This window comes from Passer domesticus, unplaced genomic scaffold (assembly GCF_036417665.1).
Source record: "Passer domesticus isolate bPasDom1 unplaced genomic scaffold, bPasDom1.hap1 HAP1_SCAFFOLD_146, whole genome shotgun sequence".
NCBI lineage: Eukaryota > Metazoa > Chordata > Aves > Passeriformes > Passeridae > Passer > Passer domesticus.
The window spans coordinates 38,822-109,895 of NW_026989937.1; the positions used below are offsets into that span (position 1 = coordinate 38,822).

The 71,074-nt window shown below is 51.6% G+C and overlaps 1 long non-coding RNA gene across 1 annotated transcript; it reads right to left on the bottom strand.

Annotated features, from left to right (window-relative positions):
• Positions 1-22,839: 22,839 nt before the first annotated feature.
• LOC135291925 (uncharacterized) lies at positions 22,840-25,918 on the bottom strand. Its single transcript, XR_010354569.1, has 6 exons — positions 25,780-25,918; positions 24,956-25,132; positions 24,558-24,707; positions 24,221-24,339; positions 23,472-23,606; positions 22,840-23,186 (listed from the first exon to the last, which is right to left on the bottom strand). It is a non-coding gene; the product is annotated as an uncharacterized LOC135291925 (long non-coding RNA).
• Between the last annotated feature and the right edge of the window lie 45,156 nt (positions 25,919-71,074).

The window sequence follows — 71,074 nt, forward strand, 5'->3', positions numbered from 1 at the left end:
ATTCCATGGGGAAATGATTTGAATGGATGACCAATGCCATGCCAGCAGTGCAATTGTGAAATACAAAGCTGTGTTTCTGTCAGGTTCATAGAGGCAGCGTCTCTATTTGTGATTGTGATACGTGTGGAAACTGACCATGGGACAGTCATAAAGACGAATTCTAATAAATAACTGAGGAGGTAAAGCATGGAAGAAGGCCTTTGAACCAATCCTTTGTTCGCAATTACCCTTTGTAAGTCTTCAGTTGATTTAGGATCATTTGAATTAAAGCTCTAAGGATGTTGCTGTTTGACAGGAACGTTCTGCTTGTAGCTAAGCCTTAAAGAGTTTTGCAATAATAACCTCTTGAAGTATAATTTTAGAATATTGCTTGTAGTAAGGATCTTTGAAACGATAGGTTTAGAATATATAAAAAGGAAACATGCTTATCTTGATACATTAAAAAACAGTGAAAAGCAGGTTAAGAAAGGAAGATGAACATCTACTCAAGGATTGATAGTGTCGACCAAGGGAAGCTGGACATCACTGTTATGAGATTTGCAATTAAAAGGTGGACCCACGTCTGGAATCGGGACCTCACCCGCTGGGAGACTTCTTTTTCTTTCGGAAGCCGGACCCCACCATCTGGGGATACTCCTTTCTGGGATACATCCTGAGAAAAACTAAATCATAATAGTGTATAGAATTGTGATGTAAAAATTGGGAATAGAAACTGCTGAGAAAGCTTATGAGTACCTCTATCAATGCCTGTAAGCCTCAACTCTGGGTGTTGTCGTGGTTTGGCCCAGAAATGTGTTTCTGGAAAGGTCTAAGTCGGGCCAATCAGTGGCCAAATTCAAAATTGGCATGTGATGTGGCCATTGAGGATCTGGATACGCCTCTGAGAACACACGGGGGTTAAAAGCAGGAGATTCCCAGAGAACTTCCTCTTTGGGAATCCGGCATTGGTGAGTAGAGTCTGACCTCTCCCCTGCCCAGCTGCGCCTGGGTGGGGGAGGCCATGACAGGGAGGAGGCCGGGAGCCCCAAAAGGTGCAGAGGTGGAGGAGAACATGCAGGGGTTGATGAGACTTGAGATGTCTGGGCAGCCCCCCCAGAGAGAGTGACAGAGATTGTGCTGGCAGCTCAGCCGGCCAGAAGCGGGGGATGCGGCAGAGAGGTGCCTGGCATCTGTGGGAGTCCTGGACAGGCAGAAGTGAAGATTTTAACCCCTTTGTAGACTAATAGAAACCTTACAAATACTGAATCCTCTTGAATCAGGATGAGGTGAGAGAGAGATGAGAGATGAAATGGGCAAACGTGAGGAAAGCTGGAAGAGGAGAGAAGAATCCTGAGTGGAAGAGATGATGGAGTGGCCTTGGGCTGGACTCTTTCTTGTATAGCCATGGACAGACCCGTGTTTTTTCCCTGTGACCCAGAGACTGTATTTAGGGGGAGGCAACACCTGGGAGTCAAGAGTGAAGCAGCGGCGTGAACAGAGACGGCTGAAGGGGGTGTGAGATGCCCTCTGTCTCCACGGAGAGGAAGATCTCTTTTCACGAGGCCCCTCGGCCCCAGGGGGTGAAATATGGGGGGGACTGGTGTCCCAGAGTTGAGAGACTGCTGTTTCTGGAAGTGAGTGGAGCATCTTTAAACGGGGAGCCCTGAAGGCAGTCCTGGCCCGTGTCCAGTGGTGAGAGCACTGGACATGGGGGGAGAAGTCACGAGGGCCGATGTTCTCTGGGTGGGGCCATGGGTGACGCGGAAGCACAGGAGGTTTTAATTGTGCTTCCGGGGGAGGCCCATGAGGCAAGGGGGGACTCCTCTCTCCCTGATGGATTTGAGGGTTGATAATTTGAGGGGTGGTGAATCTGTGGAGAAAAGGGAGGGGGAGGAGGAAGGTATTTGGAAGGTTTTCATTCTTAGCTTGGTATGTGTTCCTTTCTAGATTTGTAATAAATAAAGTGTTGTGTTTTTCCCTCCATCCCCGAATGGGAGCCTGCTTTGTTCTGTTCCCGGGTCACATCTCACAGCAACCATTTAGGAAATATACCCTTCATGGGGGCCCTGGCATTGTGCCAGGGTCAAACCATGACAGCCACCAACTGCAGCTTTCCACACTGTGTGTGCAACACAACACTTGTAGCAAAGCAGGACAAATATTTGAAGAATTTGGCAGCTTGTTCTTTTCTTTTCCTTGTGGGCTGGGCAGTTGTGCCATTGGTAACATTTTTATTGTTACTGTTCTACCCTAAGAAAATATGACAGGCTACCAGGAACTCTTAGGGAATGCAAACCTGACTGAATGCAAAGAAAGAATCTCCAGAGCCTGCAGCCAGAAGTGGAGAGCTGTGTGATAATCATTCCAACACTCCCAAGGACATCTTGAAAGTGATCTAGAAGATGAAAATGGGCTGACAGAAGGAGTTTGTTTCTGTGTTCAGTTCAGATTCTTCTACATCTGAAATCAATTCTACAGTCTCCATCTAAATCAAGAGTACAATCAGTTCATGAAAAGCCCCAGAACAAATGGTACCTCTCAAGAGATGACTGAAAGAATCTGAAAAGGAAAAATGCAGGAGGAAATGCATTTCTCAGCACTGCAGTACTTGCCTGCCTGAAACCCTCCTCCATTTCTGCCCCATGCCTGGATCTGGCAGTGTCAGTTCTGTATTCGGTGGTGCCTCCAGCCCTGAATGCCCTCATCTACAGCCTGAGGAACCAGGAGCTCAAGGCTGCAGTGTGGAGACTGATGACTGGACATCTTAGGAAGCATTAAACTGCTGGCCAATTTCTGCAAATCACTTGTAACAAAATCAATCTTTGATAGTTCTGTTGGTTTGGTTCTTTGATTTCCCTGTCTTTTTTTTTTTTTTAATATTCTTCCTAAAGCTAGATCATTGTTTCTGCTATTTCTGACTTTTTTTCTCTCCACATTCAGTGGCCGCAGACTGTGACAATGAGGAGCTGTGCTCTCAGTGGCTTTAGACGAATTTAGAATCTCCCAGCAGAGTTTTCTGCAGAGATGCCCTTTTGTTGCCTTCTCTGGAGCTGCAGCAGCAATGTCGGTGTGCAGAGCTGGGGCAGATCAGTGCTGGCCCAGCAGCTGTGCCCAGCAGCAGCAGCAGCACTTGGTGTTGCCAGTGCTGCTGCCGTGGCCCTGCCCCGCTGCCCTGGTGGCCCTGGTGTTGCTGCAGGGCCTGAGTGCTCTCGGGGCCAGGCACAGTCCTGGGGGTGGCAGTGCCGGGGCTGCAGCAGGGACAGGCCGTGGGCACTGCTGGGGCAGCGCTGACGCCTCAGGCCAGGCCCTGGGGGCTCCAGGCTCCTTGCCCAGGCTCTCTCAAGAACACGGCCAGGCCAATGCTCAGCACAGAAAAGCCCCAGGGTGAGCAGCCCCAGGCTGGCCGTGGGCAGGCTGGGGGCAAACAGCATGGCTGGGGCTCTGCAAGGGCCCTGGGGGAGACGGGAAGGAGCAGCAGAGCAGGGGCTGATCCATCCCCAGTGCGCTGCACAGCCCAGGGCAGCGTCCCAGAGCGTCCTCATGGAGCTGCCAACAACATCCGCCCTCTGCAGCCCTGGCCTCTCCCCCAGCTCACAGAGGTGCCACATCCTTGCAGGCACAGACACGGCAGCACTGGCTCAGGAGCCCCTGTTTGCATTGCACAGAGCAGGCAGGAGCACCCCCATGCTGCTGCTGTGGGGACATGAACCTGAGGGGAGCACAAATGCCATCAGCCCCTGGGGCCAGCAAGGGCTGGGGGACACCAGGGAAACCACTCAGCTTTGTCGTGGCCTCTGCAGTCAGCCAGAAAATTTGTTCCCATCAGCTGGGAGATTCCTGTCCCACTGCAGACGCTGTTGCTCAGAGCCAGGGCTGCCTGGCAGCCACCCCCAAACTGCCCCAAGCATTTCCCTGGCTTCACCTCTGCTTTCTTTACCCATCCCTGATCCAGATTTCTTCCTATTCCCCATCTCTGTTCCCTCCCCTGCAAACAGCCCATCCCTTTTTGCCCTTTCCTCTCTGGCCCCACTCCCCATTGCAGTTCCTGACTTGGCACCATGGGAACGTCCCTTGGGGAGCAGGATCATCCTCCAAGTGCTGCAGGAATTGTCTGCAGGCTCCTGCAGTGCCTGGTGCTGCTCCCTTGCCAGAGGCACCCCAGGCCAGGGGGGCACATCTGGGCTGCTGTGTCTGCCTGTGGGGCTCCCTGTTCTGGGCAATGAGGAGGAGCTGCAGAGGCTCTGCAGGACTGACAGGATGGGCTTTGGGGCTGGCAGGAGAAGCTGAGGCACCTGGGCTGCTGGAGCTTCTGAAGAGGAGGCCCAGAGCTCATTGTGGAACTGCTCCAAGGGTGGTTTCAGAGAATCCCAGAATCAGCAAGGCTGGAAAAGACCTTGGAGATCATCAAGTCCAACCTGTGCCCTGACACCACCTTGTCTCCCCCGGGCCTCCTCTTCTCCAGGATAAACAACCCCAGCTCCCTCAGCCTCTCTTCACAGGATTTTTGCTCCAGACCCTTCACCATCCTTGTTGCCCTTCTCTGGACACACTCCAGCCCCTCCACGTTCTTGCTAAATTTGGGGTCCCAGAACTGGACACAGCACCCAAAGTGCTGCCCAACCAGCGCCCAGCACAGGGGAAGAATTGCTGTCCTGGTCCTGCTGGCCACACCATTCCTGGTCCATAGGAGTGCCAGGGGTTGGATGAGGGAAATGGTGGGGAGGGGGCAGGAGACACAGTCTGATTGACTCTCAGCCATGAAGGGTCTTGATTTTCATAGCTATTCAGTCTGCATTAGAAGGTGCTGGGCGTCAATATCAACTGGACATTGCTGATATAAATCTATAAACAGGAGAAAAAATTAAACAGAACAAACTGTTCTCTCTGCATTGTTTTCAAGACAGTATATACACTTTGAATACACTTCAGATATCTGTCTAATTAATTACAGAAAACTTGAAAACTTCTGTTATTCCAAATGGCTTTTCTTCTTTGGGCATGTTGAACAAATGTTTATGAGCTTTTCTCACTGAATTCCTGAAGTGAAGAGCTCAAGAAAGAAGAGGCCTCGGGAGTCGGAAAATTCATCATCAACCTCCAAGGGGCTGAGGATCCATCCCCATCAGAGCAGCAATGATCAGCAATGGGCACAGCTTTGTGGCTGCCCCAGCTTTGGGATGGGCCCTGGGCCTGGAGCAGGAGCAGCTCTTGAGGTTCCCAAGGCCGGGGCTCTTGTGCTGCCCTGGGCACATGGGATGGCAGCAGGGGCTGCAGAGCTCTCAGCACCTGAGCCAGAGGGGAACAGGGCAGCCAGGGAGCCTCCTTTGGCCTTGGCCCAGCACCTTCCCCCATGGCTGGGGCTGAGTCCTGTGTGAGCTGCAGCTGCTGCTGTGCCCTTGGCAGGGGCTGAGGCCGTGGGGCCAGTGGCCAGGGCAGCCTGGCCTGAGCAGAGCTGTGGGGCCAGAGCCGGCTGGGCTGGGCTGGGGAGAGGCCCTTGGTGCTGCCCAGAGCTCAGGGCAGCTGGCAGAGCTTGCAGGGAGCTGGGCTGGGCTCAGAGAGCCTGCCCCAGAAACCATCAGTGTCCATCTCAGCCTGGCTGAGTGTGCAGGGGCAGGACTCAGCCCAGGCCTTGTGGGGCAGGGCCAGTGCCTGTGCAAGGCATTGCAAACAGGCAAGTGCCCCAGAGAGGAGGCTGCTCTGTGCCCTTGGGGGCATGGACAGAGCAGGGAGGGGGCCCAGGACATTTGTCACCGCCAGCCTCTGTCCCCAGCCCTTGGCAGCCCTGGCTGCTGAGCCCAGCTTTGCCCTGGGCTGAGTTTGGCTGTGGCCCAGCTCCATCCTCCTGCGGGGCTCAGGGCCTGTTCCCGGCCATGGCCAGCCCTGGCCGGCCTCTCTGCTGGCCCAGAGGCCGGCAGAGCCCGGGGCAGGGCTGTCTGTGCAGGCCCACAGGTGCCAGGGGCTCTGCAGGAGCTGGCAGAGGCTGCCCAGCAGGGAGGCCATGGGGCACAGAGCCCCAAGGCTGCTGTGGGCACCACGGCACGGGGGCCGTTCCCAGCCGCAATGCTCCTGGCCTGGGCTGGGCCTGCACAGGGTCTGGGCCACCATGGCTGGGCCAGCACAGGGCCACCAAGGGGCCACGCAGCCGCTGCCGGGGCTGACAGCAAGGCCAGGCACACACAAGCAATTCCTGAGCATGGCCTGTGCTGGCCAGGGCTGACTGTGCCACAGGCAGAGCTCAGCTGCCCTTGGGGGCTGCAGGAACAGTCAGGAGCCCAAAGAGCCTCCATGGCTGTGCTGGAGACCAAGGCTGGAGCAGGGAAATGCAGGGCTGCTGTGGGATGGGGAGGGCATTGAATTCCAGCACACACCTCAGCTCTCTGATGATCCCGGCACCATGCTGGGCCCTGTTTCACACTGGAGCAGAGCAGATGTTGATGGGACAGGAGCCCTGTGGGGCTGGCAGGGACCTGCAGCTTGCAAGGTGCTCTGCTCTCCCTCAGGTGCTCTCAGAGAGATCCAATCCCAGCTGGGCACCTCAGGGCACAAGTGGCACTGCCTGTTCATGGGCACACAACTGATGTCTGCCTGGAAAGGGGCACAGGTTTTAATACCTATTACTTTCATAATATACTTGCAAATGTTTTTTATCTGGGTCATTGGAGTTTTGAAAAAATGGCAAAGTTTTCCTGGGAGGAACAGGAATTTCCTGGATCTCATGGATTCTTCTCCTGATGGCAGGACGAAAAATACTGATCTTCCCCTCTACTTTTGGCACTAACATTCACTCTAATATTACATGACCACCTTCCTTAAGGTGTTTTCAGCTCTGTTGTTTAAATGGCCATGTCTAATGACATCTCTTCATTTAGAGCAGCTGGAGCTTTGTCCTTCCTCTTGCTCCCAGTTTTCCTCCTGCAGATGTTCTCTGGTCATTCCAATGCATCTGCCTTGACTGGCTTCATGCTTTGAGGTTCTTTGGGATACTTGGGGAGTATCCCAATCTTCCAGAAGTTTAAATACCTCCTTTGTCAACATCTTAGTTTTAGTTTTATCTTTTCTATCACCTCTTCTTATGTCTTTGTCTAAAATCCTTCCTGTATGGCAATCCTTTGTTGGTGGTGAACATGTCAGATGTTTCTGGGATATCAAAAGGAGCTGAGGAAAGTGTTTTGCTGTTTCATAAATTTTACCACATTCACATTTTTTATGTTGGTCATGAAGAGAAACCTTTATGTGCCTCTGAGTCTCACCAATTCCTGGTTCCTCAAAGGGCACAAACCTGATGAGTTGTGGTTCCCTCTCCAGTGGCTGCACTTGGACCTCCCTCCATAGCCAGAGCAGAGCTCCCTTGTCCCAGAAAGTGCCTGGCAAATGAGGGATGAAGGACACAGGACAGGCTGTGGGGATCAGGGCCAGGGCAGAGCCAGGGAGAAGAATGACTTCTGCATTTGATGGAGCTGTGCCTTCCCTTGGCTTTGTTGGCTGACAATCAATGAACATCCCTCTGTGTCTCAGGCAGCTCCTTCTCCAAGGAAAGCAGGTGGGAGTTGGAGCCAAGGAGCTGAAAGCTGCAGGTCCAGCCTGGGCTGGAGGGAGCTCAGATTTGCACAGGGCTGCTCTGAGTGCCAGGGCTTGGATGGGGGAAATGGTGGGGTGGGGGTAGGGACAGAGTCTGATTGATTGTCAGCCATGAAGGGTCTTGATTTTCATATCTATTCAAACTGCATGAGGAGGTACTTGGATTCAGTGTCAATTGGAGATAGCACATATCAATGTATTAACAGGAAAAAAACCCTAAACAGGACCTACAAATTGTTTTCTGACTATCTTTTTAAATAGAATATATTCAGTTTGAACACACTCCTGAAATCCATTTAATTAACCACAAATTATTGGAACACTTAAATCAAATTATTCCCAGAGCCTTGGCTTGTTAAGGTGTTCTGAATGTGAATGAGCCCTGGGACACTGAATTCCTGCACTGAAGAGCTGAAGGCTGAACAAGCCTCTGGAGCAGTGAAATCCAGCAGCAGCCTCCAAGGTGCTGAGGATGTCAGCAGCCCCCACTGAGGCCATCCCTGCCCAGAGACCGTGGGGGAATGGGCAGACAAGGAGAGCGTCCCTGGGGCGGGGCCAGCAGAACTCAGAGGCACCAGCGGCTCCAGCTGGGCAATGGAGTGTGGAATGTGGCTGGGAAAGCCCTGCCTGGGCTGTGCCAAGCAGGATTGAAAAGGCCCTGACCCCCATCCACTAAAAAACTCTCTCAAGGAGACATTCAAAAGGAATTACAGTTGTTTGTGTACTCTGAGTTGGGTGCACGGGAACAATACCAACAAGAGATTCTGAGGAGCTCAAAACAACAAAACAGCCTTTACTGGCAACTTTAGAAAATCAGAGAAATTTAGTCAAAATGTTTAATGCATCATTCAATCACCAAAAAACACTTCTCAAAGCAATAACTTGCCCTGTTCGACTTCACAAACTCTAAACCTGTTCAATTTAAAGCTAGTCAGAGTTTGCAAGAGGACAAAAATAGAAGAAGTAGACACAGAAAGAGAGAAAGAAAAATAAGATTTATAGAAGCACAGACAGAGCTACCAACTCCTGGACTCTAGCAGTTCAGATGGAAATGCCAAGAGGAGGTAGGGTCAAGATGTGTGCTTGCCTTGTGGTCAGCCTTCAATACCCCTTGGTCTTGCTGGGCCCTTCCCCAGGTGGGACTTGGTGTCATTTGGTCACTCAGGAGCTGGGCTGGGGCTCCAGAGGTGGCTGTGGAGCATTGCCTGTGCTGTGCCAGGGACTGGCAGCCACTGCTGGGCTGGGAGAGAGGCTCTGGGGGGAATGGGGTTCCAGGGCAGGGCAGTGCTCCAGGGCAGGGCAGTGCTCCAGGGCAGGGCAAGGCTGGACCTGCCCATTCCTCCCCGACACATGAAATGTTTTGAGCCAACAATCTCCTGCAGTCTGTCACAGGATGCAATGTTGGAGGTGAAATCCCAGTTCTGGCCATGGGCACCTGGAAAGGAAGGACAGCTCTTTTCCATAGGAAGGAAAGCACAGAGCCCCAGTGTTTGGAAGGCAGGTGAGAGTCTCACTAGGCCAGCCAGACTTGTCAGCAATGGCAGATTTTGTCTGGGAGCAGTCTTTGGATGTAGGGAATTTTGGAGGTGGAAGCCCAATCTCAGCCATGGGTGCCTGGAGAAGCAGGGCAGTTCTTTCCACAAGAAGGAAAGCATGGAGCCTTCCCCAGAGATTTGGGGACTGATGAGAGGTGACCCTCATGAAACCGTTGTCAGCCAGTCTTGTCCTGGCAATATTCCTATGGGAATAATCCCTAGATATAAGGAAATCTGGAGATGAAACCCCAGTTCTGGCCATGGATGCCTGCAGGAGAAGGACAGATCTTTTCCATATGAAAGAAAGTATGGAGCACCAGTGTTTCAACAGCAGAAGAGAAGAGGCCTTCAACATGCCATGGTCAGTTGGACCAGTCAGGCAGTCCATGGGAGGCCAAACCAGCCAGACCTCTTCTGTGTTGCCGTGGTTTTAAGAGGCCCTGCAGTATCACCATGGTCCCCTTGGTTCCACAGGGCCCCACAGTGTCCTAATGGTGATTTGATTCCATGGGGTCCTGCAGTGTTACAATGGTGCTTTGGTTCAATGGGGTCACACAATGTCACAATGGCTCCTAGGTTGCAGAAGGCCCCGAATGTCACAATGGTCCCAACAATTCCATAAGGCCTTGCAGTGTCACAATGGTCTCTGTGGTTCCCCAGGCCCCACAATGACACGTGACTCCTCTATTCCATGAGACTGCAGTGTTACAATGGACCTTTGGACCACGGGGTTTTGCAGTGTCACAATGGTCTCCTTTGCCTTCACAGTGTCACAATGGACCACTGATGACACCAGGCCCCATAATGTCACAATGAACCTTTGGCTCCATGCAGCCCTGCAGTGTCACAAAGGCCTCTTGCTTTCACAAGGCCCCACAAGATCACAATGGTCCTCTTGGTTCTGTGGGGACCCCCAGGGTCACAATGGTCTCACTGGTTCCATGAGGCCTCTCAGAGTCACAATGCTTTGCTTATTCCATGGGGCCTCACAGTGTCACAATGGTCTCCATGATCCCCTGACTCCATTGTGTGTCACAATGGCCCCTTGGTTCCATGAGGCTGTGAAGTCTCTTAATGGTCTCTCCATTGTGCCATGAGGCCTTGCAATGTCACAATGGACCTTTGGCACTATAGGGTCTCACAGTGTCACTATGGTCCCTTGGTCTCACAGGGCCCCACAGTGTCACCATGGTCCCTTGGTTCCATGGGCCCTGTGCTGCTGCATTCCCCCCTCCCCTTCTCAGGCTGCCCTGCCAGCTCAGAAATGCTCCTTGGGCCTCGGCCTTGGCCAACAGCCCCTGGGCTCAGCTCCTCTGCAGCTCAGCACAAACACTGTCTGCTCCAGGCACTGCTGTGCCCAACCAGCTCCTGGTTGCTGTAGGAGCAGCCCTGGGAACTGGTTTTGTTCCCTCAGTGGCACAGCATCCCTGTTCTCACAGTGCCAAAGAAAGCTGTTGATGCCAAGTGCGGCCAGGATGAACCATTGCTGTGACTGCAGCCCCTCTCTTGGGGCCCTACAAACAGCGCTGCAAAAGGAGCCCCTTGGAGCTCTCCTGGGCCAGCGACTCCCTCTGAGTGGGGCCTCTCCCAGCCGGGAACTCTCCCGTTTGCTGCACTCGGGGATCCTGAACAACGAGGGAGCCTGGGCCGATCCCCCCACTCCTGCAGGCTCAACCCTTCACCCGCTGGGGAGATGCCAAAGCATCCACAGGGAGCATTACCTGCCCCCAGGGGAATTTGTCACAGGTGCCTTGCACTGACTCTTTGTGTCTGTGTGCACACAGGAGTGCCTGTGCTGGGGAAATGTGGCAGAAATGCTGCTCTCGGAGGGGTTGGAGTGCCTTGCATAGCTGAGTCAGTCAGGCCTGTAGGTGAGGTTAAGTCACAAGGTCTAAGCTAAGTTAATTGCTTCTAAGAGTTGCTCTTTTGCTAATTTGTTAGGTTTAATTTAAAGTTATTAGCTAAGATGACTATTGTTAAGTGTTATTCCACTGTTAAATTATTTAGTCATAGGTTATAAATGAGGTTAAGGACTGTTAATTGTTGTTCTTTTACTAAATTGTTAAGTTTACGGGAGAAGTTAAGGTTAAGGTATTAGTTAAGTCCTGTTGAGTTTGAGCTCTGTTCAACTTTTAGATCATATTCCCTTTATCCTTGTCCTCACTGTCCTTGTGTCACACACACACACATACACACAGGGACCGTTCTTGGTTCATTTCTGCTTTATTTGCCTGGATTTGGTTTGGTTTTGTTGTTGCTTTGTTCCCCCGGTGTGCCTGAAGTGTCCAGTCAGGAGCAGAGTGACTCTTGCCAAGGAACTTTGTGGTGCTGTCTCTTAATATTAAATCTGGTTGTTGCTGATCTTTTCCCAGGGATTTTTTCAGCGCTCTCAAGCCCTCGTTCGTAACAGGGTGAAGGAGCCCTGGCGCAGGCTCTGGCCCTGGGGGACACACAGACACTGCTGGGGGGTCCCTGTGCCCCTGTCCCACCCCCACAGCCCCAGCCCCCCGTCCCCGTGTCAGGCTCTGGGGTCGATCTCGTGGAACATCCTCTGGGGGAGGCTGCGGCGCCGGGGGCGGGGGGACCCGGGGGGACAGGGGACCCCGCTGTGCACGAGCAGGGTTGGACTGCTCTGGGGGAGCTGTGAGGGGGGCTGGGGCAGAGTGACCTCCCCAGTGACCTCACACTGCCCCTGTGTTGTCACACAACCCCCTGTGACATCACACAGTCCCATTGTGATGTCACACATTCCCTGTGATGTCACAAAGCCCCTGTGATGTCACACAGCCCATTGTGATGTCACAAAACCCCAGTGATGTCACACAGCCCATTTGTGGTGTCACAGCCCTCATTATGATGTCACAGATAATGTTGTGATATCACACAACCTATCCTGGATGTCACACAGCCATTCTATGATGTCACAACCCCTCTGTGATGTGACACAGATACCCTGTGATGGCAGAATCCATTCTATGATGTCCAGCTATGATGTCACAGAGCCTACTCTATGAAATCACTGGCAACTCATTGATGACACACACAACTGCTCTGTGATGTCACAAAACCCCTTCATGATATCACAGGGCCAGTGCTGGGATATCAGTCTGTGATATCATAAAGCTGCTCTGTGATGTCACAGAAGATTTGGTGATGTCACAAAGTCACCCTGTGATGTCACAGTCTGTTCTGTGATTGCACACCTGGCTCTATGATGTTGCTCCATCACCTGGTGATGTCACAACCCACTCTCTTATGTCACAGAGCCACCCTCCATGACGGCAGACTCTGCTCCATAGCCTCACACCCTACTCTATGATGTCACAGACAGTTCTGTGATGTCACAACACCCTCAGTGATGTCACAAAACCCTCTCTGTGATGTCATACTGCCACTCTGTAATGTCACAGCACACACTTTGACCTCACAGCCTGTTTTATGATGTCATACAGCCATGCCATGATGTCACAGCCTGCTCTGTGATGTCACAGAGAATCCCCTCTATGATGCTGTGGCTGCCCAGTGACCTCACACAACAAACTCTGTGGTGTCATAGCCCAATCTGTGACCTCACACATTGCACTCTGTGCTGTCACACAGCCCCTTGCTGACATCACAGCTGCTCTGTGCCTCCATGAGACAGCCACAGAGGTGCTGCTGTGACACAGCCCCCTCTGGGACATCCCCCAGCCCCTGCCAGTGCTGAGCCCTGTCAGCTCTGCCTGTGCCCTGCTGGTGTCCCTGAGCTGCCCTGGCAGTGCCCCAGCCCTGCTGGGCTGTGCCCAGGAGCTGCTCCTGGCCAGAGCTGTCTCTCTGCAGCGCTGCCCTTGCCAGGAGCTGCCTCTGGGCCAGGAGCCCGGCCCAGCTCAGCAGCACAGACACAGCACCAGGACTTTAATCACCCTCTGGGGCTTTGGTGCTCCTTGCATCACACCCAGTACCTCTGAGTGTGCTCAAAAAGCTTCTCAAGAACTCCAAGTTAAGCTGAAACATAGACATTTCTTGTAGTTTAAATGGCGTCCACTGAGGGATAAAACTCATGTGAAAGTGTCCCCAGGTTCCAGGGAGAGCAGAACACTGGAGGCAGTGATGACAGCTTCAGACAAGCAAGGGAAAGGTGTCTCTGGTGCTGAGCAAACCTGGATGTGTTTCAGGAATGCAAAGGGCCAAGGCCTGAGCCCCAGCCCCTGGCCAGGCAGATCCTGTCCCTCCCTCCTCGCTCAGGGCTCTTCCCGGGATGGGCTCTGGGATGTGGGGATGGGCAATGCCAAGGGCAGGACCATGGGGCGGCCCCTGCCAGGCTGCTGAGCAGGGACAAGGAGGCCATGAGGCCCCAGGCCTGCCAGGGTCACTTGTCCCCTCCTGGCTCAGGCCCAGGGCCAGCAGCCGTGGCCAAAGTGCTGCCCAAGGTGGCTCTGTCAGGGCCTGGCAGCTGCTGCCCATCCCTGTGCCCTGTGCAGCCCAGGCTGTCCTACGGTGTCCCTGCCCTGGCCTCTGTCCCTGCAGGCTGTCCTCATCCCCCGCTGCCCCACCTGGCTGGCCCCTTCCTTTGCTGACAGCTCTGCCTCCTGCCTGCCTCTGCCTGCCACACAAAGCCTTGGGCTGCTCCAGGCTCCTTCTGGGGGATGTGTTGCACCACAGCCCTGCCCTGGCAGGGAAATTCCTTTCTCATGGCATTCAGTCTGGGCCTCCCCAGCTGCCCTTGGTGCCATTATTGCCTTCTCATGCTTATATTCTCTATGAAGAAAAGCTCCAGCCTCTCTGAAACCACCCTTCACTCCCTCCCAGGCTATTCCTGTTCTGTCCTCAGTCTCCACACCACTGAGCCCAGAGCCATCAGCCTCTCCCTGCTGGTTATGTGAAGAGGCCTCCAAACCCCATCTTGGGAGATTTTTCAGTCTTCTCCAAGGTCTGTGAAAATGGAAAAATAGTAGTCAAAGTTATTTTCTCCCAAATCTTGCAGTGACAGGACAAGGGCCAACATCTTTCAACTGAATGAGGGTGGATTTACATTTGTTAAAAGAAGAAAATATTTTACAATTATGGGAGTGGCCCAAAACTGCAACTGTTTTTCCAGAGAATTGTCCAAGAGCAGGAGCTTTGTGCAGCCTGACATAACGAAACCCTTTCCCCTCCCCAAGCACAGAATTCCTGTTGTGTGGGTTCTCTGATGTGCTGGGTGCCCTCACAAAGCTTCTGGCCAGAATGTCTGCTGAGGGCAGCCAGGCTGCTGCAGGGGCAGTGACCTCACAGCCATCACCATGGCAGCCCTGTCCCCTGGGCCTGGCTCTGCCCTTTCCTCTGCCCCTGCCTTGTCTCTGCTGGCATGAAGAGTTTTCTCATTCATATCTTGTCCCCAGGGTGCTGGGGCCAATGGCTTCCCAGGCAGGCTCCTGGAGCAGAAGTGGCTTTTCAGAGCCCAGGCAGAAATGAGCCCTGAGGCAGCAGCTCTGCAGTGCTGGCCACCAGGCCGGGCTGCCAAGGGAGGCTTCTGGCCATGCCCTGCAAGCAGCTGCTGCTGCCAAGGTGCCTTTGGTGCCTCAGGCTCTGCCTGGCACAGCTCCCAGCACGGCACTCTGCCCTTGTGCCCGAGCCCTTCCCTGTGCTGGGGCTGGCCTGGGGCTTTTCCTGCAGCGGGACCTGCCCTGCTCCTGGCACAGGAAAGGCAGTTCCTGCTGGAGCAGGAGGCTCTGCCTGCAATGGGCTCCAACAAATCCAGCCAGGCCCTGTTGACTCCAAAACTGCTTCCTAAAGCAGAATATTCTAATAATTGTTATAGGTCCTGTACTGTGAAGTAAATAACCGTGGTTAAGTTCTTTCTTCTAATCATGATCAGAATCAATCAGAGCCATATGTATAAAAATATATCTGGTATTCCATCATTAATTGTATGGGACAAATTGTATTAAGGTTTAATTCCACCTGTGCAGTCTCTACACCTTTGACAAATTCTGGGGCTAGGATTGGATCCAGCTGATCCCAGTCTCCTCTCTTAAAAGGAATTCTGGAAGTCTGGGGACCCTGCAGGGATTTGAGGATCCATGGTGGCTGTTGGATGTCATTCCTCCATCTCATAACCCAGCAGGATTTTCTGTAATAAAGAAATAAAGCTTTTGCCTGAGGCTCCCACTGTGCCCATGACAGGAACCCCTGGGAGTGTCTGGGACATCCCGGCTCTTTGGCAGCCTGGGGACTCCTGCGATGTCATCGTGGAGCCCCCGTCAGTGCCTGTGACAGATCGGTGCCTTTGCAGCCCAAGATGCCCTGCAGGTAGTTTTATTGAATGCATAATTTAACTTTTGTGTTGCCTTAACACTCACAGTAAAATAAGACCATTCTTCCCATTGGTTTCTGTGTTCTTTAAATCACCCCTGTCAGCTGGCAGAACAGGTATCAGAACCTGATGAAAGCCAGGCTCTGCTGTGATCTAACTGGGCCCCGTGGAATGCAGAGGGCCCCTGTCAGTCCATGGAACCCATGGAAGCAAGGCTCAGGTGTGAAAAAGGCCGGCACCATGGAAGCCAAGAGCCCCTCATGGAACCAGGGCTGCAGTGTGTCACCAAGGGAGGGACCTCATGGCATCAGGAGAGCATTGTGAGGCTGTGCAACAACAGGGCACCAAGGTTCCATTGTGACTTGACAGAACCCCATGGACGTGAATGGCCCCAGATCGGGCCAAGAGACACTTCCCAGACAAAGCCCAAGGAGGGGATTTGCTTTATTCAGCCTGCTGGGTGTGCAGGGATATCTCCTCCTAACAGCGCACACAGGCAGGCAGCAGATTACAATATACAGTTACACTCTATGCATATTCATATTTCTCCTCAGAAAAGGTGTGGTTATATAAACGATTTCTCAGTACTCATTACAATCATTAGCATACACGAGGCACAGGTGCAGTGCACGCTGGTGGTGGCACTGAGGAAGGCTCTGCGTCTTCCTCGGGGGTCTCCTGATGAAGGCTGGACATCTTCATCGCCGTGCCCTTTTCACCTTTCTCCTCTAGGCATGCGCAGTCTCTTGTTGGCTGTTTCAGCAATTTCCTCACTGGTTTTAGCAAGCTCTGCCCTTCATTCCTGCCAGTTTTGTTCCCTATTTCTTGCAAAGTTTCATCCTTTGTCTTTAGCTTGTGGCTGAATTTTTGCAAGCGTCCATACTGGGTGCAATGTCTCTTATTCTTGCCCAAGTATGCCTGGACACAGTGCTTTTAACCCTTTCACAGCCACAGACTGGAGAGCCACTCCTGGACACTGGGAATTCCTGCAGGTGCCTCCACCTTTGCAGCCAGTGAGGCTCCAACCTCACTGTGAGAGGCCACAGCTTTTACACTGTTAGACAAACAAGCTGACATCAGTGCTAGCGTGGGAATAACAGGTTTAATTGTCCTGTTTGGCTTCTTCCAAAGCCTGGCCAGGGCTCAAGGAGGAACCAAGGGAGGTGACTTTGATCCCACAGCCCCAAACAAAGCCAGATGGGGCCTTGTCCAGTTTCCAAACACAGAAAGGTAAATCCATGTTTCACCAATGAACACATACAGAGATCATATTGCTAATAATGATTCATTAATGAGCAGATACAAATATAACATTTGGTTGGAAGGTTTATCTAAAGGTCAGCTTTGGCTCGGGGCCTGTTGTTGAGGCTTCAGTCAGGCAGGGTCTGACTAAAACAGCCCTAATTAGTTGTTATTCTCTATGTTCTTTATTACAGCCCACTTTTTCTTGAGACTGTGTCTCTTTTTAGACAAATCTCAGTACTCCATTTCCAGCACAAGGTGTCACAACAACTCTAACATGGAACCATAACACACCAAGTGCTCACACCGCAATGATCACAGTGACTGCCATGAATGCATTTCACAGCAGCCTCCAATTTGGGAGCCAATCCCACCAGGAAGAATTTTCTTCTTTCTGCCACTCTTCTCCTGATCTTTCTATCAAGGAGATTCCTGATTGCTGGACCTCAAACCCAGCACTGATAAACATCCCTGCAACATTCCTGTCCTACAATAGCCCAGGCTCCTCCCCGGCCAGCAAGCAGATAATCCAAGGCCATGTGGTTCTGCAGAGCCCCATTTGTGTTTGTTGGAGCTCACAGGAAGTACTATTGGATATTTTCACAGCATCATTTTTTACTTCTTCTAATAATCAATTTAGCTTGTTAATGTAAATTGGGGGCAGCCGTGCACAGCCAGGGGATTCCATTTTCCCAGTGGGCCATTGTTAAGGGCATGGAGCACATCTGGGAGATGGGGTCTCCATGGGGACAGGTTCCCATCTCCTCATTTTGTCAACTGCTCTTTTAACAAACCTTCACCCATTCAACCAATGCTGCAGCTTGTGGATGGTCTGGGATATGAAAAACCCAGCAGTCTTAATCACTGTATTTTTTACAGTAACAGACAAAGCATTCCGCATCACAGTATAAACAAATCCTATAAAAAAATGCCAATTTCATCCCTTCCTCCTTTATTCATTACACACAATTCACAAAGTTTACCACTGACATTTGGGTCTTGGCCAGTCCTTTTCTCTAGGGTATTTAGTGTTTACAGTGAGCAGCCAAAGCTGACAAATTATTGTCAGCCTTATTTCACATTATCAATTTTTAATTATACAGATATAAATATAGATTATTCTGTTATATATAATTATTATTATTATTATATCACTTGCACAAACAAACCTGAGCTCAAGATTGAAACCTTCTTCTGTCACTCTATGTGGGAGTGTTCCAACAACAGTTTTTCCTTCAGTTAGTGCTGTTTCCAATGTGTCATTAACAAAATTCACCCTTGTCTTCCAAAAATGCAAGTTTTTTTCCTTTTTCCATATGCAATTTTTGGATGCATTTTAAGACATCCAGGGGTTCAGCTTCTTTTAACCAGCTGCCCCACTGCTCACATCTGCTCTGACCTCAGCCCACTCCAGAGCCAGCCAACTCCAGTGAAGGGCTTCCCATCTGGGAATTTCTGATGGGACCGATTCCTCATATTTACATTTAAAAATGACATTTTCTTGTCATCTGGCCCGACTGTGCCAGTTTTGTTTTACCAGTGGGCAGGGTCAGCACCAAAGACACAGACTCCAACTGAAGGAATCAGTGTCATTTACTGCAGCTCAAAGCAGCAAAGGATCACAAAAGGAGCAGCTCAGCAATGCAGCCAATCAAAAGAACCAAAGATTGCAGCAGTGATTAAGAAAGATCCAGCACCTGTTACCCTCAGACTTCAGCATCCCCCAGATCCACACAGCAGCGGGGGAAGCTGTCCCAGCCAAGGGCTGCAGAGCCACTCCTGGACACTGGGAATTCCTGCAGCTGCCTCCAGCCACAGGTGAGGCTCCAAGCTCGCTGTGAGAGGGCCCAGCTCTGACAGTGCTGAATGAACAAACTGACAGCACTTCTAGTGTGGGAACATGTGGTTTCATCCTGCTCTTGGGTTCCTCCCAAAGCCTGGCCAGGGCTCAAGGAGGAACCAAGGGAGCTGACTTTGATCCTTCAGCCCCAAACAAGGCCAGATGTCAGATTTCATGGCCCTGTCTGGCTTGCAAATACAAAAAGATCAATACATGTGTCAGCTACATCTATCACAGTGCTAATGACCATGCATATTTCATTAATGAGCAGATACAAAGATAACCTTTGGTTGAAAGGTTCATCCAGAGGCCACCTTTGGCTCAGGGCCTGCTGTTCAGGCCTTGGCACTTCAGGGACATGGTTTAGTGCTGGGCTTGGCACTGCTGGGTGACCGGCTGAACTGGATGAGCTCAGAGGTCTTTTCCAACAGAGAGGATTCTGTGATTCCAGGATTCTATCTGCTGAATTCAGTTAGGTCCAGGTTAGCAGCACTCATTTGCTCAGAAAGTCTCCTCTTGCTCAACTCTTGTGGCCTGAGGCTTCAGCTCCTTCAGCTCCTGGTGCTAAGCTGCTCATGCTGAACGAGACGACTTGGAGAGAAAAACACAGTCCATCCAATTCCTTCTGGGACACGGGGAGGGGAGGGTGTGGAAACAGGAGCATTGTTTGGTGAGGCCTCCTCTCTGTCCTTCATGGCTTTCAGTGCTGTGAACCAGCAAGAGCTTTCTCCAAGAGTGCAGTGAAGCAGCTATTCCTGCTCCCAGCTCTGGCTCTCTCCAGTATCTGACCTTGCTTGGCTTTGTCCCTCTTGCTGTGCCCTCTCTTCCCCCAGGGCTCGGTGGCTGCTGCCCAGGACTGTGGGACTGGCACAGATCCAGTGGTCGAGACCCTCCTTGCTGTGGCCTTGGAGCTGCCTGAGCACAGCAGCCTCTTCCATCTGGAAGCTCCCCATGGACAGGGAGTTCCCAGCTCTGTTCCTTGCACAATCTCCAGGAGCCCAGGGCTGTCATCTCAAGTCCCTGCTGGCACTGGGGGCTCCCAGGTGCCTCAGGCTGCTGTGACACCGCTGCACACAGGAGGGAAGAGTGGCAGGGGCTGTGCTGAAATGTCACTATAGGACACAAGACAACACGACACAGAGACGCTGTTGGTCTCAAGGCAGGAAAAAGGGCAGGTTTATTTATTTACTCCAACATTTATAGATTTCCAAATATGACAGTGTATTGGAGGATGAAAGCGCCACCTCTCCGAGGACAAACAAACAGTCCATCAAGTTTCTCCTCCTCCATAAAAGAATGCAAAACAATAAGTTGTTTACAGAAAGTGTGTGAGAAAGTTTGGTACAAGAATGCAAACATCAGAACACTTAGAAAATCTTAAAAAGTTAAGGCGACATTGAAAGTCAGCTCCATGTGCTGCTGCTGCTGCTGCTGTGGGGTCATTTGTCCAGCCGTGTCCCAGAGTCAGGGATCAGATCCAGGCCCTGCTGCTGCTCCCTCGGGATCAGCCCCAGTTTGGGTGTTGCTGTCAGGGCCAGCAGGAGCGGTGGCTGGAGCAGCAGGTGCTGACAGTGCCCCAAGCCCTGGGGCTGGAGGGGTCCCTGGGCTGGGCTGGGAGGGAGCTGCCCCTTGTTCTCCCTCTGCCCCAAGCAAAGCTGGGCCAGGCACAAGTGGGGCAGCACAGCCACCAGGGAGCCTGCGAGTCTCTGCCAGCCCTGGCTGCTCAGAGTTTGGGCCTTGGAGCCTCAGGTGGCCAAAGGCAGCTGCTCCTGGTCCCTCTGTGTGCCCCTGTGTTCAGCAGTGCTGCTCCATCAGTCTGTGCCCAGCAGTGGGGAAAAGCCTCAGCCCTGCAGGGCCAGGAGCTGCCGGGCTCTGCCTGAGCAGCTCAGCCAGCGGGAAGGGAGCTGCTCCACACGGGAACCAGGAGCAAAGGGCTGCAGCACCTCATGCTGGGGCAGAGCCCGAATTCTGAGAGGGAATAACAGAGTTATTCACGTGCATTGCTGCATCGGCACTGTGGGTGCTGTGCCAGCAAACACAGAGTTCAAGATGTGCAACAGAATTCTGCAGTTCTTGACTGGATCAGGATGTCAGCAGTGCTGAACTCCAGCTCAGTCCAAATGAAACACTTCACACCTCTGCTCATATCTGCTAGATTTTTTTCTTCAGGGTATCCAGAGAAAAGTAAACAGAGGAGGAGCCTATGTTTTCATTGTTTATCAGAAATGTATCTCATTTTGCTGTACATTTCTTTTGTAGGACGAGTTCTCTGTTAAAAACACTGGACAAAAAAGAAAAGAAAAAATATGAAAGATAAAACCAAAAAACAAATGTGTAGTGAAAATCCTTGGTAACTTTGGATTAAGAGGCAACTGATCTTTTTAAGAAGAGAAATCAGTTACTCTGTAAATGTTCTGATGGCATGGATTCATCTTACTGACCTGGGCATCCCTTTTTTAAAACATTCAGGGTTTTGTTTGCAATACTATGTTCTTCTAAATTGTGATTGAATCAATAGGAAATTGAAAGATCTATTATGCATTTATGCATTACTGTGTCTGGAGTGTAAAAATATTGCAGTTGGAAATTTGGATTTAAAGTGTTGTAAATGGAAGTTATAAATCCCAGTGGATTGTCTGACAGCAGCTTTTCCTAGAGGATGTGCAGCGCTCTAAGGACTTCATCAGTGGGGTTGGGGGTACTTGGACCTTTGTCCTGTGCCACTCTGAGATGTCATGGAATGGAACTTTGCCTGCCACCAGCCCAGGTCACCCTCTGCCACCAAACCTCCTTGGACCTTGTGTCGCCCAGGCAGGCACAAAGTGTTTGTGCTGCTCCCACTTTTGCACAAACCCACAGAGAGCTGGGATTTTTCCAAGTCTCATGTCTGCATTGGGCCATATTCCTAAAGAAGCAGCAGCCCATCCCAATGAATATGGTGAGTTATATGGATGGTTGTGAGCTCCACTTCCTACCTGGAAATCCTGAAACTGCTTCTGAATGCTGCTCCTTCAGCTCTTGGACATCTTCTCACACAGAGCTGGGGAAAAAAATCCCCTGGTCTCTGGCTAAAGGGTGAGTTGTGCCAAAGTTGGAGCTCTGTGCGAAGTCTCTATCCATCCCTATCCTATTAATATACCAATATGTGGGGGTGTGCATGGATGTGTCTTGTACACAGAGGAAGGAGTGTGCAAGCAATGTGACTGACACTTTCACTGTCCATGTTCATCCCATACCCATGGGTACAGAGACGTTATGAAAACCCAGGCACACACAGACCCTTCTGTCCATGGATACAGAGACATCCAGGAGCCCCTGGCACACACAGACCCTTCTGTCCCTGGATACAGAGACATCCAAGAGCCCCTGGCACACACAGACCCTTCTGTCCATGGATACAGAGACATCCAGGAGCCCCTGGCACACACAGACCCTTCTGTCCCTGGATACAGAAACATCCAAGAGCCCCTGGCACACACAGACCCTTCTGTCCCTGGATACAGAAACATCCAAGAGCCCCTGGCACACACAGACCCTTCTGTCCATGGATACAGAGACATCCAAGAGCCCCTGGCACACACACAGACCCTTCTGTCCCTGGAGGATGGAGTGTGGTGGGTGGGGGCGGTTGGTGGGCAGCGAGTCCCGGACAGCAGGCCAGACCCAGCTCCAGTCCTGCCAGGGCTCAGTACCAGCTGCTCTGGAATAGGAAAGCCCTTCAGCCTTGTCCCTGCCCTGAGGGGCAGTGCTGGCCTGGCAGCACAGGTTGTTTTCCCCTCAGGCTGCAGGAGATGAGAACACAACACTTGCCAGCACTGAGTGCGAGGCACAGCTCCAGGTGCTCCCCATGAACCTCAGCTCTGGGAGCACTGTCTGCCCCAAGCTCCAAGGGTGCAGTGGGAGCCCGGCTGGGCTCTGCCCTGGGGCCATCCTGCAGGGACAGCTGAAACAGGGAGCATTCAGCTGCCACAAACAGCCAAGCCAGGGCTGCAGGGCAGCTGCTCCAGCCCGGACTGCACTGCTGTGTGCTGTGCTCTGGGGCTGGGGCTCCCCACACAGGGGACTGGACTGGTGTGCCATAGGAGACAGAGAAGCTTCAGCTTCAGCCTCACTGAGGTGGCTGCGTGGGCTGGGAAGAGTGGGGAGGCTCAAGGGGATTCACAGAGCTCATCCTGCTGCAAGGATGAAGGAAAGGGAGTGGGAACTCAGCAGTGAGGAGAGCTGAGGGCTGGAGAGTGGCTCTGAATGACACTAAAATCCCACTGGACCTCTGAGACATTGGTGCTCCTCAGCCACTGACAGCATGAGTCCCTAAACCTGGGGCTCGGCCTTCCTTGTGGTCAGGGGCAACACGGAAGGCCAGCAAGTAAAGGAGACTGCAATGGGCTGGGAATTCACTGGGGGAAAAAAGGGAGCAGTTGAGAAGTAAAAGGCAGGTGGGGGAGAGAACTGTTCAGAGAAGGGCTGAGCTACATCTTGAGAAAGCTGAAAAATGTCATTTGGAGTCATCCCAGATTGATTTGATTTCAGAAGGTATTGAACAAGTTTAATTTTTGGGAGGTGTCATGTTTTCCCTTGGAGGCGTACACTCTGCAAACTTGAGCTGTGTTGCCAAAATGCTCAAGCAAGTCTGTGCTGCAGGTGACACCATTTCTTCTTTGGTTGATTCTGGCCCCGTGCTGAGCTCCAGCAGAGCCCTGGCAGAGCCCAGAGCAGCCTCAGCATCTGCAGAGCCTGGCTGCAAGGAGAGAAAGCAGAAACTGCCCATCAGCTGAGGGTACCTGTCCTCTAATCCCAGCTGCCCGCAGTGCCCAGGCCGTGCTGGCTGTGCTCAGAGCTGTGCCCAGAGCTGCCCATCAGTGCTGCCTTTGGGAGCAGGGCAGGAGAGCAGGACATGTGCCCAGCCTGCAGCCAGCCATGGCATATCCACCTGCTCAGCAGCTGCCCAGAGCAGGATGCTCCTGTGCTCGCTGCCATCTCCCAAAAGCTCTGATCCCACCCTGCCAAGCAGACGGGCACCCACCTCACGCCATCCACGGCTGGAAGAAAAGCTGGTCCCAAACGATGTCCTCAGCCTGCTCCAAGGGCATGGCCCATCCACGCTGCAGCTGGTCCCAAGCACTTCCCAATCCAGACTGGACCACCTAGAATGCTTCCTCTAGAAAAAAACAAACAAATTGTTGAAAAGAGGTTAGAGACAAAAAGGGAAAAGAAGAAGAAAGGTCAAAACTCTTAGCTCTGTCAGGGCCTTGAGGAAGGCCCAACCCCTACATGCTAGGGAAAAATCCAGCCATGGGTGAGGGAGGTCCACACTTTCTCTCTTTCCCTCTGCACTGCCCCCCAAAATAACAGTGATCCCAAAGCAAACAAGGGCAGTGGAGCAGCCCAAGGCCTTCCTTGCCTGCACAGCAAAGCAGCCCCTGCACAGGTTCTGGAGTCCCACCTCTGCTCCCACCATGGGGGTTTGTTTGTGTTGGGCTGGCTGCCCCAGCCCCAGCCCGGGGCACGGTGGGTGCTGGGGGCTGTTGGCAGGGCCAGGAGCCCACTCCCATTTCGTACCCACCCCAGCCCAGCCCACCAGCCCTGCCAAAAAAGCAGCTGGGCAGCTGACTGAAGATTTAGTTCCATCTGCCCCAGCAAAGGGGGAACCTTTGCTTCCCAGCCAGGCTGGGCAATGCCCAAATCTGGGAGCATTTCCCCAGGTGTGGACTCATCTGCAAACTCCCTGTGGAGTTTGGCTTTGAAGAAGGTGCCACAATCATAGTGCATCACCTTCAACTGCTGGTGGCCAGGTCCAGGGAGAGGTTGTCATCCTTGATGTCATCCTCGCTGTCTCCTGCAGCAGCAGCCCCACTCCTGGTACAGCTTCTCTGGGAGCTCCTTCTCCTTCCCTGGGGTGAGACCAGGCTGTCAGGGCTCTGCCCAGGGCCCCAGCTGTCAGGGAACCAGGACAAGCAAAACCTGCTTGGATGACAGCTGCCAGGGCTGGGCAGAGCAGCTCAGCTCCAGCACAAGGGCTGCGTGTTCCCATCCCATGACCCTGCTGCAGTGACACGGGCTGGGTTCCTTTGCTTCTCATTGCCAAGGCATGTGTGCAGCTGTAACTTACCAGGGCCCTGGATCAAAGTGTGCCTGTGGCTCTCTCCCTTCTTCTATGGCAGAGGAATATCCTGCATCCAAGGATGACAGAACACCTCTTCTAATGAGGGTCTGGCCAAGGAGTGCATGGATAAACACCACCCAATCAGATTTTGGCACTCTGGGGAGAGAAACCAGAAACTGCCCGTCAGCTGGAGAAGGCTCCTGTCTGCTTTGCCCCACTATTCCCATGCCCAGGCCATGCTGGATGCGCTCAGAGCTGGGCCTAAACTTTCCCATCAATTCTTGGTTTTGGGGGAGAGCAGGACATGTGCCACCTCCTCAGCAGCTGCCAGAGCGGGATGCTCCCGAGCCCGCTGCTGTCTCCCAGCACTGGTATTGCACCCATGCCCAGAGAAGAGGATCCACCTGGAGAGAGCCGTTGTGGCAGCGAGAGCTGGCCCCAGCTGAAGTTCCAGCCCCTCCTGAAAGGCATCTTCCCACAGACCATCTGGTGCAGCAGGATGCCCAGGGACCAGATGGTAGCTGGCTCGCCATGGTACCAGCCAAAGCGGGTCCATTCCGGGGGGCTGTATGATGGTGTTCCTGTGGAATACAGATGGAGTTCATCAGGGGGATGCTGCTGCTCCCAGAGCCTGGCCCCAGCATCCCTGGGCGGGTGGGGGCTGCATCAGTGGCACACGGGGTGACCACTGTCCTCTCACCAGCATCTGGGACTGGTGTACAAACTTGGGATTGCAAAAGAAGCCACTGGTGTGGGAAGGGGACAGTGGAAGCCCTGGCTAGGCCTGACCATGACATGCAAAGGAAATACCCACTGCGTGCTGGGGAAAAACCATGCCCTCATTCTCCCTGCCTGCATTGCCCCAAACATATTATAAAGGCAAGACAAACAGGGTAAGTGGAGCAGTCCAAGCCCTTCCTCTTGCCTGCACACAAACCGGCTGGGACACAGGTTCCGACCTCCCTCTCTGCTACCCCCACCCACGGCTGTTTTTGTCAGGCTGGCTGTCCCAGCCCAGCCCCAGTCCTGGGCACAATGGTGGGCAAAGCCTGCCAGCAGGGCTGGAAGATGGCTCCCCACCCAGCCCTGCTCTAATGCAACTCAGCTGCAGATTCAGTCCCCTGAGTGGCAGCAAAAGGGAGAATCCCCGCTGCCACAGCCAGCTTGGGCTGTGAGATCTTGGGCCATGAGATGCCAGGAGCGGGAGCACAGCCCTGTGTAGGCTCACCTGCAAAGTGAGTGTAGGCTGTGTCTTGCAGGTAGGTGCCACAGCCAAAGTCGATCAGCTTTGCCTGCCCGGTGGCCAGGTCAACCAGGATGTTCTCTGGTTTGATATCCCTGTGCAGGACCCCGCAGCTGGTGCAGTGCCGCACGGCCTCCAGCACCTGGCGGAACAGCTGCCGCGCCACCTCCTCACGCAGGAACCCCCGTGCTTGAATGAAATGCAGGAGGTCCTGAGACTGCTCTGGCCGCTCCAGCACCATGACAATGTCGCTGGGGAGCTCAAGCCACTCCAGCAGCTGGATGACACCGGGGAAGCCAGTGGACACCTTGTCCTGCAGCACAACCTCCAGGGGAGCGCTGGTGCTGTCCGGCTGCGGGAGGAGCACGATGCCATCAGTGGGGCCAATGCCGGGCCAGGGCTGGCCCTCAGCCAGCCTCGGATGCTCTGCGCCCTGCGCTGGCCCCACGCCCGCTCCCCCTCGAGATGTCCTGGCGGCTTCCACCCTGCCGGGGCTCGGCTCATCCCCGCCCGGCACGGCCCGGCTTCTCCCGCTGTCCCGGCTCACTCACCAGCTCGCTCCAGTGCCGGATGCGATTCCGTGGCACCCTTTTGATGGCCACCTGCAAGCCAAGGGGAGCAGCGGGCTCAGCTCAATGCCCGCCCTGCAGAGCCCCATACTCCTCCTCCTCCTGCGCCCCCTCCTCCTCCGCCCGCCGCCGGCCCCGCCACTCACCGGGCCGCCATCCGAGAGCCGCGTCCCCGACCAGACGCTGCCGAATCCGCCGCGCCCCAGCAGGGAACCCAGGCGGTACCGCTGCTGCAGGGCCTCCTGCGCCTTCCCTGCGGGCGGGACGCGGCTGTCAGCGCTCGGTCCGGGGCCAGCAACGGCCCCCGAGCGCCCCTCACCCGCCCCGGCCCGGCCATCCCCCGGCGTTCGCTCTTTGGAACGCGACACGGGAGGCTCGGGGCCGGCGGCTGCGCTGCCGAGCGGCGGAGCTCGGGCCGGGCAAGCCACAGCGGAGGCGGCGGGAGAGGCAACGCCGCCTGTGTCCTCCGCGGGCCCCGGGAGGAGCCGGGGCCGGGGCCGGGGCCGGGGTCGGGGTCGGGGCCGGGACTGGACCCTGCGTCGGGGCCGGGGCCGGGGCCGGGCTCGGGCCAGGCGGAGCCAAAAGCCGGCGATGCCGCCCCAGCCCCAGGCATTGACGCCCGCCCAGCAGCGCCAGCGCCAGCACGGCCAGAGCCGGGCTGAGGCCAGGCGGCGGCGGGACGGGCGGGGGCGGGCACGGGGCAGCCCCGCCCGGGGCCGGGGGCGGGCCGGGGGCATGGCCCGGCCGGGCACGGGGAGAGGGAGGCGGGGAGAGTAGGGGAGACCGGGAAAGGGAGAGCGGGAGAGGTACGGGGAAGCGGGAGAGGGAGAGGAGAAGAGACTCTCAAGTTTCTTCTGTCACTGCCGCTGCCGCCGCTGCTGCTGCTGCTGCTGCTGCCGCTGCTGCAACTGAAGCTCCGGGGCCGTTTGTCCCCGTGTCCGTTTGTCCGTTGCCCGCTCGCCCCCGCCCCGAGCCCCACGTTCCCCCGAGGGCAGCCCCTGAGCCTCTGCAAACACGGGAACTTTGCCGAGTTCAGCCAAGAGCCAGAGTCTGGACTCCTGCACAGTGGCTCAGGAATCCCCTCGGTCACTGCTGTGCATTGTCCCTGCTGAGGGTCAAACACTCCCAGAGCGCATTCCCTGAATGCAGAATTTGTACCTGACCCAAACACTGCGCTTACCTCTCCAGCATTGATTTCCAAGAAAAACAGGGGAAGCCAAACTGTGTCTAGGTCATGGTGTCTTAAAATGTCTAAAACTTGCCAACTCATGGATCTTAGAAGTGAGATCTGTTTGGAATTAATGGGATGGACAACTAGTGCAAGATGGAAAAGGGGAGCATAAAAATAAATTGAGAAAAACGTCTTGAATTGTTTCAATTTTCATTTAATTTCTTAAAAGCTCTTTCAGTTTTTCCAGAATCTTCTCCTCAGTCCTGTTTGCTTTTTCCAAGAACCTTTCCCAGAGAACGAGGTGCAGCTTCTGTCACAAGGTGTGCCACCAACTGCAGCTTTCCACACTGTGGGTGCAGCACAACACTTGCAGCAAAGCAGGAGAAATATTTGAAGAATTTGACAGCTTGTTCATTTCTTTTCCTTGTGGGCTGGGCAGTTGTGCCATTGGTAAGGTTTTCATTGTTACTGTTCTACCCTAAGCAAACATGACAGGCTACCAAGAACTCTTAGGGAATGCAAGCCTGACTGAATGCAGAGAAACAAACTCTAGAGCCTGCAGCCAGAAGTGGAGAGCTGTGTGATAATCATTCCAACACCCCCAAGGACATCTTGAAAATGATCTAGAAGATGAAAATGGGCTGACAGGGAGTTTGTTTCTGTCTTCAGTCCAGATTCTTCTACATCTGAAAACAATTCCACAGTCTCCATCTAAATCAAGAGTACAATCAGTTCATGAAAAGCACCAGAACAAACTGTACCTCTGAGGAGATGACTGAAAGAATCTGAGAAGGGAAAATGCAGGACAAATGCATTTCTCAGCACTGCAGTACTTGCCTACCTGAAACCCTCCTCCATTTCCTCTGCATGCCTGGATCTGTTGGTGTCAGTTCTGTATTCGGTGCTGCCTCCAGCCCTGAATCCCCTCATCTACAGCCTGAGGAACCAGGAGCTCAAGGCTGCAGTGAGGAGACTGATGACTGGACATCTTAGGAAGCATTAATCTGATTCCAATTTTGGCAAATCACTTGTAATAAAAATCATCTTTTCTAGCTCTTTTGGTTTGGTTCTTTGATTTCCCTGTCGTTTTCCTTTTAAAATATTCTTCCTAAAGCTAGATCATTGTTTCTGCCATCTCTGACTTTGTTTCTCTCCACCTTCCCTGTGGCCACAGACTGTGACAATGAGGGGCTGCAGTCTCAAAGGTTTTAAAGGAAATAAAGGATCTCCCAGCAGAGTTTTCTGCAGAGATGCCTCTATTCTTGCCTTCTCTGGAGCTGCAGCAGCAATGTCTGTGTGCAGAGCTGGGGCAGATCAGTGCTGGCACAGCAGCTGTGCCCAGCAGCAGCAGCAGCACTTGGTGTTGCCAGTGCTGCTGCCGTGGCCCTGCCCCGCTGCCCTGGTGGCCCTGGTGTTGCTGCAGGGCCTGAGTGCTCTCGGGGCCGGGCACAGTCCTGGGGGTGGCAGTGCCAGGGCTGCAGTAGGGACAGGCCATGGGCACTGCTGGGGCAGCACTGACGCCTCAGGCCAGGCCCTGGGGGCTCCAGGCTCCTTGCCCAGGCTCTCTCAAGAACACGGCCAGGCCAATGCTCAGCACAGAAAAGCCCCAGGGTGAGCAGCCCCAGGCTGGCCGTGGGCAGGCTGGGGGCAAACAGCAAGGCTGGGGCTCTGCAAGGGCCCTGGGGGAGACGGGAAGGAGCAGCAGAGCAGGGGCTGATCCATCCCCAGTGCGCTGCACAGCCCAGGGCAGCGTCCCAGAGCGTCCTCATGGAGCTGCCAACAACATCCGCCCTCTGCAGCCCTGGCCTCTCCCCCAGCTCACAGAGGTGCCGCATCCTTGCAGGCACAGCCACGGCAGCACTGGCTCAGGAGCCCCTGTTTGCATTGCACAGAGCAGGCAGGAGCACCCCCATGCTGCTGCTGTGGGGACATGAACCTGAGGGAGCACAAATGCCATCAGCCCCTGGGGCCAGCAAGGGCTCGGGACACCAGGGAAACCACTCAGCTTTGTCCTGGCCTCTGCAGTCAGCCAGAAAGCTTGTTCCCATCAGCTGGGAGTTTCCTGTCCCACTGCAGACGCTGTTGCTCAGAGCCAGGGCTGCCTGGCAGCCACCCCCAAACTGCCCTCAGCATTTCCTTTGCTTCAACTTTGCTTTCTGTACTCTTCCTTCTACAGTTTTCTTACTGTTGCTCAGCCCTGTTCCCTCCCCTGCAAACAGCCCATCCCTGTTTGCCCTTTCCTCTCTGGCCACACTCCCCATTGCAGTTCCTGACTTGGCACCATGGGAACATCCCTTGGGCAGCAGGATCATCCTCCAAATGCTGCAGGAATTGTCTGCAGGCTCCTGCAGTGCCTGGTGCTGCTCCCTTGCCAGAGGCACCCCAGGCCAGGGGGGCACATCTGGGCTGCTGTGTCTGCCTGTGGGACTCCCTGTTCTGGGCAATGAGGAGGAGCTGCAGAGGCTCTGCAGGACTGACAGGATGGGCTTTGGGGCTGGGAGGAGAAGCTGAGGGACCTGAGCTGCTGGAGCTTCTGAAGAGGAGGCCCAGGGCTCATCCTGCAACTGCTCCAAGGGTGGTTTCAGAGAATCCCAGAACCAACAAGGCTGGAAAAGACCTTGGAGATCATCAAGTCCAACCTGTGCCCTGACACTACCTTGTCTCCCCTGAGCCTCCTCTTCTCCAGGATAAATGAACTCAGTTCCCTCACCTGCTTCTCACAGGACTTGTGCTGCAGACCCCTCATCAGCCTTGTTGCCCTTCTCTGGACACGCTCCATGTCCTTCCTAAATTGGAGGTCCAGAACTGACACAGCATTAGAGGTGTGGACTCACCAGCGCCCAGCAGAGGGGAAGAATCACTGCCCTGCTCCTGCTGGCCACACCATTCCTGACCCAGGCCAGGAGCCACTGGCCTTCTTGGCCACCTGGGCACACTGCTGGCTCATGTCCAGCCTGCTGTCCCTCAGTCCCTGCAGGTCCCTTTCTGCCTGGCTGCTGTCCAGCCACTCTGTCCCCAGCCTGTAGCGCTGCAGGGGTTGTTGTGGCCAAAGTGCAGGACCCGGCACTTGGTCTTGCTCAACCTCACCTTGTTGGATTTGGGCCCTGGATCCAGCCTGTCCAGGTCCCTGTGCAGAGCACTCCTGCCCTCCAGCAGATCCACACTCACACCCAGATGGTGTCATCTGCAAATGTACTGATGCTGGACTCAGTCCCCTCATGCAGATCATCAGTGCAGATACTGAAATCCACGCTGGCTGGCTCTGATCCCTCAGCCATCCTGTGGGTGCCCTGTGATGGCTCCCATGGTGATCTGTTCCATAACCTTGCCAGGCACCAAGGTCAGGCTGACAGGCCTGGAGTTCCCCAGATGCTCCTTCCAGCCCCTCCTGGGGATGGGCTCACACTGGCACCTCCACTCCTCTGGCATCTCCCTGCTGAGCTAAGTCTGATATTAAATGATGGAGAGCAGTTTGGGGAGCTCATCCACCAGATCCCATCTGCTCCCAGAGACACCTGTGAGCACCTGAGTGGCTCAGCAGGTCCCCAGCTGCTTCCTCCTGGATTCCAGGGGGCTGTTCTGCTGCCTGTGCCCATCTACCAGCTCAGGAGAACACTTGTCCTGAGGATGGCCTGTCTTATTGTTGAAAACTGAGGCAAAGAAGGGGTGAAGTAGCTCAGCCCATTCTTCATCTTTGGTAACCATATCCTTCACAATAAGAAATGCAGGTTGTCCTTACCCCTCCTTTTGCCATTAATGTGCTTATAAAAACATAATAATTATCCTTCACAGAAGTATCCATATTAAGTCCTAACTGAGCTTTCACCTCTCTCATTTTCTATCTGCTCAACCTATCAACATCCTTAAACCTTTCTTGATTTACCTGCCTCTATGTCCAAAGGTGATGCACCCTCTTTTTAACCCCTAAATTCCTTGAAAAGCTCCATGCCCAGCCAGGCCAGTCATTTCCCCCTCTGGGTCATCTTTCTGCACAAAGGGACAGCCTACTCTTGCTCCTTCAAGATTTCTTTTTTGAAGTGTTTCCTTCAAAACAAAATCCTTCCTGGAACTCATTGTTTTTAGGGGCTGTTTCTCTTTAAAAAATCAATACCCCAAATCTGCATCCTCAGTAGGCCAAACTCTGCTCTTATAAGTCCAGGGCAGAAAAATTTTGATGCCCTGTAGCAGGCACAGGGCCTGCACTGCCTCCTTGGCGGTCAGAAGCCTGAGCTAGGAAATACCAAAGTCAGCATGACTAAGGTTTTAGAAACCCCTCTCTTCCGCCTTTTCGGACCCTGTTTATCTCCGTGTATATCCATAGGTCACTTTTCCCCTGACCCTTACTATTGGACAGTTTTCAATACCCCTGTAAGGTATAAAAACCCCTAACTCTGCCCGGTTCAGCAGAGGAGAGCTGTCACTGGACCCTTCGCGGAGACCCGAATAAAAGAACCCTGCGGAACCCACACAGCGCTGCTCCCTCTCTCTCCGCGTCTGCTGGGACGGCGGTACCGACAGCACCAGGCAAGCTAAAAGAGCTGAAATCACTAAAGAGCTGAGCTGCAAATCACTATAGCTTGCCTGGGTTGCCTGAGCCCCGCCCCCGCTGAGCTATCCTGGCCCTCCGCTGAGCTATCCTGGCCGGCCGGCATTCCCCGCTGGGCTTCTGCCCTGAGGGTGAATACCCAGCCATAGCTGGCGCACCGAACATAGCGGACGCCCGAACAGCGAGGGGCCCCTGGGCCGACATCTGAACCGCCGTGATACCCTGGCCGCGGAACTGAATGCCGGACCTGGCATTTCAGAGGTGCAGCATTTCTTCGTGAAATTGTCACTGCCTCCGTTCGCCAGAAATCCTGGAAGGAGAAGCTCTTCGTTCTAGAAGGACTCTTCTGGACAGGAGGTCAGCCGACCCGCACCCCGACACCTGAACACTTGTTCGTGGAGGCTGACGAGCAGACGACGCCCAGCAGAACTTTGACCCACAACTGGCTGAAAAGTGTAAGTTTAACACAGCCTTTCTTGCGCGCAAAATATTTTTTCCTTGGGTCCTTTTTTTTTGTTTTTTTTCTTTTTTTTTTCCTTTCTCTTTTTTCTGCTGGCGGGAACTGAAAAATGGGATCAAAGCTTAGTACGTTTAAGTGATCCCAGAATGAGAGAGATTTATATTCACTAATCCTAGAAATCCTATCTTCTAACAACTTTTCTTTTTCTAAAGGTAACCTTTCAAAAACTAACCTGAAAAAATTTATAAAGTGGATTCTCTGCCACTTCCCAGACACTAATACACAGACTATTACCTTAGACTCCTTTTGGGATTCAATTGGGACCACGATATATAAGTTTCAAACTAACCAAGACTTTTCTGTAACCCGGTTTTTACCTATGTTTCACGCTATCACTAAAGCTGTAGAAAAACCTAACAAAAAGATAGTAACTTCAGGGCTAACTTCTGTCGAAGGAAATGGGAAGTTCTTATCTGACTTAACAGAAGCGCCTATTTCAAATGCTAATGGAGGAGATAACACCCCCTCCACCCTGGATTCCAGCACTCCTCGAGATCCAAGCGTCCTGCTGTCTGTGCCGCACCCCCCCGACCCCAAGGCGCCCACGGCCCCTGCCCACCCCCTCCTCCCCCCCGCCTGCCCGCCGGGAGCCACACCCTGCGCGCCTCCTTGCTCTGCGTTATCTCCGAGAGCATCTGCGCCAGTTCCCGCCGGGACCGACCCAAACCCCACCCCTCCCCCAGCTCCCCCCGACCCTGCTGGGGCCCCCCCCACCCCCTTTGCCGTCCCTCCTGTCCCTGCCGCGCCCGCCCCCACTCCCTCTCCCACCCTCGCCCCCCCCGCCACCATCGCGTCTTTCCCTGCCCCCGGCATCATCCCTGCTGCGGCAGGGGATCAGCCCCCCTGGGTACCCGCGCCCCCCCCCCACCATCGCGCCTTTGCCTGCCCCCGGAATCGTGCCCGCCCGCGTATCGGCCCCAGACCCAAGCCATCCTGTATCCGCCGCACCCTCCCTCAGTCCCGCCGCCTCCTACATCCAGCACCCCCCCTGCCCCCATACCCACGCTCCGCCGCCCCCGGTCGGGACCCCCCAGACTTCTCTCAGTTCTGCCCCCCCTCCCCACGCCCCCCAGTCCTGTGCATGCTGTATCACGCATTGCACGGCCACCCCGGCCATGCGGCCTTCCTGTAGCCACGTTCTGCCATGTGCTGCCCTATACCCGGTCCAGCCACATGCACCTCTGCCAAATGCAGCTCCAGCCAGCCATAAGAAACATAAGGCAAGGCCTGATAGCTCTCACTTCTCGTCATCTGATGACAGCAGTGACAGCGATTCTGATTTGGAAATAGAATATGTAGATCCTTGGGCAAAAATAAAAATGGAAGCCACACAGGCAGGGGACTGGCAATTAGCTCAGAGAATTACTGCCTTTCCAGTAGATTATAAGAAGGGAAAACGAGGAGGTGCCACCACTAGAAAGACATGGGAACCTATTACAAATAAAGAACTTGTGCAATTAAGAAATACAGCCACAGAACATGGTAGAAGTTCACATATTTTCAGAAATTTCCTAGAAGCTACGTTCTCAGCACATGTTCTGGTACCCCACGATATTAAAAATATTGCCCAGTGCCTCCTTTCTCCCGCCGAGTACATGCTTTGGGAAAGGCATTGGAAAAAGCAATTAAAAACATTATCAAATAACTATGCTGCAGATGCTGATAAGTCAAATTTTACACTCGAACAGCTGGCTGGTGAAGGGGATTTGCAGAAACCCTCTGACCAAGCTGATACTTTACCTAAGGCAACATTACAAGACGTGGCTATAGCAGCAAAAACCTCCTTACTCCTTACCCCTGATGACTCTACCCCTACCCAATATTTTTCTACTATTAAACAAGGAATAGATGAAAGCTTTATCAAATTTGTGGATAGAATTAAGGATGCTCTGGAAAAACAGATAGAGAGCTCAGAGGCAAAGAAAGAACTGTTGTGTAAGCTTGCCATGAGTAATTCGAATGAAAAATGTAAAGCAATTCTGAGAGCCTTACCCTTAGACACAGAACCTTCCATAGAGCAAATGCTGGAAAGCTGCACACGCCACTTGTCCACTGAAGATACAGTGGCCCAAGCAGTTACTAAGGGTGTTGCAGAAGGAGTTTCTAGTGCATATGCAATAATAGCTTCTAAAGACCAGGTCCACTGCTACCACTGCAGAGATTTTGGACAATTTTATAAAAGACTGTCCAGAGAGGTCACCTACCAGGTACCCTCGCAATTTCTACCAAAGGCCCCAGAATCAGCAGTACCATCAGCCGCGTCCGGGAAACTTCCATCGGTGCGTGGTGGAGCCCCATGCAAAGACACCAAATCAAAGGCCATCCAGACCCAGTCACGTACCATCCCAGGAGATTCCAGACCACATGAGGAGGACCCAACACACGGAGCGATACCGAGGGGAACGCGCCGTCAGCTGGTAACTGCACTGTCCATTGACTTTAAAAATGACAATGTTTATCGTGTTCCCACAGGCAAACGTGGGCCAAAAGGTGGTCCTTCTAACATCCTAATTATAGGTGATACTCTCCATAGCCCAAAGGAAATATTTGTTGTTCCAGAAGTACAAATAGTGTACCTGGGACAAGAAATCTCTGTCCAGGTGTACTGCACAGACTTACCATACTTTCTTCCAAAGGGTACTCCATTCGCACAGGCCTTTCTACTCCCTAAGAATCACAGGGAACAGCTTCCTCTAAACCCCACAGCAATGTGGACACAAGTTGTGGGACCGAGTAAGCCTGTCATCGAGTGCAGTGTTACCTGCAGAGAAGAAAAGATCCACCTATGAGGGATGCTGGACACCGGTGCAGACGTGACCATCATCGCTCGCTCAGAATGGCCAGCACACTGGGAGCTATAACCTGTGGCAGGCATGATCACAGGGATCGGTGGAGCTACAGTTTCCATGCAGAGCAAGAACAACATCCTCGTCGAAGGGCCTGAAGGCAAGTTGGCAACCATCCGCCCATTCGTGGTAAGGGCCCCCCTCACCTTGTACGGACGGGACATTTTATGTCAGTGGGGTGCTTCCCTACGTATATTCCCAGTCCGGATTTCTAACTGGGGCCACTGAGGAGCGCGCACTGCCAGACACTCCTCGTCTCACCTGGAAATGCCATAACCCGATCTGGATCGAGCAGTGGCCCCTCTCTAAAGTCAAACTGCGCGCACTGCATGCCCTTGTGGATGAAGAGCTCGCCAAAGGCCACATCGTAGAGACCACCAGCCCTTGGAATTCTCCAGTCTTCGTACTACAAAAGCCTGGAACGGACAGGTGGAGGCTCCTCCACAATCTTTGCAAAATCAACGAGGTCATCGAGGACATGGGTCACCTCCAGCCTGGCCTGCCCTCACCATCGATGCTGCCTAGAGACTGGACACTTGCTATCATTGATATTAAAGACTGTTTCTTCAGCATCCAGCTGCATCCCCAGGACGCCCCACGGTTTGCCTTCTCCGTCCCCTCTCTTAACAAAGAGGCTCCACTCAAAAGATATCATTGGCTTTTTCTTCCTATAGGTCTCAAGTGCAGTCCCACTCTATGCCAGTGGTATGTTGCTCACATCCTGTCGCCTGTTCGGAACCTATTCCCAGATGCAATCATCCATCACTATATGGACGATATCCTGGTCTGTGCACCAGAAAAAACGTACTTGGACAAAGCAGTTAAAAGGACTATTGAAACCATAGAAAAGGCAGGATTCGAGATCCGTGAGGACAAAATACAGTACACCAACCCATGGACTTACCTTGGACTCCAGATCTGGGAAAGGACCATCGTACCCCAGCAGCTCGCCATCCGAGACGACCCAAAAACCCTGAGAGACTTACACAGTCTGTGCGGATCCATCAGCTGGGTACGTCCACTGCTAGGAATTACAACAGAGGACCTCGCTCCACTGTTCAACCTTCTTTGGGGCAAGGAGGATCTGGACTCTCCATGCACTCTTACAGCAGAAGCCCGAGATGCCATCACCAAGGTCCAAGAAGCCCTGTCTTCACTCAAAACCCATCGCTTTGAGCCCAGCCTGCCTTTCCAGTTTGTCATTCTGGGAAAAGCACCTTGGTTCTATGGACTGATCTTCCAATGGGACACTCAGCTTCGAGACCCTTTACTAATACTGGAATGGATCTTTACAAATAACCAACCCACAAAAACAATCACCACCTTCCAAGAAATTATGGCACATTTAACAAAAAAGCTACAATTTGCCTCCGCTCCCCTGCAGGGTGTGAGTTCACATGCATATATTTGCCAGTGACCACTGGGGACCTGGAACATTTGCTCCAGACCAATGAAAATCTCCAGTATGCCTTAGACAGCTATACAGGCCAAATTTCAGTACATATCCCAAAACATAAGCTTTTTAATAGTGATGTAACATTTCATCTGACCTCAAAATTAATCCAAAGTAGAACACCTCTCAAAGCTCTAACCATCTTCACAGATGGCTCAGGGTCATCCCACAAGTCGGTAATAACATGGAAAGACCCTAAGACCCAAAACTGGGAATCTGACACGGAAATAGTGGAGCGCTCTCCACAGATTGCAGAATTAGCAGCTGTTATCAGAGTCTTTGAGAAATTCAAAAACGAACCTTTTAATCTGGTCACAGATTCAGCTTATGTTGCTGGCATAGCTATGAGAGCAGAACATGCTCTTCTCAAAGAGGTTTCCAATCCAAAGTTATACCAATTGATTTCTACATTAACACGCTTAATTTCCCACAGAAAACAACCTTACCATATAATGCATGTGAGGTCACACACTGACCTCCCAGGTTTCATTACAGAAGGGAACAGGAAAGCAGACACCTTAGCCATGGCAATAGAGACTGCTAATGTCCCTAACATCTTTGCCCAGGCAAAGTTGTCACATGCGTTTTTTCATCAAAATGTGCCTGTCCTTATCAGAATGTTCAAGCATTCAAAAGATCAAGCAGGAGCTATTGTTGCCACGTGCCCGAACTGTCAAAACTACCAGATACCATCTATGGGGATGGGAGTCAATCCCCAAGGTTTAAACAGCTGCCAGCTGTGGCAGACAGATGTAACCCACTTTGCACCTTTTGGAAAGTCAAAATACTTGCATGTATCGGTCGATATATTTTCAGGAGCAGTACTTGGATCAACACAACCAGGAAAAACTGCGCAGCACACCATAAAACATTTTTTCCTGGCCTTTGCTACCCTGGGAGTACCAAAGGAGATCAAAACAGACAATGGACCTGCCTATACCTCTCGCAAGTTGAAAGAGTTCTTCAGTGAGTGGGGAATAGAAGACAAGACAGGTATACCTGCAAACCCCACAGGACAATCCATCCTAGAAAGGACGCATCAAACCCTCAAAAGAGTCCTCAATCAGCAATAGAGAGAAACAAAAATCATTTCTCCAGTTGAAAGACTTTGCAAGGCTCTCTATGTCATCAGCTTCTTGAACTGTACAACATCAGAGCCTGATCCACCAATACTTCGCCACTTTGCACATACCACCCCAGCAAAGCTCACTGAGAAACCACCTGTGCTCCTGAGTGGGAGGCAGAGCTGAGGGAGTGCCTTGGAGGGCACCAGTCACCCAGGTGCCCTCACTGCCACTCAGGCCTGAAGGAGAAATTGAATCACTTTCCATTAAGGTCCTCCTAGATGGAAGAACCAAGACACAGGAGACAGCAAGTCGCTGGAGGCAGCCAAATTTCTGGACAAGATGCTGAGTGATCTGGAGAGGTGCCATGGTGAGTGCATTTCCCTCATGCTTCCCCTGGGACTCAGCAGCCGGGGGCTTTGGCTGCACATCTGGACACACCGTTCCCGGCACAGCGGGAAGGGATCCATGGCAGCCTCGCTGCCCCACTGCTGCTTTCACGCCCTGCAGGGCTGTTTCCCAGCCTGGCCTGGCTGCAGCTTCTGCCCAGCCTCTGCAGGAAGGCATTTGGCATCAGCTGCCAGGGAGCCCAAACTGCACCATGGGCCATGTCGACCCTGAGTTCCCCTGCAATTTCCCAGTCTCCAGGCAGATCACGAGAGGTGGTGGTTTGGAGAAGGCAGGGCCTGTCCAATCCCAAAAGCTCATCTGATTTCCTCATCCTTGTCCATGACTTTCACCAGTGTTAGCTTCTGAAGATGACAGCTCCCCATGGGGAACTGTCCCATCTGATCCATCTGTCGCTTTTCTTTCTCCAGTAATTACCCAAAAGCTGGCACAAGAAGGTGTCTGTTCCAGGATGAAGCAGCGGCTCAGTGGCAGCCTCTTCTGCAGGAGAACAGGCAGTTCCAGGCACTGGCACAGCAGGTGATTGCTCCAGTGTCTCTTGAGAGGGCCTGACTCTGTCCCCTGGGGCTGGGGGAGCTGTCATGGGGCAGGGAGGGTCAGGGGTGGCAGTGGCTACTCAGGGATGGCTTTGGCCCGTGTCCCTGGCAGCCGCCACTGCCCAAGCAGCTGCGCTGCCCCCGGGCTCTCCTCCCAGCCTGCTGGGCTTTGTTGGCTGGCACAGCCTGTGCCAAGGGCCGGCAAGGTGCCTGCAGGCCCCAGCTCTGGGGGAAACAGAGGACGTCCTGCCCGTATCCACTGTGCTGCCAGCTCAGCAGTGCAGCACAGCACGGGCTCACGCTCCCCATTGCTCCCACAGACGTTATCAATGAAACAGGAATATATGCCCCGGATCCAGTGCGTCTCCCAAGAATTGTCTGCCTGCAGGATGTGTTCAGGACCTGCATGATAGGCACGGTAGTGACAGTGTTCACTGTGCCACTTGTGCTGATAGGCTGCTATCTTGGCATTCGTAAGCTGTACGAGCTCAGACGGTCAGTTGTTGATTTCTCTCCACAGTTTTCTTATAACTCTTATAACTCTGCTTCTGGCATTGGTAGCATGACTGGGAGTCATATTGCTGTGGAATTGTGGCCAGTCCATGGTTGTCCAAATAACTCTGCTGAGGCTTCTGCTGCTGCCCAGTGCTTCCATTGGCCTCTCAATTGCTGGGCCTTGTCCTGGGGGCCCGCTGGGGCTGCAGCCAGTGCTGGTTCCCACTGAGGCTGCCTGGCCAAGAGCAGCCCCAGGGGCACAGGGCAGAGGCAGAGCAAGTTCTCCACAGTATTTGGGCAGCACAGCTCAGGACAGGACAGAACAGTGCTTATTTAGTGGCTCATGTAAAGTTTTACAGTAAGAGTGGTGTTGCAGGAGAAGCAAATTTACTCCAGATCAGTGTTAAAACAAATCCAACGTGATGAAGGTTTGGCTTTGGCCTTGAGACTTTGCTCTTTGTGTGAGCCCTGCTCTGGATTGATTCCCAGTCAGTCCTAGAGCAGGTTTTGGGCGAAGGCTCATCCCAGCCCTGAGCCTTGGCAGTTCTCTGGCCTCAAAGGGACAGCTGAGGCTGCACTGCACATGACTGGGGTTCAGGGCTCCATTATCAAAGAGCTTTGAGATATATAAATTACTGTATTCTTACTACATGGTTTTTGTTATGAAATTCATTCATTAGTTTTTAAAACTTAATTGTAATAAAACTTCTTTCCCAGTGCTTTTTCCAGTTATTTGATATAGTCACTGATGGCCTAGGTATCCCATGGCTGAATTAGAAGACTGTAAGTATTATAAAATGAAATAATGTTGACACTCTTATGTCTTTCACAGACTCCTGAAACTTATGTTGGTTTGATGTGACCAACAGAAGAGTTTGGCTCTGCTTTTAATTTAGACAAGCAGAAGAGCTGGAACCTGTAGAAGAGAGTCTCTTCACAGCTAAAGCAAACTGCCAGGGTTCTTTTATTCCAGCTCTAAGCAGGAAGATAAAAATCTCTCTGCAGTAAATTCTCCGTACCAGTAACTGATATAAACTAGGCATTTGGGCTGTTTGCTGCCTCACCCCTGAGTTCCTCAGAGCTGCAGCTCCCTGTTCTCTTGGCAGACAGGGGCTGGCTATGGATGACAGTCACGTCTCTGGCCTGGTGCACACCAGGTCCACACATGCGCTGAGGGATCATCCTTGCACACCCCATCATGGAAGAACCCAGGTCATTGATGAGTCTGACACAATTTGATACATGGCAGCAAAAGAAGGCAAAATAAAGGCTAGAATTGGTACCATTCTGTAATATGTGATATAGGTAATTTGTGCTTATGTAGAATATGAGAGGAAGATCTGTTACAATGTTTAAAAGAAATACTCAAAAGCATTTTCAAATCCACATGGAATTGCTTCATGCCTAGAGACTGCTGCATGTCATTGCAAAACTGCAGACAGCAGCGAGGAGTGGTCTAATTTGCAATTAAAAGAGCCTAGCTGGGGAAGGAGATGGATCCTTACTCAAATGCCACCTGGGCGGTCAACGCTCATCAAGCACTGAGATTGAGATAGCAGAAGTTATCAGGGAACTTGCATCCAAATACCAGGTTTCCCCCTACTCTCAGCATTCACAGCTTGCCAGGAACCACATTGTCCAGTGCAACTTGGAGAAAGATGACATCATGTACGTGTTTGACTATGAAAAGAACAAGAGAGAAGCTGTCTCCAGCAACAGAAAGGGTATAAAACCTGACTGTACCAGACTGCCTTAGTGAACAGAGCGGGCCTGATGCGATAGAGGTCGGATCAGTGTTCACCCAGTGTCCATCCAGGCTCAACGCTGTCCCTTTGATTGTGGATCTCAAGACTGTATATCAGTCATGCAATACATTCCATTCTTTTTTTTTTTAATTCTTATTAAATTGGCTTGATCAATTTTTATCTATAACAATTCCAACCACTTGACATTCAGCTGTGTGTAATGGAGATAGGTACTACAAGTTTCCTATTCATGCACAATTTGCTGTCTGAGAGCACTCAGTTCTCAAAGTCACAGGAGCTTGCAGGTCTGTGTCTGAGATGACTTTAAAAACAAAAACAACCTTTATGTGCTACACCTGTATATCAAAACTTCATAATAGAAATCACAAGCTGATTCTGCTGTTGAGTGGATTAAAAAAAACCCACAAAAAACTATAGCAAAACTGTGACCAAATAAAATAGGTAAACAAAACAACCACCAAGAAAAACCCAAACCAACAGAAAAATCCCCACAAATCCAGAAAAAGGTAAAAATCAGGTGAAGGAGGCAGAGATCCAAGAGCAACAAAGGGGCAGAGCAACTACAAAACTGCAGAAAGGAAAGATAATAAGAAAGGAGAGATAATAAGTGGGTATGACACCAAACTAGTCAGGGGTTCTGAGATACTGTTCTCACCCTTCTGGAAACAATCTGACATCAAAATACACTGAAAATCAATGATGATGATTGTGATAATGGGAATCTCCACGTTTAGCTTTCATATATGCATTGTGTGTGAGTTCTGTTTTCCTTGTGAAGTCGCATCATCTGGCAAGGGGGCTTTTCTGTCCAAAGAAAAACACTGCAGTGGAAAAGGAGGCCAGCTTGGAAAAGATTAAAAATAAGAGGTAAAAATAAAGTAATTTTTAATAATATGTTGTTTGTTTGGTTTGCTGTTTGTTCATGGGTTTTTTGCCTGTCTTTGAAAGCAGCCCCTCAGATGTTAATGCACACAGCAAGTCCTTTATAACGGGCTGTCTTTGCAAAAAATTTGCCAATTTTGTTATGCAAGACAGAAACAGCTTCCCTTGGGCTACAGCTGGAAGGCTTAGAAATGTGTTCCAGAAACTCAGGATAGGGCAGAGTCTGAGTAAACACAATTTAATGTCATGGAGTGCAAGATGCAAGTTACCCAATAAAGTAATCAGAGTATTTAAATGCCAAGCAGCGGGAAAGGGCTGTGCATTGGAATGACAGGGAGCAGCCACAGAGGCAGGTGGACAAGTTTCCCAGCCAAACCAGACCAGAAGTGTTATGAATAAAAAGTTATCTTTTTTTTTTTTTTTAAGGTTGCAGAGTTAAAACAAGTTGGACCAGTTGCTGTTAAGTTGGCTTCATTGTTAAAAGTTCTTCTTCAATTACCTCTTAATGGTTGGCGATTAACCATTGTCCCCATGAGGCTTGCCAGGGAGTGACATAGGGACCCTGCAGGTACCAGGAGAATGGGAGTGGCATCAGAGCTGGTATGCAGATGAGAAATGCATTGCACCAAATTTTGCAGTTTTCCAGGAAAACCCCTAAAAACAAGGAGCCAACATAGAACTAGGGGACCTAGGTGACGTCTAAGGATAGGAGCATTGTCCCGTACCTGCTTGGATCCTTTTTGCTTCTCACCCTAACCTGAAAAGATGTTGATTAAAGAGAAGCCCCGGGGTGTTAGACAAAAAAGATAGGAATCTCCTAATCTCTGGTGAGGACGGAGTCCCCAGCTCTGCCTGCAGACCAGCGGACACAGCTGCATCATCCTCCTCCTCCGTGCCACGCCTGGGAGCACCGGTGGCGTGGGCGCGACCTTTTGATTTCTCCCCACCTGAGCTGATTCTTTTTAATTAAGGCATTAAAAAGGAGAAAGATCTCCTGCCCATTTATTTCAAGAAGCACTGGGAGCACAAAGGGACACAGCCAGGAGGCCCAGCAGCTCCTTGCTGAGGACCCACTTCATGCAAGAGCTGGCACTCAGAATATGAAATGAATTTAAAATAAAAGGGTGTGGGGAGGCAGCAGGGAGGTGTCCTCAGAGGTTCAACTCTGCACTCTGCTTTTTCCACCAACATTATCCAAGTTCCTGTGCTTGTTTTCCTGAAGAATTTGCACTCAACAGAGCTTCAGTGCCTTTGATCAAATCAGTCTTAAGAGCAGCTTGGGGCTGGTCAGTCATTTAGATGTGAGCACTGAAATAAATGGACAGGAGATCTTTCTCCTTTTTAATGCCTTTATTAAGAAGAATCGGCTCAGGTGGGGAGAAATCGACGGGTTGCGCCCACGCCGCCGTTGCTCCCAGGCGTGGCACGGAGAAGGAGGGTGATGCAGCTTTGTCCACTGGTCTGCAGACAGAGCTGGGGATTCCGTCCTCACCAGAGAATAGGAGATTCCTATCTTTTTTGTCTAACACCTCGGGACGTCTCTTTAATCAACATCTTTTCAGGTTATGGTGAGAAGAAAAAAGGATCCAAGCAGGTATGGGACTATGCTCCCATCCTTAGGCGTCACTTAGGTTACTTGTTGGTTCGTAATTTTAGGGGTTTTCCTGGGAAAACTGTAAAAATCCGGGGCGCAATGCATTTCTCATCTGCATACTGGCTGTGATGTCACTGCTATTTTCCTCCTACTTGAAGGGTCTGTCCCGTGTCCCTCCCTGGCAAGTGGCCAGCATCAGGGGGACAATTGTTAATCACCAGCCATTAACAGGTAATTGAAGAACTTTTCTTTGGCAGTGAAACTAACTTACAACAACTGGTCTGACTTGTTTTTAACTCTGCAACCAAAAAAAAATGTATAGCTTTCTATTCATAACACCCACCTTAGGAAGGACTCAGCTCCTCTCCCACACCTTGATGGCAGGCACTAAACTGCCACGTTAATCACGAGGAACTCAAGCCCCTGCCAGCCTTACAGATGTCTCCAGTCACCTGTATGCCACAGATCTCAAATCCCCTAAGAACCTGACGAGGAACCCCAGCCCCACGCACCACTTACAAAGGACGCAAAGCCCTGCATGCCTTCCTGCAAAACCCAACACCTACAAAACCCCCCCTCCAGCTGGTGTGCCTCATGAGGGACCCCGGCCAAGTGCCATTCTTACAGGGGTCCCCCAATCCCCTGCATGCCATAGAAAAGCCAGGCTTGGCATTAACTCTAGCCAGCAGTGTGTTCCCTGGCAGAAACCAATTCCCTTCTGGGCATCGGGAAGACGTGTCGTGGTGCCGGCTGCATCTGTGGGAGCGATGGGGAGCGTGAGCCTGTGCTGTGCTGCACTGCTGAGCTGGCAGCACGGTGGATACGGGCAGGACGTTCTCTGTTTCCCCCAGAGCTGGGGCCTGCAGGCACCTTGCCGGCCCTTGGCACAGGCTGTGCCAGCCAACAAAGCCCAGCAGGCCGGGAGGAGAGCCCGGGGGCAGCAGGAAGCTGAGAGAAGCCACTGCTCTGGAACTGAGGCTGTTCTTGCAGAAGCAAACAAAGATGGTGACTTGAAGAGATTCCCACTGTGCTCAAAGTTTGCCTCTGAAGACTAAGAGGTGAGCTTGTCAAGAATCCCAGGAAATATCTGGGAAAAGGTTTTACATAACATGGTTGTGAGTAGGTACAAAGTTCCTGTGGGAAAAGATCTTTGCCTCTGCAGCAGGCTGGGTGTCTTAGGGTGCCTTACTTCTTTGCAGAGTAAACATTACCACTGAAATGCCACTTTATTTTTTATTGTATAAGTGTAAAGAATTTTCCAGAACTGTAAGACTACTTTCAAAAATAGAAACATATTGTGGAAAAAGGGATGAACCATGTGGTGAACTGTCTCTACAAGAAGCATTTCTAAATATTTCTAAAAATTAGAAGTGAAGATAAAATAGGATTGCTTTTTCAGGATTCTAAAACTGCTTTAGGAGTGAAGTCCTTAGTCCTTGAAAAGTCCTTAAATTCTGTAGTACTCAGGAATAAATATTTCAGGTAGTCTCTCTACAATAAATAAATTTTAAAATATTTCTAAAACTTTCTCATTTCTAAAAATTCAAAACAAAGGCAAAATGGGGTGGCTTGTTCTCAGGAGCCCCATGCTGCTGCCTGCCCCCTGGGCTCCCCCATCCCCTCGGGGCCCCACCGCTGGGCACAGCAGCCCCTGCCTGGCTCCTGCCTGCCCACACCGTGGCCATCCACGGCTGCTCCTGGGCATGGAGCTCAGCCAGTGCTGGTGCCGGGTGGGCTTTGCTGCTGCTACCACCCAGACACTGGGGTGACAGCTCCATCTCTCTATTGCAACAGAAGAAGGGGCCATCACCTACTGATTCATAGAATCACAGAATCACAGAATTTCTAGGTTGGAAGAAACCTTTAAGATCATCGAGTCCAACCCATGTTCTAGCACCTCAACTAGATCATGGCACCAAAGTGCCACATCCAGTCTTTTTTTAAACACATCCAGGGATGGTGACTCCACTACCTCCCTGGGCAGATGATTCCCGTGTTTGACCACTCTTGCTGTGAAAAACTCCCTCCTTAAGTCTAGCCTGTATCTCCCTTGGTGCAGCTTGAGACTGTATCCTCTTGTTCTATCTCTTGTTGCCCAGAGAAAGAGACTGACCCCCAGCTCACCACAGCCACCCTTCAGGAAGTTGAAGAGAGTGGTAAGGTCACCTCTGAGTCTCCTTTTCTCCAGGCTAAACAATCCCAGCTCCCTCAGCCGTTCCTCGTATGGCTTGTGTTCCAAGCCCCTCACCAGCCTCGTTGCTCTTCTTTGGACACACTCAAGCATCTCAACATCCCTCCTAAACTGAGGGGCCCAGAACTGGACACAGTACTCAAGGTGTGGCCTCATCAGTGCCGAGTACAGGGGAAGAATGACCTCCCTGCTCCTGCTGGACACACTACTCCTGATACTGGCCAGGATGCCATTGGCCTTCTTGGCCACCTGAGCACACTGGTGGCTCATGTTCAGCCGACTGTCAACCAGCACCCCCAGGTCCCTTTCCACCTGAGCACTGTCCAGCCACACTGTCCCCAGCCTATAACGTTGCAGGGGGTTATTGTGGCCAAAGTGCAGGACTTGGCACTTGGACTTATTAAACTTCATCCCATTAGATTCTTCCCATCCATCCAACCGTTCCAAGTCCCTCTGCAAAGCCCTCCGTCCCTCTAAGAGATCCACACATGCTCCCAGCTTAGTGTCATCTGCAAATTTACTAATAAAAGATTTTAAACCCTCATCCATATCATCAATAAAAATATTAAACAGAACTGGCCTCAGCACAGACCCCTGAGGGACACCCCTGGTGGCTGGCCGCCAGCTGGATGCAGCACCATTCACAACCACTCTCTGGGCTCGGCCATGCAGCCAGTTCCTAACCCAGCACAGAATGTTCCTGTCCAAGCCACAGGCTGCCAGCTTATCTAGGAGTATGCTGTGGGAGACAGTGTCAAAGGCCTTGCTGAAATCCAAATAAACAACATCTACAGCCTTCCCTGCATCCACTAGGCAGGTTACATGGTCATAGAAGGTGACCAGGTTGGTTAAACATGACCTACTCCTCCTAAACCCATGCTGATTGGGTCTGATACACTGGCCATCCTATTAATTCTGTGTGATGGCACTTAATATAAACTGTTCCATTATTTTGCCAGGTACTGAGGTCAGGCTGACTGGTCTATAATTACCAGAATCCTCCTTTGTGCCCTTTTTGTGAATGGGTGTCACATTGGCCAGCTTCCAGTCATCTGGAACCTCACCAGTGAGCCAGGACTGTTGGTAAATGATGGAGAGTGGTTTTGTAAGCTCATCTGCCAGCTCTCCCCTTACCCTGGGGTGGATCCCGTCAGGTCCCATAGATTTATGAACATCCAAGCATTTCAGTAGTTCTTTGACTGCCTCCTCTTGGATAATGGGGGGGACCATTCTGCTCCCTGACACCATCAACCAGCCCAGGCGGACAGGTGTCTTGAAGGCAGGTCCATTTCCCACTAAAAACTGAGGCAAAGTAGGCATTAAGCACTTCTGCCTTCTCCTCATCTGCAGATACTAAGTTCCCTCCCTTGCCCAATAAAGAACAAAGGCTGGTCTTACCCTTCCTTCTAGCATTAATGTATTTGTAAAAATATTTTTTATTATCCTTTACAGAAGTCGCCATTCTATGTTCAAACTGAGCTTTGGCCTCCCTAATTTTTTTCCTGCATGCTCTAGCAGCCCTCTTGAATACTTCCTTAGAGACCTGACCCTCCTTCCAAAGCTGATACATCCCCTTTTTATTCCTAAGTTCCTCCTAAACCTCCTTGCCCAGGCAGGCTGGACGTTTACCCCACTGACTTATCTTTCGGCACACAGGGACAGTCTGTTCCTGTGCCCTCAAGATCTCTGTTTTGAGGCATGCCCACCCTTCCTGGACTCCTTTGTTTTTAAGGGCTGCCTCCCAAGGGACGCTCTGAATAAGTATCCTAAACAGGCCAAAGTCTGTCCTCTGGAAGTCCAATGCAAGAGTCTTACTGGTGCTCCTCCTGACTTCACCAAATATTGAGAACTCTATTATGTCATGATCACTCTGCCCCAAGCGACCTCCAACCACCACATCTCCCACCAGCCCATCTCTATTTGCAAACAGCAGATCTAACGTAGTCCCTCCCCTGGTGGGTTCACCCACCGGCTGCGACAAAAAGTTGTCCTCCATACACTCTAAGAATTTCCTGGACTGCCTCTTTACTGCTCTATTAAGTTCCCAGCAGATGTCTGGTAGGTTGAAGTCACCCACAAGAACAAGGGCTGATGATCCTGAAACATTACCTAGCTGCTTATAGAATAAGTCATCTACCTCTTCTTCCTGCTTGGGTGGACGATAACAGACTCCCAGTAGGGTGTCAGCCTTGTTGGCCTTCCCCTTAATTCTTACCCATAGACATTCAACTCCAGCTTCCTTAGTTTCAATTGCTACAGCATCAAAAGTCTGCTTAATATAAAGGGCCACCCCTCCACCTCTTCTTCCTTTCCCGTCTCTTCTGAAGAGCTTGTAGCCATCCAGTGCAGCGCTCCAGCCATGTGAGGCATCCCACCATGTTTCCGTGATGGCAGCTACATCCTAGCTCTGCAGCTGCACCATGGCCTCCAGCTCATCATGTTTGTTGCCCAAGCTGCGTGCATTGGTATACACGCATCTCAGCTGGGCTACTGACTTCATCCCTAACTTAGCCTTGCAACCCTTGGGCCTGCTTCCAGACAGCCCAGCTGCATCCCCTTCCCCCTTCAAACCTAGTTCAAAGCCCTCTCAATGAGCTCTGCCAGTTCATGAGCTAAAAACCTTTTGCCCTTAACAGAGAGATGTACCCCATCTGGTTCCAGCAGAGCAGATGCTGTAAAAGTTTCCCCATCATCAAAGAATCCAAATGTTGCCGATGACACCAACCCTTAAGCCATTTGTTGGTGATGCGGATTCTCCTGTTTCTTTCATCATTTTCCTCCGCCACCAAAGGGACTGAGCAGAACACTACCTGTGCTCCTGCCCTATCAACTACCTGACCCAGTACCCTAAAGTCCTTTCTAATTGCCTTGACACTCCTCTTTTCAATCTCATCATTGCCAGCCTGGAGTATCAGCAGTGGATAATAATCAGAGGGCTGAATCAGCCCAGGAAGTCTCTCAGTGATATTTTGTACCCGGGCCCCAGGGAGGCAACAGACCTCCCTGTGGGATGGGTCTGATCGACATACGGGGCCCTCAGTTCCCTTCAGAAGGGAATCACCTACTACGATTACCCTTCTTTTCTTCTTGATGTTAGAGGTAGTGATCCATCTTACAGATGAATCATAATTGGGGGGGCTCACTGGGCAGACAGTTTTCTTCTAAATCATCTAGTTGGGTCTTTAGTTCCAGGACCTCATACCTATTCTGTAGTGGGACTTGCCAGGATGATGGGGATGGGGAGGAGTTTTTGTTATTACTTCCCCAAATGGGGACCCATTTCCACTCCTCTTCATCCACCAGGTGCCCTTCTATTGCCTGACAGCGGGAGGCATAGAAGTCCTCAGTCTCTCGGTCAGAGGCCTCCCTTAAAGATGGAAGGGCCGAGCTCCACCAACCTATTTCCATTTCACTTTCCCTGATACTCCTTAACCTTTCAACTTCCTCCCTAAGCTCAGCCACCAGTGAAAGGAGGTCGTTCACCTGTTCACACCGCAGGCAGGTCTCCTCCACAACACTCCCTGAAGCCACCGATAAGCTCAAACATTCTGGGCTTGGATGGGTCTGTACAGACACATCCTTTTTGGAGGGCTCAACTCACTTACACTTATACCAGCCACAGTTTTTGACCGTGTAGAAACCATTACTAACAGACACCTCAAACACAAGCAGGCAGCAGAAAAACCTCAAACAACACAGAGGACTCCTTACTAGCAAGAAAGTTGGCAACCCTGCCTGTTTGCCCTGCCTGTGGGAACTGCCGCGCAAACTGCCTTGTATAAGCCCCAGAGACTCACCACACCCCTGTTTGCTCGCTCCTGTTCGCCCCGCTCCCCAGACACCTCTTATAATCAGCCACTCAGCAGCAACTCAGGTAGCTGCACCCCTTGCTCCTCACTGACTCACAACGGCCCAATGGCGGGGCAGCAGGGCTTAACTCCAGTGTTGTTTAGAGGGCAAGGCCAGGGAGCTCAGGGGCAGAGGAAGGGATGCGTTGGTCTCAGGAGGGGCTGGAGGCTGCTCGGCTAGTCTTGGGGTCTCTAGAAGAACTTGAGAAATGGCTGGGACAGGATACAGGGAGACCAAAAAAGGGATGAAGGCATCTTGGGGAGACCTATGGGGAGAGCAGGTGGCAGTGGGATCTACACGGTAGGAGGAGGTTTCCTTGCAGATGGCTGTTCTGGGGTCCCCTTCACAGACCACCTGAGAGGGCTGTCCAGGCCCTTATTACTGCTGGAGGAGCTGCTCACGCTGTCTGGGTGTGAGGTGCAGCCACCGTCTTTCAACTCCTGTCCCGAACTGCCCCTGTGGTGAGAGGAGGTGGCTGAGGCCCCAGCTGCCAGTGGCACACAGGGACCCTCCTGCACAGCAGGGCCCAGAGCTGGCAAGGCTCCCCAGCACGGCTGCAGCTGCTGGCACAGCTCGGCTCAGCTGGACAGCTGCCCCTTATTGCTGGATCTGGATCTATGTAGAAATCACAAACAGGACAGTACTACTCAGGAATGTGCCTTGAGCAGTTTCATTTTCCAGCACCAGTCTCATTATATAGTTATGACAATGGGAAGATGCAAGCATTTCACATCCCAAGCAGCAGACCAAGAACTTAATGTTGCAACTTACTTTAAAAGTTTCCTGGCCAATCACAAAACCCAAAACCTATTGACAGTAGTTCCATCCAATTAATGTAAGCACACATTCCTTTGGCTAAAGTAATGATGGCTTATTTCAAATACAATATCTGCTTAAAATACAACGCACAGAGCTCCATTATTAAGCTTAGAACTTCCTCACGTTCAACTAGATAGACGTTTCTGCAGGTTAGGGAGTTGTTTTAGACAAGTGTTAATACATAGACCACTGCTCTCTAAGTCTTTACTTGCCTACTTCTTATACAATTTTTCTGCTGGGAAATCTTATGATTACTTTTTAGCTGTAATTGCAGTTCTGCTGTCACTGAGGCTTGCCTTTTGCAGCTTTCCCAAAACTCTCAGATTCTATGGATTCCCACAATTCCCCCTCTTGGTTCAACTAAAAAGAAACTTTCCTAACTGTCTCCTTTATTAACTCCCTTGCATTTTGTAGATTTCCTATAATATATCTGCTTGTTACTTGCTTAAAGCTTCCTTTTTGCTCACATTAAGTATTGCTATATTACAACACAGCAATTTTAATGCTGTGAAAGTCCAGTCAGTTCAAAGGGCATAAGTCATGTCTGATAACAATTACAAGTCATTGTTCAAAAAATCTCGCCTGTTCTAAGGTTTTAATTCAAAACATTTTTTCTATGGCTATACCTTAATCTACCATCTCTGTAAGATTTTGACAACTTTCTGTGAATCTATTTCCTACTTTTCTCTCTTGTATGACAAAAACTTCTCTGATAGTTTTCTCCATCATTTGTCGCACCAAAGTCTGCAAGGTGTCACTACTAGTATGGCCACCAAAACACTCCGCACGTATAGACCTATCTTACAGAGTTCCCTTAGCCAAGGTGCAAAGCTTCATTCTTGGAACAAATCATCTAACTATGACAGACCATCTTCTTTAATTTGAGCTGTCAAATCTTTCAGCTTTTGTATGCTGTTTGGATGGATTCAGAATGCTCTGACAGGGTCATGCCACAGAATCCTTCAAATTCCTCACAACCGTGTCCATGTGCCAGTAAAAGAAAATCTACTGCTGCCCTGTTTTGAAGGGTAGCATGTCTAACACTAGTAACATCTGTCAGCATATCACTGATTGCAGTGGATGTGGCATTAGTTTCTTTACTCAGCCAATATCCAACTCAATCTCATTGTTTCAATGCCCTTGCTGAAGCCAGCTGGGGTAAAAACAAACCTGGCAGCCTGGGCAGGCCTGGCAGGCAGTGCCACGGCCAGGAGCAGCAGGAGTAGGAGGCGCAGAGCAAGGGCCATGGTGCCTTGCCCTCTGCCAGTCCCGCAGCTCTTGCTGCCACCGCTGTCCTGCCACCGCTGTCCCAACGTCAGCACCGCTGCTGCCACCGCCGCTGCTGCCGCAACAGTTGTGCTCAGGGACTGACTGCTGGGTCCTTGTGCTGCTGTGCAACCACGGGGCTCTGGGACCTCAGAGCCTGCTCTGACATCATGGCCAGGGTGGAATTGTTTGGGAAGGTGGATCTGCCTTCTTCGGGAGGGAGCTCATCCTGCCCAGCTGCTCTGCCCAAGGGCTGTGACACAGTCCCAGCTCAGCTGATCTCACAGGCTGGGGCATGAAGGGATGCAGAGCAGCTCTGCCAGGATGGACTTGGGGTTGCTGCTAGAAGAGAGGCTGGACGTGAGGCAGCCATGTGCATCCAAAGGAGAGTGCCCAGCAGGTTGAAGGAGGTGATTCCACCTCTCTGCTCTGGTGAGACCCCACCTGGAGTACTGTGGAAGAGGTTTTACAGTGGCCTCTGTGAGCCATCAAGATGTTTGATAAGAGGATCCACGTTAACCCTGGAAATAATTTTCTGCCAATTTTCTATGTCATTGACATAGAAACCAAGAAAGAAAGAAGGATAAATAAGAGAAACCTGCAATGGCCTATTCCAAGAAGAGCTTTGTAAGACTGTAGAAAAGGCATGCAGGCTAGAATAAAAACAGGGTTTGAAGCCTTCTGGAAATGGAGTGTGTTGCTTTGTAGTGTCTCGGTCTCTACCACGACAGAGTACTGCATCCTGCTCTGGGTCCCCAAGGCAGGAAGGACATGGACATGTTGGATCTAGTCCAGAGGAGGGGCAAAATGCTCTGAGGGCTGGAGCCCTTCTGCTTTGGAGACAGGCTGGGAGAGCTGGCAGTGTTCAGCCTGGAAGAGAGAAGACTCCAGGGACACCTGATTGCTGCCTTTCAGGGCCTTCTGGGGGCTTGTAAACAGATGGGACAGAATTTTTAGTAGAGCCTTTTGTGACCAGACCGAGGGTCTTTTAATCTAAAAGATTGTCAATGGTCAATTGGTCAAAGATGGTCAATTCAGACTAGATGAAAGAAGCACATATTTTACACTATTGCTTTTGAAACCCTGGCACAGGTTGCCCAGAGAGGTGGACATCCATCCCCGCAGACATTCAAGCTCCTGCTCTGAGCAACCTGACCTAGTTCAAGGTGTCCCTGCTCACTGCAGGCCATTGGGACTAGATGGCCTTTAAATGTCCCTTCCAAGCCAAGCCATTCTGTGCTTCTGTGCACCATCAAAGCAGTGCTGCATTAGTGCTGGGCTGATTGTGCTGGCACCTGTATTTTGGTACTTGTGCCATTTAGCAATTGGCCACAAGAGGATTGATGGGCTGGACGGTGAAGTCTGCAAATAACACTCAGTGTGCTCAAGGAGAAAAAGGAGAGGAACACAGCTTCCAGTTCAGATAAATGCCAGCATTTTGCTGCCCATTCCTGGTTAGAGAAATAAAGGAATGTCCTGAAGATCCCTTCATGTGGGTTCATTATTGGCCGTATCAGTACTTGTGTTCTGTAAAACAGGTAAGTTGTTATAGCTTCTTGCCACATTTATCCCTGGATAAACCCCAAATACTGCATTGCTCCTTGTCTACTTTCTTCCAAGTCAAGGCAAATTTTGTTCATTACTGAGTGGGACATAGTCATCTGTTCACAAGCAAATTCCTCTTGCCATTCACACAATGGCTAGACTGCTTTGTTGATTTGCTCCAATTGGACTGTAATTAAGGCCTACCTTTCACTAGAATTAAAGCTGATGCATTGGGAGGCAAAGTGTTCAGTCATTTCTCCTGGAGTCTGACACTGTAGAGAGTTGTTCTGTAACTAAATGACATTTGAATACAGGTGTAGTCTATCATACTTCTGGCATGCTAAAAGTGAGAAAAAACCCTTTGAATCAGGATTTTATCCTTTCTTCCTCCACCTCCTCCTCCCAGGAATTTTAATCTCTGAGGTCTAAGCTCTTCAGCTGCCTCACAAACATTGTTTTAATTCAGACAGTCATCCATGCAGTGAGCCACAAATCAGGACCATGGTGTGAACCTTGAAGCAATGTAGGTTTATAGCACTGAAAATAATAATCCAATACCCAGGTTAAGCCAAGCCTATTGGTTATTTCCCAAATAACTCTACCTATCCTTAGAGATGTTTCAAAAACGATCATTGTGAAGGCTAGGAGCGGGGAGAGATAATGTTATCAAAATTAAAAATAGAGCTTTCTGAGATCTTTATATTCCTATAAAAAGAGAGTCCAAACTATTCATCTATGGAACATTAAGTAAGAAGTGAACAAAAGACTGTCAAAATAATTGCTTGGGGAACAAAAAACCCATAAATAAAAACAAGCTTAAATGTAGATAATAAGTAAACCATCATGCAAAGAAAAAAAACAGACCTGCCAAAACTAAAACCAATAAGGCTGTTTCATCTGTCTCAATTAAAAAAAAAAAACACCAAAAACAAAAAAAAAAAAAAAAAAAAAAAAAACCCAAAAAAAAAAAACCAAAAAAAAAAAAACCCAACCTGAAATAATCAGAGATTCTCAAGGGCATTACTATATATAGAAACTTCCTGGTATTGGGAAAAACATGAAGGAAAGTGTAGCATGCAATTCACAGATGTAACCTAGAATTTGTTAGGGAGGGCCAGGGGTGGCAGTGGCTGCTCAGGGATGGCTTTGGCCCGTGTCCCTGGCAGCAGCCACTGCCCAAGCAGCTGCGCTGCCCCCGGGCTCTCCTCCCGGCCTGCTGGGCTTTGTTGGCTGGCACAGCCTGTGCCAAGGGCCGGCAAGGTGCCTGCAGGCCCCAGCTCTGGGGGAAACAGAGAACGTCCTGCCCGTATCCACCGTGCTGCCAGCTCAGCAGTGCAGCACAGCACGGGCTCACGCTCCCCATCGCTCCCACAGATGCGGCTGACCCCACAACACGTGTTTCCCATGCCCAGAAGAGCCTCAGAATGGGTTGCTGTTGGGGAACCCTCTGTTTGCATGTGATAAGGGCAAGTCTGGCTATCTGTTTCTGCCAGGAAATTATTTGGAAGTGCTCAACTGAACCTCAACTCAGAGTTTCGGCACTGCAGTTCATGTCTTTGATTGTAATTCGGTCCTAGCAGTCAGTTTTATACCCCTCCCCTTATTTTCTATTGTTATAGCATATTTTATTACCAAGGGCTTGCTCCTTTACCCCATGTGTTGGTTTTGCCCCACTTGTCCATCTCCCCAAAGACCTGCCCTTTTGTTCACTGTTCCTCCTCCCATTGCATGTCAGTCCCTCTCCAAGCCTGCCCCTTGCTCTAGAAATTTTCCTATCAATTTTGTATCCTTCGGAACCCCATTGGTTTGTTTAAGTTCTTCCCCTCCCCTGTAATCCCCAATTGGTTTAAACCTTGTATTCCCCGCCTGGTGTTCCACCCTCAGTTTCTCCCAATTGGCTAAAGATTGGATCCTCCCCTGGGACCCTGCCAAGTTTGAAAGTTGGTGTATGCCTTTAATGCAGTGTTGGCCTGCCCCTGATGGTCTGTAGAGTAATCACCTTAGGAAAACATAGAGCAGACCTCACCCTGTTCCTTGTCCCTACCCTCAGGACAGTCCTACCCCCAAGGCAGTCCACCTGTGCTGTAGAGCAGCTGTGCCCTGCAGCCACAGCCCAGATTCGACAGTTTTCTGGGGGTGGCCCAGTGCCACTGTGGGTGTGGGCAGCTAGTGGGGCTGAAGAAATGGGGCAGCACAGCACTTCCCAAATCAGCTCTTCTGCTGCAATAAAGAGATGGAGCTGTCACGCGAGTGCCTGGGAGGTAGCACCAGCAAAGCCCACCTGGCAGCAGCACTGCCTGAGCTCCATGTCCAGGAGCAGCCGTGGAGGCCAGGACTGGGCCCAGCTGTGCATGAGGGTCCCTGTGTGCCACTGGCAGCTGGGGCCTCAGCCACCTCCTCTCTTCACAGGTGCTCCTCTCCATCTCCAGAAGAGCAGCCTAACAACGCAGGCAGCAAGAATTTGAGCCATGACCTCAGCTCTCCACTTCTGCCCCTATCTGCCCTGCCATGGCTGCAGCAGTGTCACGAGGCCATCCCAAAACCCACCGCTCCTCAACGAGAACCTCTGCCCCTGAGCCCCCTGGTCCTGTTTCCCGGCCAGGACTGAAGGTGGGCAGCCCTTGCCTGGCAGGGCAGGGCATGGCCCAAATTTATATTCAAATAAAGAGTTGGAGTTTTCACAGTTATGTCCGGGTGGTAGCAGCAGCAAAGCCCACCTGGCACCATCAGTGGCTGAGCTCCATGCCCAGGAGCAGCCGTGGATGGCCACGGTGTGGGCAGGCAGGAGCCAGGCAGGGGCTGCTGTGCCCAGCGGCAGGGCCCCGAGGGGATGGGGGAGCCCATGCTGAGCATCCCTGGGCTGAGGGCACATTTCCTTCCGTGGGATCATCTGGGCCTGGACCTGAAGAGGCACACTGGGATATTTTGGGGTGCCTGATGAGGGTTCCAGGAGTCCCGGATGTTTTAAATGAATTAGCTTTTTTTGATTAATAAGGAGAATTTATTCCATAATTAAAATTCAGTCGTAGAAAATCTAGAAGCAAATATCAGATTTGCCTTGAACCAGGCTAACAGCGTCAGGTGAGACAGGTGGGGCATTTCTCTCCCCTGTGCATCACGAAGGGACAGCTCTCTCAAAGTGTTTTTTGTTCATTTCCAAGCTCCAAGCGGTGTGGAGGGCAGGAGTTTTTCTGCTTTCTTATGGTTGTTTTTATCCTTTTTGCATATTCATGTATTTTTTCCTTTCTTGCTGCAGCTCTTGCTGAGAGTTTCCCCAAAACTGGTAAAAAATTCACTTTTTGTTAGAGGAAAATCTCCTGCAATATGCATTCTAGGAGGCACACATTTATCTTACAGATGATGCAAATCGAATGCACATTGCTGAGGTTTGGTCAGAGAAATAATCTTCTGGAATCAGCATTTCTGGGGACGAATATTCAGGCTAGGATTTTGGTGCATGTTGATTGCCCTGAACCCTCCTTTGTTATGCTAGGATTTTCATTAGGCGAGATTACTGTAGTCTCAGCATGAATTTGTGCATACAATCTATCAGAATCCCTCCCTTTCTCTATTAATTTATTAAATTTGTACTTTTAGGATACACTTTGACAAAGCTAACTTATTTTCTAATTTTATGTTTAGTATTTATAAAACTTAACAACTACGCTTTTATACTACAAGTCAGGGTATAAAATTAACAGCTCTTCTCATAAGGTAGATTATTCTAAATCTTTAATTTCTTTTCTTTGGATTGTCAATTATATTTTTTTATATCAATGCATGTGCTTATTGTAATTTAGATATATTTTGACTCCTTAGTCATTTAAGGCTGGTAATATTTGTAAAATAAGTTTTTCATGTTTTCTTATGTTGCCTGCTAAAATGTGTCTTTATAACTGTCTCATGTTCTTGTTTTCTACTTCTTGAGCAATTTGCTTTATTCTGCTCTCAGGATTTATTTCTTCTCTAGCTCTTCCAGAACAAAAAGTTTTAATATATTGCTTACAAATTTTGCCATTTTATTCTTTTTGCTCTATTTCACATTTTCTTTATTCCAGTGTCTTTTACTACTCACAGTGCACCTTCTGAATTTGTTAAAATTATAGCGTACTACACTAACTTGGGAGTGTGCATATGGCTCATTCTTTTTGGGCTTGGATGACTAATACAGTGACAATAATCCTCTGCAGTTTTAACTCTCTAGCTCTCTCAAAGCCCCTTTGGATTGCAGCCAAAGGGCCAAGATGTGTATCTTCTTGGTAGCAGAGCTTACACCTTGGGATCTAGTCACTGGTGTCATTCGTCTCATTATCAGTATTTACTTCATAAGATTTATAAGAGCCTTTTAAATTGTTTTTCAGGATTTAGGATAGCATCTGCTTATTTCTAATTGTTATAGTTTTATTTCTTTGACATTTTAGCTCTAAAGTTGTAATTAGTCTGTACACTTCTCTTTCTTTCAGCTATACTTGGCTTTTTTCCTTTATTTTAATTTGATCCTTATTAAATATCTAACGGCTTTTGTTATATCCTATCTGATTTAATGTAACTTTTAGTGTTTCTTGGAACTTAAATCTGGTTTGTATCTTATATACTTATTTTTTTTTCCGATTTTTCACGAATCATATTATTGTTCTAATATATTCTTTACAGTGTTTCATTAGCTTTTACTTCTATTTCTTTAGTCTGTTATGACAAAAGCACTAAAATATTTTATTTTTTGAAATAAATATGCATATCACACCTTAAATATTCAGTTCACTTAAAACAACCTCATGAATAATACAGTTTAAAATAAAATATTTTACTTTTCATACCAATGGGTTTTACAGCTTACAAGCTTAGGTATTAACATGCATCAGTCTATTTTACTTCAAGGAGTAGTGGTGACTTTTTAGTGAGGTTTGGCTGGTGTTTCTGTTGGTGGATTTACAGGTCTTCTGTCCTGTCTTTCTTTGCAGCTGAACCTGCTGGTGAAGGTGGTGCAGCTTCCCAAGCCACGTCCAGGACTGAGGCTGTGGGAGATGCTGAGGGTAGGTCAAGGCCTTTCCCCTGGGAGAGCTGCCAGCTCAGAGCCCAAATCTTGGCCAGGGGGGCATCGCTGCAGGTGCCAGCACAGAACCATGCACGTGTGTGCCCTCGCCCTGCACGATCCCCTCACCGCTGCTGCGGCTCAGTGGTGCCCGTGCAGATCAGCAGAGATGGCAGAAGCTTCTGTGGCTGTTGAGTTACAGGTGTGTCTGCAGGGAGGACTTCTCCAGCTCCTTTGCTGATTCCTACACAGAAGCCTGGCTCCCATCGCAGAGGTGAGTAGTGTGTCCCTGCTGACCCCACAGGCTGAGCCCTGCTTTTGTGGCATCCATTCCTGGGAAATGGAACTACTTTCTCTTAAGGTCCTCCACCAGAAGAGATCAAAGACATGGCAGACAAGAAATTCCAGAATCCATTAGAAATTATGTGGCAAATGCTGAAGGAAGTGCTGCAGGGAGGACAAGGTGGGTGCATTTGCCTCATGCTTCGCCTGGCACACAGGAGCCGGTGGCTTTGGCTGCACATCTGGACACGCCGTGCCCGGCACAGCAGGAAGGGATCCATGGCAGCCTCGCTGCCCCGCTGCTGCTTTCACGCCCTGCAGGGCTGTTTCCCAGCCTGGCCTGGCTGCAGCTTCTGCCCAGCCTCTGCAGGAAGGCATTTGGCATCAGCTGACAGGCAGCCCCAATTGCACCACATGCCATGCCCACCCAAAGATCCCCTGCAATTTCCTGGTGTCTAGGCAGATCAGATACTGGGGCTGTTTGGGGAAGGAAGCAGCCTTGGGTTGTCCCAAAATCCTGGGTGTTTTCTGATCCTCATCCATTCCTTTCACAAGTGATGCCTCCTGAAATTGTCACCGTCCCCATTCCCAGTGAGGAACGTTACCATCTGATCCAGCTGTTTCTTTTCCATTCTCCAGAAATGAAAGGAGAGCCTGTGCAGATGGAAGCACTCCCCAGAGGAAGCAGTGGTTCCATGCCAGCCTCTGCTGCAGGAAGGGAGGCGATGCCAGGCACAGGCACAGGAGGTAATTGCTGTGCCTCTGGGCCTGAGCCCTGCTGAAGCTTGAGCTGCCCTCTCTGCTGCTTGGCAGTGCAGGCACAGCCTGGACTAGAGCGGCACAGCCCAGGGGAATTATCCTGAGCAGGCTCAGGGCACTCGGGTACTGAGCAGTCCTGCTGGGGTCCCTCCATGGGAGACATGTCCTGAAACCTGGCAGTGACTGCACGGGGTGCCCACGGTGGGGAAAGGACAGAGGGGGAGAGCAAGGCTCCAGTGTGTCCTGAGAGGGCCTGGCAGTTTGCCCTTGGGATCTGGGAGGTGTCGCCGCAGAAGGAGGGCAGGAGGGACAGAGGGAGGGAGCGACAGCTGTGGCACTGCCTGCTGCAGTTTTCCCCAGGGCTTTTGTGAGGATTTCTTTTGTATGTGAAGGAGAGAGGCCCGGGGCCATGCGCTGCTCCAGCCACCCCTCCCTGGGATGTTGCTGAGGGCAGGGAAAGAGTGTGGAGAGTGATCAGGAGCCAGCCCAGAGCTCCCCACGTCCCTGTGCACCTTTGGCCATGTCTATTCACATCTGGCTCCCATGGCCTTACCCGACCCCCTGGCAGTGCCCAGTTCCCTGTGGCAGAAGGGGATCCCAGCACACCCTGGAAAGTGTTCTCATCTGTGCTCCGTTCTAGATGAGGGTGCTGGGAAGGCTTCTCCATCAGCTTGGATGAATAAAGTTTTGAAGCCCTTGGAGCCTCCTGCAGGTATGTTCTCAGCGTGCCACCAAGGAAGAATTGTAGACAAGCAGGCAGGAACCAGGTGACAGAAGCTTCTGTGGCTTTTGTGTTACAGATGTGTCTACAGGGAGGACTTCTCCATCTCCTACCTTGGATTTTGCACTCAAGCCCAGCTCCCATCACAGGGGTGAGTAGTGTGTCCCTGCTGACCCCAAAGGTTGAGCCTTGCTTTTGTAGGATCCATTCCTGGGAAATGGAAATATTTTTCTCTAAGGTACTCCAGCAGGGAAGATCCAAGACAGAACAGACAAGATATCCCTGGAATCACCCAAAGAGATAAGGCAAGAGCTGAAGGATCTCCTGCAGACAAGACAAGGTGGGTGCATTTCCCTCGTGCTTCCCCTGGGACTCAGCAGCCGGGGGCTTTGGCTGCACATCTGGACACGCCGTGCCCGGCACAGCAGGAAGGGATCCATGGCAGCCTCGCTGCCCCGCTGCTGCTTTCACGCCCTGCAGGGCTGTTTCCCAGCCTGGCCTTGCGGCAGGTTTTGCCCAGCCTCTGCAGGAAAGCATTTGGCATCAGCTGACAGACAGCCCCAATTGCACCACAGTCCATGCCCACCCAAAGATCCCCTGCAATTTCCTGATGTCCAGGCAGATCAGATGTTGGGGCTGTTTGAGGAAGGAAGCAGCCTTGGGTTGTCCCAAAATCCTGGTTGTTTTCTGATCCTTATCCATTCCTTTCACAAGTGACGCCCCCCCTTCCCCATTCCCAGTGAGGAATGTTTCCATCTGATCCAGCTGTCTCTTTTCCATTCTCCAGAAATGAAAGGAGAGCCTGTGGAGAAAGAAGCATTTCCCGGAGGAAGCAGGGGCTTCGTGGCAACCTCTGCTGCAGGAAGGGAGACCATGCCAGGCACAGACACAGGAGGTAATTGCTGTGCCTCTGGGCCTGAGCCCTGCTGAGGCTTGAGCTGCCCTCTCTGCTGCTTGGCAGCGCGGGCACAGCCTGGACTAGTGCGGCACAGCCCAGGGGAATTATCCCGAGCAGGCTCAGGGCACTCGGGTCCTGAGCAGCCCTGCTGGGGTCCCTCCATGGGAGACATGTCCTGAAACCTGGCAGTGACTGCACAAGGTGCCCACGGTGGGGAAAGGACAGAGGGGGAGAGCAAGGCTCCAGTGTGTCCTGAGAGGGCCTGGCTGTTTGCCCTTGGGCTGTGGGAGGTGTCCCCACAGAAGGAGGGCAGGAGGGACAGAGGGAGGTAGGGAGGCATAGCTGTGGCACTGCCTGCTGCAGTTTTCCCCAGGGCTTTAGGGAGGATTTTCTGTGAGTTTGAGGGAGAGAGCCCCGGGGCCCTGGGTTACTCCAGCCACCCCTCCCAGGGATGTTGCTGAGGGCAGGGAAAGAGTGTGGAGAGTGATCAGGAGCCAGCCCAGAGCTCCCCAGGCCCCTGTGCAGCTTTGGCCATGTCCATTCACATCTGGCTCCCATGGCCTTACCCGACCCCCTTGCAGTGCCCTTTTCCCTGTAGCATTAGGGGTTCCCAGCATGCCACAGATATGGTTGTGATCTCTGCTCCCTTTTAGACTGGAATCGTGACATGGGTTTTCAGGAAGTCCTGATGAAGGATGGTTTGAAGTTCCTGGAGGATGCTGGAGGCAAGTTTTCATTCTGCCTTTCCTGAGTGAATAATCAGGATCAATGCAAGAAAAGCTCATTTATAAACCATTTCCCTTAACATTATGTAAGGGCTGAAGGATTCTGAGAATCTTTCCCTGCTCCCTTCTGCATCCCTGAGGGATCCCACAGGATCGCTGTCAGTGGGAGGAAGGGGCATTGATCTTTCAGTCCTCCTCCCGTGTGCTGTGCCAGTGTGTCCTTCCGTGTGCTCTGTGCAGTCAAAGAGAAGAGCAGAGAGGGAAGGGTCCGGGCCCAGGGCTGTGCCCCGGGGCTGAGCCTTGTGGGCAGCCTGAGGATCTCCTGCAGTGCCACAGGAGCTCTTCTGTCCTGCCTTTCTTTGCAGCTGAACCTGCCGGTGAAGGTCCCACATCCAGGACTGAGGCTCTGGGAGATGCTGAGGGTAGGTCAAGGCCTTTCCCCTGGGAGAGCTGCCAGCTCAGAGCCCAAAGCTCGGCCAGGGAGGCAGCGCTGCTCCTGCGGCTCAGTGGTGCCCGTGCAGATCAGCAGAGATGGCAGAAGCTTCTGTGGCTGTTGAGTTACAGGTGTGTCTGCAGGGAGGACTTCTCAAGCTCCAGGGCTGGATGCTTGGCCCCAACCCAGCTCCCATGGCAGGGGTGAGTAGTGTGTCCCTGCTGACACCACAGGCTGAGCCCCGCTTTTGTGGGATCCATTCCTGGGAAATGGAACTACTTTCTCTTAAGGTCCTCCAAATGGAAAGACCCAAGATACTGCAGCCAAAACGTCTCATGAGGCAGATGAATTCCTGAGACAAACACAGAAGGAAGCACCCCGAGGACAAGGTGGGTGCATTTCCCTCATGCTTCCCCTGGGACTCAGCAGCCGGGGGCTTTGGCTGCACATCAGGACACGCCGTGCCCGGCACAGCAGGAAGGGATCCATGGCAGCCTCGCTGCCCCGCTGCTGCTTTCACGCCCTGCAGGGCTGTTTCCCAACCTGGCCTGGCTGCAATTCCTCCCCAGCCTCTGCAGGATGGAATTTGGCATCAGCTGATAGGGTGCCCCAACTGTACTGTGGGCCTGAGATCCCCTGCCATTTCCCAGTCTCTGGAAAGATCAGGAGGTGCAGCTGTTTGCACAAGGGAGTGCACTGGCCCAGCCCCAATTACCTGGGCTTTTTCCTGATCTTTACCTGTGACTTAGACAAGCATTGCCTCCTGAAGGTGCCAGCTCCCCAGTGGGGAATGTTTCCATTTGATCCAGTTGTCCATTTTTTCCTTTTTCAAGTGACAGACCAAAAGGCTGTGCAGAAGGAGGAGCACCCAGGGAGAAGCAGTGGCTCATTGGCAGCCCCTGCTGCAGGAAAGAAGGCAATGACAGACACGGGCACAGGCACAGCAGGTAATTGCTGTGCTGGGCTCAGCCCTGGCCGGGGCTGTGTGGCAGCAGCTCTTCCCCCAGGGCCTGCCCTTGCCTGGCCCGGCAGCAGCCAAAGCTGGAGGCGCCTCGGCTTCCAGGCCTCTGGAGCTGGTTCAGAGCCCCGGGGAAACAGGACTGGTGCAGCAACGTCCCTGGCGCTGCAGCTGCTGCGGAGCTGGCCCTGAGTGCCCAGAGGCCCAAGGCACAGGAGCAGCCCCGAGCGGGAGCCCTGCCGCCAGCCCAGGGCCAGAGCCAGCCCTGGCTCCCGACTGGGCAGGGGCTGCACTGGCTCCTGACAGGGCCTGAGCCTGTCCCCTGGTCTGGGGGAGCTGTCACGGGGCAGGGAGGGCCAGGGCTGGCAGTGGCTGCTCAGGAGTGGCTTTGGCCCGTGTCCCTGGCAGCAGCCACTGCCCAAGCAGCTGCGCTGCCCCCGGGCTCTCCTCCCGGCCTGCTGGGCTTTGTTGGCTGGCACAGCCTGTGCCAAGGGCCGGCAAGGTGCCTGCAGGCCCCAGCTCTGGGGGAAACAGAGGACGTCCTGCCCGTATCCACCGTGCTGCCAGCTCAGCAGTGCAGCACAGCACGGGCTCACGCTCCCCATTGCTCCCACAGATGCATCCGGCACCACAAGACCTGTTCCCAATGCCCAGGATGGCCTCGGAAGGGGTTTCTGTCAGGGAACAAGCTGCTGGCTAGGGTTTCTGGCAGGCATGCTTTATTTGGAGCTTGTCTTCATGTTGTTCTGCATTGGAATCTGGTATTCCTGGAACAGAAAACAGTGAGTGTTTTATTGCCTGCCCCCTCCAACAGCTTCTTTTCAAAGTCAAACGTGGACAGGGAACATTCCCATTGAGGCTGCAGTGGAGTTGCAGCCAGTCCATGATTGTCCAAATAACTCTGCTGAGGGTTCTGCTACTGCCCAGTGCTTCCTTTGGCCTCTCAATTGCTGGGCCTTGTCCTGGGGGCCCCGCTGGGGCTTCAGCCAGAGCTGGCTCCCACTGAGGCTGCCTGGCCAAGAGCAGCCCCAGGGGCACGGGGCAGAGGCAGAGGGAGGTGGGGAGGAGAAAGAGCAGGGCCGAGGTTGCCCTTGAAAGGCAGAGGCGCTCTGGGGCCCGCTCCTGGCCAGGGACCCTGCCCAGAGCCGTGCCCTGCTGGCCGGGGCCTTGAGGGGCAGCTGTCCAGCTGGGCCCAGCTGTGCCAGCAGCTCCAGCCGTGCTGGGGAGCCTTGCCAGCTCTGGGCCCTGCTGTGCACGAGGGTCCCTGTGTGCCACTGGCAGCTGGGGCCTCAGCCACCTCCTCTCTGCACAGGAGCACCTCGGGACACGAGTTGGAAGACGGTGGCTGCACCTCACACCCAGACAGCGTGAGCAGCTCCTCCAGCAGCAGTAACGGCCTGGACAGCCCTCTCAAGTCTTCTGTGAAGAGGACCCCAGAACAACAGTCTACGAGGGAACCTCCTTTAACCCTGTAGATCCCACTGCCATCTGCTCTCTCCATGGGCCTCCCCAAGCTGCCTTCATCCCTTTTTTTATCTTTGTCTGTCCCTTCCCAGCCAACTCGAGTACCTCTAGGGACCCCAGGACCAGCCCAGCACCCTCCAGCCCTTCCTGAGACCAACACATCCCTTCCTCTGCCCCTGAGCCCCCTGGCCTTGCCCTCTTGGAATCACGGAAGGTGACACCCCACCCCACCCCCCCCCGCTTGCAGGGTAGGCAATGGCCTATTCTTCTGTTTAAATAAAGAGAAGGATCTTTGTTCTGGTTGGAAAGCAAAACCAGTGAGAGACTCCAAGTCAGAAATACAATTTATAAGAAAAAGGGAAAAAAACCCAAAACACATGCAATAATACAAAAGAAAAACCACTGACAGGCTCAGAATACAGCCTGCTGACACCCTGCTAGTTAGGGTGGTGGTAGCCGTCCAGATGAAATGGACTTGTGGAAGTGGTGATCCTGTAGAAACAATCTGGTAGCTCTCATCCTCTGGAAAAGCAGTGGGTAAGGGCCACGGTTCCTCTGGGGATCCAGTGGAAAGACTGCTTGTTGTGTCCCAAATCCCAGATTATATCCAGTTGGGGATGCTTAGCTCCTCCCCCATGGGCAGAGCATCTCACAGTGGGCTGATATCATTCTGCCTCATGCTGTGGGTCCTTGATTAGCCATGAAACAGAAATGGCTCTGGGAGGGAGTTATCTCTGAGTCATGTGGCAAGACACTGATGGGCCCATTAACAGGAGATAAGGAAGAAAACAATGCCCCTCCTGGTTTCAGCAGCTCTTGAGGATGGGAATATAATACATGTTTATATTGCAACCTAGGACAAGCGGTCACCCCAGTGTCCAGGTGGCAGCAGCAGCAAAGCCCACCCAGCACCAGCACTGACTGAGCTCCATGCCCAGGAGGAGCCGTGGATGGCCATGGTGTGGGCAGGCAGAAGCCAGGCAGGGGCTGCTGTTGAAATGGAGGTTTTTGGGGGGGTTTAATTAAGTTAGCAATATGGACTAAGCATTTATATTTTACATTGTAGAATTATGTGTTGAATTTTAACCTTTTACTTAAGAAACCTCTGCCAAGGTACAAAGGGCATAGGAAAATGCAAATTTCTGAAGCTTCTTGCTATGAAGGACAATACCAGTGTCATAAATAGGGCAGGAGATCTTTCTCCTTTTTAATGCCTTTATTAAAAAAATTCAGCTCAGGTTATGGGAAACGACAGGTCGCCTGCATCCCCGCTGCTCCCAGGAGTGGCACGAAGGAGGAGGATGATGCAGCTGTGTCCGCTGGTATGCAGGCAGAGCTGGGGCTTCCATCCTCGAGGGAGTAGTGGGAATTCCGCTTCTTTGGTCTAACATTCCAGGTCCTCTTCCTAGCTGACATTCTTTCAGGTTAGGGTGAGGAGTAAAAAGGATCTTAGCAGATACTGGATTGTCGTGGGGACAGGACATTTTCATGCTTATTATCCCAAATCGTGGTTTCTGTTCCCTGCTCCGTTTGTTGTGTCTATCGTTTTGTCCTTCCCCCGCCCCCTGCCTTGGGGCTCGGCTTTTTGCATGCTGCTTGGCCGGCTGGCTGCTTGCTTGCTCTTCTAGCTTTGCTTCTCTTTCTTTTTTTTTTTCTTGCTTTTTTAGCTCGCTTGCTTTTTCGCCATTTTTTTTTCCCTTTCCCCGGTTTCTGTTGTTCCCTTTCTTCCCTTCCCCCCCCCCCCTTTTCCCCCCCCCCGAAGATATCGAACCGGCGCCGGGCAAGGGGCTCTGTCCGGGATCTGCAAGAGAAGCTTCGTACCCTCCGCAGCGAAGAGAGAAACGGCTCGACCCCTTGGACTGGTGAAACATCTGTTGCCATCTCGGGCTATTTCTCTTGTGCTGGGAGTGTTTTTTTGTTGTTCTTTAATAAACAAGCTTTTTCCACTTCCCCTCTGAAGAAATTCTTCCCGAACCCAGTGGTGGGGAGGGGGGAAGGTGCGGAGGGTTTTGTTTCCTATAAGGGGCTCCTTTGGAGATATTTTCCCCTAATTTGTCCTAAACCAGTTCAAATAATTTGGTGGCCCGTACGGGGATCGACCGGACGAAGTGGAAAAAGCTTTACTCTAATAATATTTTTGGCTTTAACTGTTTGTGGGAATATTGGTATGTCTCCTTTAAAGTTGTGATGTCATTTGGAGTGAAAGCCTGCCTCTATCTCTGGTCATTAGGGTTCTTTGAAGTTTTCATAGCTTTATGGTCACTGGGGTTATTTTCTTATCCAGAAATAGCTCCGGCATTGTCCCTAATACGTAGCTTTTGTAGCAGAGGGGCACTAACCAGAATATTCATCGGGCTGGGCTTGAGTGTGATACTTTGCAAGGGGCTTATAAAAATGTTGTTATCGGTTCCAGGAATGTATAATTCGTGGTTGCGGCTGTGTGTTAAATTTGTTATGGGGGCGGAGGTTATTCAGCCTTTGCTTTCCTTTTCCTCCTCCGAATTGTTTACATTTCTATTAGAAAATGTTCAGTTCTCCCTGACTGCCAAGGACACCATCTTTCTGTTATTTAATTTAACAACCTTGCTCTATACTGTCTGCAGTTTATATAAGATGAAGGCTGAAATTTCTAGAGGGGCTGGTGAGACCCCTGATTTAGGGGTACAACCAAGGGTAAAAAGTCCTGAGTGGTGTGGGAAATGGGAGGATATGGGCCAAATTTTAAAGGAGTTTTCTGATCCGGTAGACTGGGACTTTCCATCTGAACAAATTCAGAACCCGGCTGAGGTGGCGAAGTACCTGAAAGGGAAATGCCAGGATAACCCTAAGGAGAAAAGGATCCTTGCAGTGAGCTGGGCCCTGGCATATGCTTATCGTACCCTGCTAGATACTGTAGGGCAGCAGACAGAGGCAGGGGGGCAGGGAGATAAATCAGCAGCTATCCCAGTTACTCAGGCTGCAGCTAACACCCCAGGCTCGAAGCCAGCAGTTAAATCAGACAGTGAGCCTCAACCAAGGGCTGTTGCTACTAGTACAAGAAGTGGAAAGTGTACAGATAAGACTGACCGACCAGTGGAGGATGATGATGATTACGATGCAGGAGAAGGACCCTCAACACCTCCTGACATAAAATCAGGAGTCAAAGCAACTGGCACAAGATCAGAGGCCACTATTGATTCCTTCTCCCTGAGGGACCTTCGAGGCCTAAGGAAGGATTATCGGCGACAGCCCGACGAATCTATAATTAGTTGGCTGGTCCGCCTTTGGGATGCGGCAGGGGAGGCTACCATTCTGGATGGCACTGAAGCGAGGCATTTGGGATCCCTGTCACATGATCCTGTCATCGACCAAGGCATGATGAGGGGGGCTAGCCCTCACAGCCTCTGGGAACGGGTCCTGGACAGCGTGGCACAGAGATATCTGTGTGCCGATGACCTCTATGTTCAGCAGACACGATGGAAGACCATAGAACAGGGGATCCAACGCCTGAGGGAGATGGCAGTGGTGGAGATCATTTTTTCAGACGATGTAACAACTAGGAATCCGGACTTTGTACCATGCACACCTGTAATGTGGAGGAAACTGGTGCGACTTGGGCCACCTGAATACGCTTCTGCTCTAGCAATAATGAAGCGGGAGGAGGTATATGAGACTGTACTCGATATGGCGAAGAAACTTCGGGCATATGCGGATGCTGTACATGGCCCGACTCATGCCAGAATTGCAGCTGTGGAAACACGACTGCAGGAACTAGAAGACAAAATAGAGGAAAGCAGCAAGAAACTCAGGGAAGAGATTAAGGAAGACCTCCTCCAAATTTCAGCTGTACAAATTAGAGGCCCTGGTACCCAACGCAGACGTTCCCTTGTTGGGGAGAGAAGGTACACCCCACGAGCTGAGTTGTGGTTCTTCTTACGTGAGTCTGGAGAAAACATGAGGAAATGGGATGGGAAGCCTACTGCTGCTCTGGCACAACGGGTGCGTGAATTGAAGGAAAGTAAGAAAAGGAAAGCAGCCCCAGTTGCCCGTAGCCGAACAGCCAGGTATGATGATGATGACATGTCTGATCCCCTTGAGGGAACCTCCAAGACATATGCCCCAGGAAAGAAGGATAAACAGGCGTAGAGGGGCCCTGCCTCTAGCCAGGTAGAGGCATGGGAAAACCGTATCTTTTGGACGGTGTGGATCCGATGGCCTGGCACATCAGAACCACAAAAATATGACGCTTTAGTGGATACTGGTGCACAGTGTACTCTAATACCATCAGGACATATGGGGGCCGAGCCTGTTTCCATTGCTGGTGTGACAGGGGGATTACAACAACTGACCCTGGTGGAAGCTGAGGTGAGCCTGACTGGGAAGGAGTGGAAGAAACATCCTATTGTGACTGGCCCAGGGGCTCCGTGTATTCTGGGCATAGACTTCCTCCGGAACGGCTATTACAAAGACCCAAAGGGACTCAGATGGGCTTTTGGCATAGCTGCTGTAGAGGCAGAGAACGTTAAGCAATTGAACACCTTGCCTGGACTGACAGAAAACCCATCTGCAGTAGGACTCCTGAGGGTAGAAGAGCAGCTCGTGCCAATTGCGACCTCGACAGTGCATCGCCGGCAGTATAGAACGAATCGAGATGCCGTGATCCCCATCCACAAAATGATTCGTGAGCTGGAGAGCCAAGGGGTGGTTAGCAAAACCCACTCACCCTTCAACAGCCCCATCTGGCCTGTGCGTAAATCTGAAGGGGAATGGAGATTGACGGTGGACTATCGTGCCTTGAATGAAGTGACACCACCACTGAGCGCTGCTGTGCCGGACATGCTGGAACTCCAGTACGAGCTGGAGTCCAAGGCAGCGAAGTGGTATGCCACTATTGATATTGCTAATGCATTTTTCTCCATTTCTCTGGCAGCAGAATGCAGGCCTCAGTTTGCTTTCACCTGGAGGGGCGTGCAGTACACCTGGAACCGACTGCCCCAGGGGTGGAAACACAGTCCCACTATCTGCCATGGACTGATCCAAACTGCATTAGAGGAGGGTGAGGCTCCAGAACATCTGCAATACATCGATGATATCATTGTGTGGGGGAAAACGGCAACAGAAGTGTTTGAGAAAGGAGAGAAAATAATCCAGATTCTCCTGAAAGCCGGCTTTGCCATCAAGAAGAGCAAAGTCAAGGGACCTGCTCGAGAGATCCAGTTCCTTGGAGTGAAGTGGCAAGATGGACGGCGTCAGATTCCCACCGATGTCATCAATAAGATCACAGCTATGTCCCCACCAACCAGCAAAAAGGAAACACAAGCTTTCCTAGGCGCCATAGGGTTTTGGAGAATGCACATTCCGGAGTATAGCCAGATTGTGAGCCCTCTCTACCTGGTCACCCGCAAGAAGAACGATTTCCACTGGGGCCCTGAACAGCAGCAAGCCTTTGCCCAGATCAAGCAGGAGATTGCTCATGCTGTAGCCCTTGGCCCAGTCAGGACAGGACCAGATGTGAAGAACGTGCTCTACTCTGCAGCCGGGAACCATGGCCTGTCCTGGAGCCTTTGGCAGAAGGTGCCTGGTGAGACTCGAGGCCGACCATTAGGATTCTGGAGTCGAAGCTATAGAGGGTCTGAAGCCAGCTACACTCCTACAGAGAAGGAAATTCTGGCAGCCTATGAAGGAGTCCAAGCCGCCTCGGAGGTGATTGGCACGGAGGCACAACTCCTCCTGGCACCCCGACTACCAGTGCTGGGGTGGATGTTCAGAGGAAAGACTCCCTCTACCCACCATGCCACCAGTGCAACATGGAGCAAGTGGATTGCTCTCATCACACAGCGCGCCCGTATTGGAAACCTGAATCGACCTGGGATTCTGGAAGTAATTACAAACTGGCCTGAAGGTGAGAATTTTGGTCTCGCTGATGAAGAAGAACAAGAAGTGACACGAGCGGAAGAAGCACCACCATACAACCAACTGCCGGCAGAAGAAACACGGTATGCTCTTTTTACTGATGGTTCTTGCCGCATTGTGGGAATGAAACGGAAGTGGAAAGCAGCTGTATGGAGCCCCACACGACAGGTCGCAGAAGCCACTGAAGGAGAGGGTGGATCAAGCCAACTCGCTGAACTTAAGGCCGTTCAGCTGGCTCTGGACATTGCTGAAAGAGAGAAGTGGCCAAAGCTCTACCTCTACACTGATTCGTGGATGGTAGCCAATGTGCTGTGGGGCTGGCTGGAGAGATGGAAAGGGGCTAACTGGCAGCGTAGAGGAAAGCCAATTTGGGCTGCTGAAGAATGGAAAGATATTGCCACCAGGTTAGAGAAACTACCTGTGAAGGTTCGCCACGTAGATGCCCATGTCCCCAGAAGCAGAGCTAATGAAGAGCAGCAAAACAATCATCAGGTAGATCAGGCTGCAAGGATAGGGGTGTCAAAGATAGACCTAGATTGGGAACACAAGGGAGAGTTATTCCTAGCTCGATGGGCCCATGATGCCTCAGGCCATCA